This window comes from Nelumbo nucifera, chromosome 2 (genome assembly GCF_055504915.1).
Source record: "Nelumbo nucifera cultivar China Antique chromosome 2, China Antique-T2T, whole genome shotgun sequence".
In the NCBI taxonomy this organism is placed as follows: domain Eukaryota; kingdom Viridiplantae; phylum Streptophyta; class Magnoliopsida; order Proteales; family Nelumbonaceae; genus Nelumbo; species Nelumbo nucifera.
The window spans coordinates 58922826-58994914 of NC_142650.1; the positions used below are offsets into that span (position 1 = coordinate 58922826).

The 72089-nt window shown below is 42.0% G+C and overlaps 3 protein-coding genes across 3 annotated transcripts in view; 2 read left to right on the forward strand and 1 right to left on the reverse strand.

The window, feature by feature from the left end:
* The first annotated feature begins 4333 nt into the window (after positions 1-4333).
* Positions 4334-4957, forward strand: LOC104612546 (cytochrome P450 736A117-like). The gene has a single exon (XM_010279986.3). The coding sequence runs from the start codon at positions 4334-4336 to the stop codon at positions 4955-4957; it is 624 nt and encodes a 207-aa protein (XP_010278288.3).
* Positions 4958-33636: 28679 nt separating this feature from the next.
* LOC104612536 (sulfite exporter TauE/SafE family protein 4-like) lies at positions 33637-38684 on the forward strand. The gene is made up of 12 exons (XM_010279979.3): positions 33637-33980; positions 34085-34244; positions 34519-34719; positions 34917-34978; positions 35075-35123; positions 35214-35269; positions 35374-35460; positions 35552-35602; positions 35695-35934; positions 37671-37764; positions 37952-38092; positions 38198-38684. The coding sequence occupies exons 1-12, from the start codon at positions 33804-33806 to the stop codon at positions 38275-38277; spliced, it is 1398 nt and encodes a 465-aa protein (XP_010278281.1). The 5' UTR covers positions 33637-33803; the 3' UTR covers positions 38278-38684.
* A 7197-nt stretch (positions 38685-45881) lies between these two features.
* The window catches only part of LOC104612535 (uncharacterized), a 29152-nt gene continuing 2944 nt past the window's right edge, over positions 45882-72089 (reverse strand). The window contains exons 3-4 of the mRNA XM_010279977.3: positions 46875-46922; positions 45882-46794 (exon numbers count right to left, since the gene is read on the reverse strand). Coding sequence (XP_010278279.1) covers positions 46354-46794; positions 46875-46922 — 489 coding nt within the window. The 3' untranslated portion in view covers positions 45882-46353. The remainder of the gene's footprint in view (positions 46795-46874; positions 46923-72089) is intronic.

A 72089-nucleotide genomic window follows, 5' to 3' on the forward strand; every position in this document is an offset into this window, starting at 1 on the left:
AATCCTTCGGTCCTTCCTTAAAACTATATCAGCCGAACTGTATAAGACCCACAACTACGGGTTATCATGGCCAGGCATAGGCTGGGCTTAGCGCTTAGGTAAAGGGTTATATCTTTGACCTAAGTCACATATTATATTTTATAAAGTATATATAATATTTTATATTATATGGCATATTATATGTATATAATAAATGTGTTGTTTATAATATTTGTATATATCTATCTATATTATATTATAAAGCGATTAAGTCCCATGTCAGCAGCCCTTTTCTTCTCCCATTCTCCCTTCTCTTTTATCTTCTTAAACCTTTCTCTTTTCTTCCTAATCCATTCTTGGCCCTTCCATGTAGCCACGTGGCAGCCTTTTCTTCTGCATTAGAGTCCCACTCCAGGTGTCTCTCTAATGTTCCTAATCACTTAGCCAACCCCCTTCTAAAATTTCTGCTAAACTTTCTCTTCCATCTAAAATTCTTCCTAAAACAGCTCTTAATCTATATTGCCACATGGCAGCACTCTCTTCTTCACTAGAGTTCCTCTCTCTCTCTCTCTCTCATGTTATCAATCGGCTCAACCCCCTCCTAAAATTTCTCCATAACAATCTCTCCCATCTAAAATTCCTCCAAAGACCTCTTAATCTATATTATAAACCATCTAAAACCAAAAACGTGATTAAATTAATTAACTAGATTAATTTGGGTAGTTAGATTAATTTGTGATTTTTTTATATTTTCAATATTTATTGGTACATTTGAATATTATTTATTAAATATCAACACCTAAACTATAATTTTTCGTAGTTTTGGTAAATTGAAAATTTTAATTAATAAGAATTACTTTCTGAAAATTACTGATTTTGGTAATTTAATTTCAATTTTTTTGAAAATTAATTATTGAAATCAATAATTACTAAAAAACTAATAATTAATTAAAATATTAATAAATGCAATTTTAATAATTAAAAATTATCAGTAATTTTTAGCAATAAGTAGTTCTTGATATTTTTCAGTAATTTTTAACGGAAAATTAATTTCAATATATAAAAATCTATTTTTTACATTTTCAATAATTTTGATATTTACTATATTTTTTAGCAATAATTAGTGAATTTGTTAAAGTTAAATTTTAAAACTTACAAGTTTTCAAATAAATAATGGGAAAATTTTAATAATTTCCATAAGTATTGGATACTACATTTATAATTACCACAATTAGTGGAACTATGTTTATGGGTTTAGGGGGTGACCCCTAGGGAAGAAATGGCAATGAGCAGGTTCGGGGTGGAGATCATACTCCCCATCCCGACCTCGAGTTTTAAATTAATACCTGTAAAAAATTTTAGCTTGCATCCCCGGTCCTCAACGGAGAGGGCGTCCCCATCGAGGACTTGAATCCCTGAATTTTTTAATTAAAAGTTTGTTTTTTGAAATAACATAAATATATAATATAAATATTATTATATATTTAATATAATATATACACATATATTTAATATATATAATCGTGGTTGGGACGAGGTGTGGACTTCACTCCCCGTCCCAAATCAGGTATTCCTATTAATCCCATCCCCACCCTATTCACGTTAAGGCAATCTCCATCCCATCCCTGCCTGATCGGGGAGGTTGGGTACTTGGTGGGGATGGAGAAAATTGCCATCCCTACCATCAGGTTGTGTAGTTTCATAGAAAAATAAGTATTAAGTCCAATTTTATACATCACACAGGGCCCGCTAGTAATATAATATAATATAGAAATACATAGTTAATATAAAAATAATATATTACATTGATAAAAGATACATAAAATGCATAAGTGTGCATGGGAGATAGAAAACCTGAACTAATGTATTGGGTCCAAGCCCAGCGCAAAAGTTTTCGGGCCTGGGACAGAGGGCTAAAAATGAAGCCCCCTACCATTGGCACCATCCAACTAATCCAGATCTCTATTTATGTTAAAACACATATTACTCAGTGGACATGTAGTAGAAACTGATTCAAATGGACATGACTTCTAGGAAAAATGAAGATCCTTAAACCTCACCTAAGGTTTCTGGCAAATATTAAAATCTCCCTTCACCCTTCTAAAAGGCCATTGACCTCATTATCATCAGTCCAAAATGTCTGAAGTGATTTACCTTTAATATAATAAAATGTGTCATCTATTGTCCAACGTGGCCAAAAGGTTGACCATGTGGCAGACCAAATTGGAATTCGAACGGTTGCCCCACACGCGCCCCACAGCACATCCCCATGTATTTGGAACATCTCCCCCTAATAAATACGAGAGATGTTTCAAAAGCACGGGCAGATGTGCCTATGGGGCACATGTGAGGCGCACTCTGTGGGGAGCCCATCTGAATTCATCAAATTGTTGGCCTAGAAGATTAGACACTGAATTTTGTTCCTAAAACCACCCTTGTTTGTCAAGCATCACCTAATGATCTTTATCAATTGAAATTTTGTAAAATTAGACATCAGATTTTGGATTGTATTCCAACCCCTGAATAGGTTTAAATTTTATAGGTGGCATAGTTAGAGGACAAATTTCACCATGGGTGGTTTTGATCAAAACCAGGTGACCCACCTACAAGTATGACAATTTTGATATTAGGGGAATGCCTATGAGGCAAGGCGGGCTGGGTTTTGCCTGCCCTGTCCCTAATCCTAAACTCGAATGCCCTGCCCCGAACCCTGGGGATGCATGTATTTGCCTTGCCCTGCCCTGATTATTCTTATTTGTATATTTATAAATTTATTTATTTATTTATATTTTTTTAAATTTACACAGAAATATTTTATATTATGTAATATAATATAACATAATATATATATATATTATGTTATATAATATTGTCAAAGCAGGTTCAGAGTGGGGTGGGGCAAGACTCCACGGGGACAGGTCAAATTGTCATTTCTAAACCCTAATCAAGGCATTTTTTATATTTATCCCATCTTAGCAATGCTAGAAGCAAAATCCTTTGATAGGGAATATTTGAGGATTAGGATAAAAAATGAGGGGAGGTTTTAATATCTATAAGAAAACTCAGAGGAAAGGTTGCAACTTGGGCTAGGTTGGCCCTAACTCAACTCGAAAAAGTCAGGTTGGGTTGATGCCCGAGTTAGGGTTAGGGTTGAAATTCATGAACCCGACTTTATTTTGGGTTGGATTAGGGTTGATCCCTTGGACAACCCGACCCAACCCAAACCTGACTCTATAGTATATGTCATATATAAATATAGGGTAAAATACAAAAACCTCCCCTAAAGTTTCTAACAGTCATAAAAACCTCCCCTATAGTTTCATTTTAACAAATACCTCCCCTGAACTTTTGAGAAACTCTACAAAAACCTCCCTTCTGTCACTATCCCAGATGGAAAACATTAGATTGATGCACTAGTTTTTCTAAATATCCATTCTACCCTTTTATAAATTATTTTACATACAAAATTGCTGAAATAATCCCATTTTAACTCAATAAAAAAACATATTTCAGTAATTTTAATTACTGAAATGATCATTCAAAGAGGTTTTTGTTGAGTTAAAATAGGGTTATTTCAGTAATTTTGTATGTAAAATAATTTATAGAAGGGTAGAATGGGTATTTGGAAAAAATAGTGCATCAATCTAACGTTTTCCATTTGGAACAATGACGAAAGGGAGATTTTTGTTGAGTTTCTCAAAAGTTTAGGGGAGGTATTTGTTAAAATGAAACTATAGGGGAGGTTTTTATGATTGTCAAAAACTTCAGGGGAGGTTTTTGTATTTTACCCATAAATATATGTCGTCTATATTATATATCATGCATTGATTTGTTTAGATGTATGATAGTTGTATAGCCCTCACTACAAACTATCATGTCTTTCTTTTCAGATAATCACTTCACTTAATCCCAAATGCAAAGACTAAAACCTTAATAACATATTTTATGTTTTTTGAATATTTTATTCTTCACCTCCTCTCTAATGTTTGCCACCCATAAAAAATCTATCATAAGGCATAACTCATAATAAACTATGGTCATTTTAAACAATTGTTTTTCTGAATTTTATACTAAAAGAACCAATAAAAACATCAACAACCAAATACTAATAAAACATAGGATTAATATTTATAGTGAAATTTGAGATTAAATAGTTTTATCAGATTTTAAAGGATGGGAAGAAGGTTGTGTTGGGTTAGGGTTGAAGGAATTTGGTTAGGGTTAGGGTTAAGGTTGGGCTAGGGTTGGCCTCAACCCAAGTTGCAGCCTACTCAGAGGAGGTATAAAGAATTTACCCCCTCCAAATTATTCTTAAATTTGAGTTTGACAACTGTAAATTTTATTTTGCCAGGATATGTTTACTGCTGGAACTAACACCACATACACATTGCTAGAATGGGTAATGGCAGAACTTTTAAGGCACCCAGGAATTATGAAAGAAATGCAAGATGAGATGAGGGGGATCATTGGAAGCAGACCCAACATTACAGAAGAGGATATAGAACAAATGCACTACTTGAAAATGGTGATCAAGGAGACACTGAGGCTACACCCTCCAATTCCTCTGTTGATTCCACGAGAATCAACTCAAGATGTCAAAATACAAGGCTATGACATTCCAACCAAAACAAGAGTAATCATCAATTCCTGGGCGATTATGAGGGACCCATTGTCTTGGGAGAGAGCAGAGGAATTTCACCCAAAGAGGTTCATGAATGCTGCTGGGAGTTCTATTGATTTCAGAGGTCATGATTTTCAAATGATCCCATTTGGGGCTGGTAGGAGGGGATGCCCTGGAAAGGAATTTGCTGCTGCCATTAATGAACTTGTATTAGCAAACCTTCTACACAAGTTCGACTGGACATTACCCAACAGAGCAAGTGGGAAGGACTTAGATATGGAAGAAGATTCTGGGATAACAATTCACAAGAAATCTCCTCTCCTTGTTGCAACCCCTCACTATTGTTATCATGAATAGGTTCATTTGTTGAATCGGCCTTTAGTAACTGTCATCTCTCTTTGTTGGGATAAGGAGTCGTTTAGGATTACCCTATATAGTTTAAGCCAGTGATGTATGGATTATATCATCGCTTGAAATCATTCTAATTTTGTGTGAAGTTTTCTTTTACTTTCTAGTTCTTAGAGAGTATATGTAGTGTGCACCAAATGACTGGTGAAGTTGGACTTATCATGTACTTCCTACTACACTTGATGGATTAGTTCAGATGATTTCATATCTATTAATTGTTAGCTCCACTAACCAAACACCTTTTAAAAGAGTCCGGATCTCCTACACCCACATGAAATCGCAGCCACACGTGAAAAACATCTCATGCTCTTACATGTTATTATGCATGGGAAGATGTTATCAAACATAGGTAGTATTTTGTAGATAGGTGTGGGTAGGAGATCCGAAGTCTTTAGATGTTAGTTCTACCAGTAAATAAGAAACTTGTTTGGTAGAAATCTAACCATGTTGACACGATTTTAACCAATGTTGCAGAAACATGTTTACAATGGATAATCACTGATTGTTAGGGGTGGTCATGGGTTGGGCCGGGCTGGGCCTAAACATAAAACCTAGCCCAAGTACAGAAATTTTCGGTCGAGCTGGAAATGATCACCCCTACAGTAATTGTCTTTGGGTGTAAAATTTGACCCATTAGTGTGGGGGCAGATGCCACAGCTGACAAAAGTGGATGATATAAGGGTGTGTTTGGTTGCAATGTAAATAAATTAGTACTGATGCAAAACCATGACAGTGGAAATGATTTGAGTGTAAATTCTGACCTATTTTTGTTTCAAATTTTATCTTATTTTGTTTGATTACAGTACAAATGGAATAAATTAAGACATAAAGCATAATAAAGTAAAATCCAAAACAAAATTAAACAAGAATTTACATTTCTTATATTTGCACTCTCATGCATTTGTACTAGTACAAATAAATTTGCACTGCAATCAAACACAGCCCAAGTTTCTTAAATTGGAGGGATCCCAGTGACCATCTCAAATACTAGGTCATGGGCAACTGAAATTTGGTTGGAAGCTATCAAAAGAAATTTAAGTGAAGAAGGGTTAGGGAGAAAAAGGCCATAATATATCATTTAATCACTATTTGAATATGAGGTATGGTGAATATTTTAGAAATGCTAAAGGTGGAGAGGCGCATGATTCTGAGTTAACATGCCCTTTCATGCAAAAGCCCATTGGGCTTGAAATATAGACAAACCCAGGTCCACTTATACCTTGTGCTGAAATTTAATTATTTATAATGAGGGCAATGAAGAAGATTGAACACTGGACCACTTGATCAAATAGACTATGATACCATCTCAAGGAATCATTCAATTAACCTAAAAGCTTAACCTGTTGGGTGAGGTTCGTGAATAAGGTTTTATTCTCCAACACTGTGTGTCTCAGCTCTCTATTTAGGTCAATATAAGTCTTTGTTTGTTTCTAATGCAATTTCATTTGCAGTAGCACAAATGCATGAATGTGTAAATGAGAAGAATTCAATTTTTGGGTCCCTTTATTTCAGGTTTTACTTTACTTTGCTTCTAAGTCCGGACTATTTTACCCATTATTTCAGGTAAGGGAAAAATAAAAAGGATTATTTTACCCATTATTCTCTTTCAAATTTTCAAAATGAAACATTAACGGTAATTGATTCTAACCTCAAAAGCGATGACAATGGTGGGTCTCAACCGACAACTGTTGGTCTCAGCCTCTGTTTACTGTGGTTCGACAACATCGGTCAAACCCAATATAATCGCCAGGGCTCCATCTTCCTCCTCGTCGAGGCTGGCGGCGATACCTTCGTTAAGATGGGTGCTATAGGCCTTCAAGAGCCTGGCCTCATTGGGCATTTACTTGAGGATGACATCTGCCTTGTCGTTCTGATAATCACAGAGACCAACGAGTATAATGTCGTCGGCGGCGATCCAGACCTTCTTATGCATCTTGTCCCGGATGTGGCAGCGACGCTTGGTGCCATCTATGCACATGGCTTCGCAACGGCCGTTCCTGAGGAAAACCATCGGAGATGAAGACAGCGTTGGTGACGAAGGTTTCCGCACGGGGAGGGCAGAAGAAACAACCCAGTTTATGCAATCGTCCCATAAGCCGATAAACGAGTCGCTACTCGTTGCAGTGCCAGCGCTGATAGTGGGATACGAGCGGACAATTGGACGTAGTAGGAGATAGTAAGTAATACATCGAGGGAATGTATGATATTGTTATACCGGACGTAGTGGGAGATGGGTTTCGTTTTCCGAAGACTTTGACCTGTTGACCACAGACGATCTGCCCACAGAGAAACCCTTCAGTGGTCTGTCTTCGAAGGCCTCCATGGTGCAAGCCACCCTGGTGTCCTCTAAGAAAGCAAGTTCATCTGCGTTCAAAAAGCTTGAGCCTTGAAGCTTAACTCTCCCTCTCTGGTATTCTCTTTCCTCAGCCCACAAAGTTATAAATTCTTCCCAAGTCATTTTGATCTTCCCTATGCATCGAAATTCTTTTGACGATGAAGAAGATGATGGAACCACCATCTCCCATGAAGTCCCAACCCGGATAAGCTCCCTCGACCACCATGAAGGAAAGCTTTTGTGGTGGTCGTTGTGCCCGGTTGCTTGCTCAATGCTGCAACTACCGCCGTGCCCGGTTGCTTTTGTGGTGGTGACGGGATTTCCTACCCACTCTCTAACATGTGCACGGATTAATGTGACGAAACATTAACAAACGGTGATAGCAGGGTAGAGTTACACAATTGTTAGAAAACTTAGGGGGTGCTCTAAGATATTATAATATATAGATTGTAAGAATAGTTAGTCAATTGGCTAAATCAAACACGTAAAAAATTTTGCAAGATAAAGGTAAAAAATAATATAATAGAAAATAGAATTGGAAAGAGGGAAGGAATCACATGTTTGAAACATGAGCTGTGTTGGGCCTTTAATTAGCACTATGATCAAAAACCCATAAACTGTTCCCACATCCCTACCCATACAACACCATTGTTATGTATTGGGAACATTTCCTCTGAACGACAAAGGAGGTATTCCGAATGTGCAGCCAATGTTTTCAACCCGTCGTTGACTCTGTCAATCAAATCGTTCGAATAGTCATCTAGCTAAGATTTTGGTTCCAATTCAGTCAAAACCCGTCAGACGGTAAAAAATTGTTGACTTGGTCAAGAACCGTCGACCTAGTGACCGGGTCGCGGGTTTGCACACTTAATGCATGCAAACTTTCAGATGTCGTAACTTTGCACTTTGATGTCCAATTGAAGTTTTTTTATTTTGGATAACTTTTTGAGATCTATAAATCCAAGGGTTGTAGGTGCCTTGCCCCACTATTTTCGTGAAAAAATCCTTTTTGGCCTCAAATTGTAATTTTTAATATTTTTTACAAATAAAAAAATTAAAAAATATAAATTAAATATACAATAATACATATAACATATTTATACATTATTTATTTCTAAAATATATATTTATACATACATATATATATATATATATATATATGTGTGTGTATATAATATACTTAATACATATATATACACTAATGTGGCACATAGAGGTGTAAAGTGGGCCGTGCCAGGCCGGGTCGGGCCGTGTATCAGGCCAAAGCTATTTATTTAAAAAAAATTGACAAAAACTTAAAAATTTAATTTTATATGAATTTTATGTATAAAATTACTTATATATGTAATAATTAAATAAATTAGTATACTAAAATTAATAAATATATATTTATTTTATTAATATATTATATACTATATATTATTATATAATTATAATATATAAAATATATATATGGGTCGTGCTACGGGCAGCACGACCCGCTCGGTCATATCATGCTGCACTAGCCCGTGGACCTAAAATCCCCCGCTCGTGCCAGGCCTGACATGGCCCACAGACCGTCATGCTGGGCCAGTCCATGTTTTTGCCTCTGGGTCACCCGCGACCCAGAGGCAAAAACAATTCGGCCTCCGGGTCGGTTTTCAAAATATTGTATGCAGCTATAATGTCTCGTGTCTAACGATGTGGGAACAACTAGCTTGTGGGTAACAGATCTGAGGCCGTTAGTTTGAAAACCCACATCTAAACATTTAGATGAGTTGAGTTGTCCGTATCTTAATTAATAGGGAAAAAAGAGGAAGGCTTCATTAAGCCAAGGGTGACAAATTTGAAGAGCTTGTCCTGATCCAATTTATTGCTTTTGGACAAGTATAGAAGAAAAATGTTGATGTAGCAGTTGTCCCTTTGAATCAAAGCATTATCAAGATTAGTTGTTGCTGTACAGTCTTCCTGTGTTTTTTTCTTAGACTTTGACCATTAATTTATCAACTTATGTACCTTCTTTTCTTTGACCATTAGTTATAGTTTAGACTCAGATTCATCCCCTTTCACTATCTATCTATTTATTTATCCATCTCTCTGATCGTGTGTGTGTTTATGCATCCCTTCCATTATAAATCCACAAACCCAAAGAACTGAGTCAAGAGTGTTGTCTATTAGATTTTCTGCAAGCAAAAGAATGCTAACATGCTAAGAGCATAGCAATTTAGTCATACATGAGAAACATCTCTCATACTGCGAGGCCTTGCATTAGAAACATCTCCTATATTTTTTTAATGTACGATTAGATGCTATGCTCTCAGGGTGTTTGTACATTAGTTTCTTTCAGGAAATCTTGTCTACAACTTTGTGTGGGCAAGAAGACAATTCACAAACCACTCAAACAAGACAACTCATAAAACATATGTATGAGGTGAAGATAAGGATCTATTTGGATTAATTTGAGGATGCCAAAATGTAGTCCAATTTTTCGTGACTTTTGGCCTTCTCCATGCATCCATAACACAAGGTTATGTTTCTCACATTCTAGATGGATTGCCCTAAATGCATTGAGCCATTTAATTTCACAAAGTTATGAGATTGTGGAACCATTCTTCTTGACTACAATATCTATATTTTTTGTATTCAGTCCCTCTTAATTGGGAGGGCAAATAACTATTACTTTTCACCTTATTCAATTTCTTTTCATTATTCTTATATCTAAGGTATTAATCTTATATTTAAGGTATTTTTTTCTCATCATTAAAGTCTATTAGTCAGAGAAATGAACAAATGATTCAACAAATTAAGGAAAGGGTAGTTTGAGGATTTAAAAAGGTTTAACAAGCACATGACAATCAAATGAAAATCTTTTTCAAAGTTAACTAACTGAATTCTAATAGAGGAGGCAAAGTGTTGGAATCTAACAATTCAGGTGGGGTAATTGTTACAAATGAAAGTTCAGGGAGCCAAGTGTCACTACCCACAAAGTACAAAGTTATTATCTATGATTTACCCAAATTTAAAACTAATCCAAAAATGAACTCATTTTCCTATTTGAGTAACATGTCAAATGGGTTCGCCCATGATGTTTTAGTTGAATATATAATAATTTTTTTAAAAATAGAAAACATATGAAAATTTATTCAAAAAATAAATTAAAAAGTAGAAAAACTTAAGCATATCTCTAATATTATGCATTAATCATATTAAGCAAAAATAAGTGTGATATACAAAAATTATTTTTATTATGTAAATGAAATGATAAATTTAAAATTGATAGCCTGATAGGTCAACAACCCAACCTTCTGATCAAATGGATATGCTTTTTGGCTACTTACCTAGAAAAGTCTCACTCTTCTCCCATGTAGGTAAGTTGCTTTCCCACGTGGAGAGAAAGTTGATAAAATTTAATGAGATAAAAATGCTCATTAATTAAAGAAGCCCTAAAAACAAAATAGGTGCAACAATAAAAATGAAAATAGGAAACTTACCTAATCAGAAAAGAACACAGGTAATGGCACTTACCTAGGTTAAGTGTTACTTGGGAAACACTTAGGTCCTATTCATTTACTCTTAATGTCTCTTAACTCTTATCTCTTAATACCTTTAAGGCCCTGTTCGTTTAAGTTACTTACCCGAATAAATGCAATTACCTGGGCAAGTTTATCCCGGGAAACACTTACCCGGGTAAATACATTTACCAATGTTCTTTCATTTCCTAGGTAAATAAGGCAATGGCCATTTTAGCCATAAAAATTCATTATTAAAAGGGGCATTTTTGTCCCATTCAAGTGTTAACAATTTTCCCCCTAGGTGGGGAAGTTATTTACCCACCTAGGAGATGGGTGTAAGTGATACCAAGGAAAACAAACTTTCCCTGGTCCCCACATAAATCTGAAAAATGAACATGAGATTCTTGGTCGATGGGAACCAAAATCCCATTGACGAATTTTCTCCCCTCAAAATCCAAAAAAAGAACACACCCTAAGAGGCATTAAAAGTGTTCAATTCCCATTTTATCTTCAACCTTAATGTATATCACATCATGTACAATAGAAATAATGCTCACTTTTCTTTTCCAAAACTACCCCCAAAAGGTAACTCTTTTTACATATGCTATGATGGCCCTATACAATAATAATAATAATAATAATTACTTAATTCTCTAATTATTAATGAATTCATATTTAAAAATATTGTTATTATTTTATTAATCATATTTTGTTTATTTGATCACCTATTTGATTATTGATTTTTTTGATTAATTAATTAATATATAATTACTAATAATTAAAATAATGACTTAGTTAATAATTATGTAATTAATTCTTTTAATTAATTATAAGAATAATTAAACATGATTATAATTTAAAAATTATTAATTATTAGTAAATTATTTAATTAACATTTATGTAATTGTTTATTGGAAATATATATCCAATTATTCATTAACTAATTAATGTTCAATTCCTTAAAAATTAATTTTTAAGCCACCATTTATTAGTTATTTTATATTCATTTAATTAATTTTTAATTAGTTTGTTAAGTAGTTAAACAAACTATTTCATGTCCAGGATTAAAATGGTTAATTGCCATTTTTCAGAACTCAACATTCAGATTTCAAAACATCATTTTGACATTCAAAATTTATAATTAAGAAAATTCCTTAGATACATCTTTAATGTGTTTCCAAAAGATATTGGATACATATTATTACATTTATTATTATCACCAAACATCATAATCAACATATGCACATTTGCCTGTACTACTAAAACACTCTCAATGAATCAGCTTTGTCAACTCAAATTGATACAGACACGCAAACCAACGAAGTAGTCAAATGAAATCATTTATGTATGGATGTATTGAGCTTCTAGATTCCAAGATCCTTCACTACAAGAAAATTGGACTTTGGCAACAGTCGATTGATCACGGTTACAATTAGTTGTCCAAAAGCCAAAATTTAGGAACAATTGATTAACAGTGTTGCTAAATTAGGAATTGGCAACAGATATTATCCAACTGTCGCAAATTACTTATCCAATTGTTGCGTATTTTTTTAACAACTACTGATTAACATTGTTGTTAAACCAATGTATGGGCAATAAGTGTTGTCCAACTGTTGCTAATTGTATATCAATTGTTGCTAATTATTTTTTAACTTTAGCAACACTCAGAAAGATTATAGCCATAGTGATATTTAAAACATCGACAACTAAGGTAAAGAACGATTAATATGGCAGCCATAAAAAATATAAAAAAAATGTAAGAAAAAACAATGCTTTTAGGGTTCTAGAACTTATATATACATATATATATATATGTCAATCAAATCACCCATATCATATAATAAATGTGGTAAACAATTAGTTGGTTATTAAATTAAAGAGGGGTCAAAGTCCTTCATATATATATATATACCATGTCTTTCCACATATATTTTCCCTAATTTTATTAATTTTTTTTATAATTAACCCATGAATCAATGTTTGATTTAAACATTTCAACGGTCTAAACAATAGAGTCGACAATTTATTTTCCATCTCATTGGTTTTTCCTATAATTGGATCTAAAATTGTGATAAGTTCTGGGTTGGATGGTTCAATTGTCGTTTGCATCAAACAATGGTTTAAAACATTGATGCATAGTACCTTTAATTAATTAGCCAATATGATAAAAAAAATTTGTGAGGCAATCCACTAGCTAATTTATTGGTTAGGCTTTAAAAATTGATTAGCTAAAAACATCTTCCATAATCGGGAAACTCCAAAACTAATAAATTAGTCTTGATTTCATAAAACTAGTTTTATATTCCTTTTTTAACTTTTATACCAACTTCTAGATTAGGTCATAACTTTGGGATGATCTTTTTATTTGTTTTTCAAATTTGAATAACATTTCGCAATCGATATGCATTACCAAGGGGTCAAAGGCACCTTCTCCTACTATTTTTACCAAAAAAAATTCCTTTTTGATTCAAATAGTTGAATTTACCCACCATTAGCCCTGTTCATGAGATGGATTCGAGTTAGATTTTGTCTCTATATTAATAAAACATATTTAGGCCCAAGCTCGAGCTTGACCCAATCATTGAGCCTCAAGACCAACCCTTGTATAAATCCTACAGCCCAATTGAGAAGTTTGGAAGAAGTTTTTTTATTCAACAACAAAGCTGATTTATTTATGATAAGTGACCACAAAACCCCCCAAAAAAAAACTAAAGGATATCATTATATGATAATTTGAAAAAAAAAAGAATAAAGAAAATATATATATTATAGATTTTTTATTATATAAAATATATTTTTTAATTAGTTTTAATCAGTATTTTGAGCCTATCGTTGACCCGAACAATTGAATTGTCCGAACCATCACCCGATCAAGATTCTAGTTCTAGTTTGAGTAGAACCCGAAGATGTGACAAAAACTATTGATTTTGTCAAAAACCATTCGACCCAAATGGTTTAACCATTGATCCGGTCAACTCGATGACTAGGTCGTGTTCAAGAGGCCATAAAACATATATCATATCTAAAACATAATTATACATTATTTATTGATAAAATATGTACTTGTGTGTGCGTGTGATCCAATTATTGAGAACTTACATCTATCTTTTTATAATTTTAAATATATAAATTCATATATAATATAATATATAGACTATATTTTTATAATTTTAAATATAATTATATAAATTTTATATATTAAAATTAGTAAATAATATAATATAATCAGATTCGGGTTTTTATGGGATTGGATGGGGTCAAATCCGAAACTGATCCAATTATTAATTGGATGTAAATTGTAACATTCAAATTTGATATGATTACATAAATACATAATCCAAATCTAAGATAATTGGATCCATTAACATGCCTATATAAGTATATAAATATATATACGTCAAATATATAGACATTGATGTGGCACGATCTAAACCAAAATCGGTGGCCCGTGACCTACAAGCAAAAAATGGTTCGGCCTTTGGGTCGGTTTTTTCAACACTAGTTTCAATGTTTTAAAAATACACCTGAAACCAAAGTCACTTTTGCCACTAGTTTATGGGTCAGCTGTTCGATTGTCTAGTTTGAACGAATGGCCCACTCCAAATTTAAAACAATATTAAAATATTAAAATAGCTGAAAACCATTGCTTGTGACGAATGGGTCAACGGTTCAATCGCATGAGTCGACAAGTCATTGACCAAGTCAATGGTTTTTGGCCAAAGAACGGGTTAGGAGTAAAATAGAATTAGTTGCCTAGATGGCTCCTAAGCCGAACGGTTTGACCATCCGAGTCACAAGAACACTGATTAACAATTTTTTTAAATCGACCTGGACAACGAACCGATCAGGAGTCCAGTTCCCAGGTTGAATGGTCTGACCGTTTGAACTGAATGAATTGCCCGTTCTGACAAAAAGAATTTTAAAATCTCCAACCCACTTAGGCCTGGCCACCCCCCTAAAATTGCCCAAAACACAAAATAGGCATATCAGGGTGTCACTATTCCCCAAGAGTCACTCTTTAGTATTACTGTTAAGGCACCCTAAATCTCCTACCCACTCCACATGCACAACGGACATCTCCTCATGCATGATAACATACAAGTAGTACTGTGTTGTGATGTCATGCGAATAAGTGTTGATGGTGTTCTTGTGGGTAGGAGATCCGATTGCATAAGTGTTGCCTCTCTCTCTCTCCACCTCTATTACAACCTCTATAATCTAATCCAAATTACAAATTAGGATTCTTGTTTCTTAGGCTAAGTTTGGGAGTGCTTATTTGGTAAAAAAAAAAAATACTTCTTTCAAACAGGGGTAGTATAGGTATTTTTGAAATGATGTGGTGGATCAAGACAAGCCAGAAAGGAAATAAGCACTTATTTGTAGAGGTGTCCATAGTTTGGTTAACCGAACAATGGGCAATATTTGCAAACCGAACTGGTGGTACTGGTTTTTTCATTTCTCTAAATCAAAGCAAAACTAGTACCACGAGTTAATCAGTCTGCCGGTATCGGTTTTTTATCAATTCGGTTCTTCGGCTTTTTATATTTATAATATATATTATATAAGTATATATTTATATATAGAATGAATATATATTTATATATAATATATAGAAAATATGTCACATATATTAAAAATATATATAAAATATGCATATAAATATATATACCGGTCGGTTCAGTTAATTGCTGGTTTTTTTGTAGGTTAAATAAAAAACGATCGGTTCGGTTAACTGCATTTTATGGTTCGGTTTTCTCAGTTTGGTTCGGTTTTTTGGTTTTTCATGGACACCCCTACTTATTTGGGCTTATTTCACAAACTCAAATAAGCAGTTATTGGTGTGGTCCCAGCCCAAAATAAGTGCTTATTCCAATAATTGATTATTTTTAAGTACTCCTAAATTTAGCTTTAACCGCTTTAATAAATTAACAAATTATTTTATTTTTCTTTCTTTCCAAATTCCACCTTCTAATGGAATTCCCACCACCCCCCTGCCATCCTCTACTTCTCGTCTTCTTTCTCACTCAATACCCTATGGGGAAAGAGAATCCTTAACATAGTTGTTCAAAGAAACCCTCCTCCTATAAATGAGTGTGGATCTCTTGCCCATGTCTATTGCAACCACACATGGAGAACATCTCATCCTCTGCATAGTATTATGTAGGGGTAGATGTTCCCAATTCACGAGGGGTAGTGTATTCTGGGTAGGCGTGGGCAAAGTTCTCGTGGGCAGGAGATCCGGAGTTGCTATAAAATTTTCAATCCCCTTGTAGCAAACTACGGAGGTGCCCATGTTTATTCATCTCTTCTCACCTTTTCCTTTCCCTTGATTATGAAGTAGGGCTGGCAATCTTGACCCTAACCCAATTGACCCACCCAACCCACCCACCTTGGAACCCACCCAATCTATTGGTGGGTCAATATGGGTCAAGTAACCCATTAGAGTCAATGGAAAAAGGGTCAGGGTGGGTTGGGTCAAGGGTACCCATTAGGATCAGGATGGGTTGGGTCGTGTGGGTCAAGGGTACCCATTTTTGGTGTTTTTCATGCATTTCCTACAATTTTCTAGTATTTTTTGCATATTTTCTGATTTTTTTCTACAAAAGTTGTGAATTTTTTGTAATTTTTTAGTTTTTGTATTTTTCGTATTTTTTTGGTATTTTTTGTATTTTTCTACAATTTTTGGTATTTTTTGCATTTATCTACATTTTTTGCATTTTTCGAGTATACAGGTTTACCTGACTCATTTTTGTCACGTGTCAGTCTTGAGAGAGATTATTCTTTCAAAATTTATTATTTTGGGTATATGGGCCTTCCCGATCCATTTTTGTATTTATAAGTGAGGGTAGGTGGGTTAGTAATGGGTGAGGGTGATTAAGGGTCAATATAGATGGGTCAAGTGGGTCATATGGGTGGGTCATGGTGGGTTATAACCCTTTAACAAGTAGGGATGGTAATTTCCCCGCCCTGACCCTAAACAAGGATGGGGCGGGGACGGGGAAAATAATTTTTCCTCGAACTATGGGGTGGGGATGGGTTTTGTATATAATTCCCCGAACCCAAAGGTAAATTAGTAAAATATCTCTAAGTTTTCCCTAAATTTTTAAAATCCTAGGATCCCATAATTTTATTTTTGAGTTACCCCTAAAGTATTATAATTCAATTATAAAATACACCCAAATTCTTATATCCTATGTATAAATTGTCCATAAAATAGATAATCTTTAAGTAATTGCCTTGGAGCGGGGAAAATTCGAGGATTCCTCGTTCTCGATGGGGAATGGATGCCCCGCCCCACCACCGGGGATGGGGCGAGTACGGGACAAGGTATCATGACTTCGAGACGGGGACGAAGAGGGGGTGCCCCGCCACATTGCCATTCATATTAATAAGGATTGATGATGGGTCATGATGGGTTGGTGGATCAATATGAATGGATTGATATTCAACCCTTACCCAACCCACCCATTTGCCACCCCTATCAAATGTTGGATTTGTGTTGACGAATTTAGTCATTTGCAATGCACACAGGCAATTTTGCAGAAATTTTAGGTACCTCAATTCCAAACCTAGTACCCAAACCCAAATTATATTTACCATGTAAAACCCCCCAAAAAATCTATGTTACTAAATATTGTATTAATGTGTTATATTACTCCTCTATCTCTCATTAAAATAAAAGGATTGAAGGAAAAGAAAAGTTTGAGAATGATAAAGTTAAATTAGGTAATGAAAATTTTAAATATTGGACATGTGCAAAAAAAAAAAAAGAGTAGTTAGATGATGGTTTTTGACAAAATTAATAGATACTTCTATAAATTGGCCGTCTACTCTCGGGATTGGGGTTTATTATCTAGTGGCTTCCACATTGAAGGAAAGAAAAATGAATCTGTTCTAACCATTTGACAATAACCATGCTGAAGAAAAGGGGCATGCCGTAGAGTCTTTGGTTAAGGGAACTAGGGAAAAGAAAATTAAAGAAAATTCAAAAAGGTATGAATAATATTTTTAAAATAGTATAAATAAAATAATTAATTGGTTCGTTTTATATTGATGCAGAATTGATTCCCCCAAATCATTAATTTAGAAAAAAGGAGTTATTAATGGTGCATGTCACCAAATATAAAAAAAAAAGATAGTATAAATATAAAAAGCTTAATATAAATTAAATGATAATTGGGTCTAGGCGAAATGGGTCATGACAGATTTAATGGGTTTGAAATGACACAGGTTTAGAAAAATTAAACAGGTATAGGACAGGTTTTAGATCAATTAAGAACGCTTAAATAAATTTAAGCATTTTCATTTCCTGCCATCTCTCTGCTAACTTCTTTTATTTGCTTTTTAGTTTTTACTTTTTCTTTTTCATAATTTTTTATTTTTCATGCAGCTGTGAGAGAAAAGAGAGATTTTTGTAAGGAATTATTGGAGATGATGTGATCCATGACGTACACTTGATAGAGAAATCGTGTATTACTTCTGTCAAGGTGTGGGAGACTTTCAATCCTTTTCAAATTTTCAACAAGCAAACAATAAATGCTTTGGCAGAATTTGATTACAATTTGTTGTTTGGGGAATAGTGGTTTTTGTTCCATTTCCACGATGTTTGATTGATACCAGAGACGCTGCATAATCGTTTTCATCCAGCAACTCTAGCGCCACGAAGCGATGGCTTTATATAGAAATGGGTCGGATCTGGAGTTTGAACGGAATGCAACTAACAGATTTTGAATGCTATTTTTTTTGTTTTAAATCAGAATGGGTCGGACAGTCAGCCATTTGACTCAGGAATCAGTGGCCAAAATGATTTCATGTCTGATCTGATTTTTAAATCCTTAAACTGTAGGGGTGCAACTTGGTGGGTTCAATCCAAGCCAGATCAACACAATCCAGATTGGATTTTTAGTATTTGGATTGGGGTCTGATTCTAAAAGTTCGGGTTCTTTTATTTTTTGGGCTAGGCCGGGGCCTAATCCTTTAATCCTTAAGTAGTCCAAATTTGGCTGAGCCTGATTCGATTATTATACAATACATATATGCATATGTAATCACATGTTTGCAAATTCATACATATACATTATATTTTTAGTAAATCATATATAAATTCATACATGCATATATTTTAGTGTAGGCAGGTTTACTAACCCTAAACCAGTATGGGCTTGAATCTAACCTGAACAAATCAAATTTAACTGCGGGCTAGGCCCAGATTGAACAATTTTGCTTAAATCGAGCTTGGGCATCGGGCCCAATTCTTAGGGTTGAACCTGAGTTGAGCTTAAACTGGCCCAGCCCGCCCGATTTGCACCCCTATACAGTAAGGTCCCATGGTGTGGATCCCATACTCAATCTATGCACGTATAGGACCAGATTGTAGATTAGATCCCACGAGAAAGAAAATGCAGGATTCATGCCTTGTTCACGTTTCAATCCGGTTGGATTCGAGCTGGGGATATGCTCCAAAGTGCAAAAAACGGGTATGGAGCAATGTCGGATCGAACCACTCCGTTTCATGCCCTAGTCCATTTCCTACATGCGTGGTCCATTTCTAATAGACCACTAGTAGTTGCAAAATTAAACCGGTTCTAGTTGGCCCATTTAAATTTTTTTAATGAATGTGTGGTCCATTTGATCGATTATGACATTAAGGTGGCAAATGGTTTCTTCTCAACAACAACACCATCATCATCACCAAGCCTTGGCCCACGTTTACATGAACCTTGTTTTATCACTCTGTTCTTTTCAAGTATTTCGTGCTATATCCATCATTAAAATATTGACACTTAAATCATTTCAACGCAACTTTAAAAAACATTCAAAGATTAGGAATGAACATGCTAGTGTCTCGGGGTGTTCATAAAAAACCGAAAAAATGAATCGAACCGAGAAAATCGAATTGTAAAATGCGCTTAATTGAACTAACCGATTTGATTTCGGTTTGGAATTTTTAAAAAACCAAAGGATTGATTGGTTTTCGGTTAACCTACAAAAAAATCAGTGGTTAATTGAACCGACCAGTATATATATTTATATATATTTTTAATATATGTCACATATTCATTATATATATAAATATATACTTATATTATATTTATAATAATCTATTTATAAATATATTATATATTTTCAAAATATTTATAATATATTATGTATCATTTATTATTTATAATATAATACAATACATATATTTATATAATATATATTATAAATGTAAAAAACCGAAGAACCGAACAGGTCAAAAACCAAAACCGGCGGATTGGTTAACCGGTGGTACCGGTTCGGTTTCGGTTTGGAGAAATAGAAAAACTGGTACCACCGATTCAGTTTGCAAAATATGCCCATGGTTTAGTTAACCAAACCATGGACACTCCTACTAGTATTTCATACACATGAGATGATGAGATCCATATATCGACGATAGACGGTGATGCAATTATCAAATCTGGGCCCCCAGAAAACATGGCCTGATGAGTATAACTACTTAGACGGATATAAAATGGGCATGGAGAACAAATTAAAACTGATGAAGATAATAACAACCAAATTAGGTCAGATGGGTGAGTTCACATCTCCGCCCCACAAGGGGTCGCCCCACAGCACATACCCGCCGTGTGTTGGGAACATCTCCCAATGATGACATCATCGGTTCTAATATTATCATCAGGAAATGTTCTCAAAACACGGCAGGGATATGCTATAGGGTGTTGTGGGGCGGAGATGTGATCTCCAGATGGATAAGTTACTTTACAAACTTTTTTTACACAAATTTGATGATCTCTTTTCTACCTCTAATTAGCACAAGAAAACTCAAGAGAATCCCTACTTTTTATTCTCAGATGTTTTTAACATTTTTATTAATTAATTATTTTCTTGTAAATTTATCAAAAGAGCTAGGGTCAAATTTGCCAATATTTTATTTATTTATTATACCAGAATTACGAGCCGAATTTCATTGGGTTCAAACCCAATTCATTTAACAAATGAGCCTATATATCAGGCTTGAAGCTCAATTTAAATCAAGGTGAACCAAGCAAAGCTTATCCTCGAGCTGAACCAAGCAGAGCTGAACCAAGCATATGTGGACTCATACCGAGCAACTCCATCATGAGGCAAAGTGAGCCAATAAGGGTGGTTTAGAAGGTTCATCCAGGCGGTTCTTCTGGTGAAACAATCAAACCATATCAAAACTCCTCTAGACCTAGAATGCTCAGGTCACCTACCTGGACGTGTAATGATAACAAACACCGAGAAAGGATTAATTGAACGCAGCGGGCTGTCAAATCAATGATAACACCCCACGTCAGTAATAAAATACATGGCACAACATTTTTTATTGTGAGTTCATTGGTTGCCAGCCACTAAACAACCATTGCATTTAGTTAATTTGGCTAATCCAAATTTAGATCAACTATTTAGGGGGCATTCTATAACATGAATGTATAAATGTTTTGTTTTCATTTGTTTTTGGAATTGACACATTAGTAAAATAACAAAACATGTTCATACAATGTGTCAATCGAGTTGATCAAAACATCAATGCTAACGCATTCCATGTAGTCTCATTGTCCATTATGTGCATATAATGTGTCAATCGAGAGTGTGACAAGTGGATCGAGCTCCAACCGCATGTGACTTTCCAACTCTCCACACAAGCTCTCACCTCATCTCTTTAAGTTCTCCAGCTCACATTCTCTTTGCTTGGTGTTATTGACTTAAGTCCACACTCCTAGGATATCACCCCGGCTTCTAGGCTATATTTGGTTTGAAGAAAAAAATAGGAAAAGGAAAGGAAAGGTAGGAAAACCTTTACAAACCTTGCAAAGGTTTTCTCGTCTTTCCCTACTTTTTCCTTCAAACATAACACAACCTTAACGTCTCTTCTGGTTATAGGTCTCTCTTAACAATTGAGGTGCCAAATCAAAGTGACATTCTGAGCCGCAGTGACACCCTACTCCATCAACTTTTCATCTTCACCTTTGTGGCCAATTTAATGTCAATGGAAAACAAATATTTTAGTATAGAAATTATATGATTTATTGAACATAATGTGGAATAATCAAATGAAAACATGCTTTTGAAACTAGATTCAAAAACATATTTTTGGTTTCGGTTTTGAAAACAGAAAAATACACCCACATTCAATAACATGTTTTTTGTGTTTTTGTTTTAAGAAACAATCTGTATCTTGTTTTTATTTATTTTGGGAACCGGCAAATCACACTTGATGAGGGCAGATTTGGCCCTCTAGTGAAATTGTGACACCTAGCACCTCATGCCAACTAAGTGTAGCCTCTTGACAAATAGACAGCTCGCCATAGGCAACTCGCCATAAGCAGCTTGCCACAGGTAGCTCGCCATAGGCAGCTCGCCATAAGCAACTCGCCATAGGCAACTTGCCACAGGCAGCTCGCCATAGGCAGCTCGCCATAAGCAGCTCGCCATATGGAGCTCGCCATAGGCAACTCGCCATAAGCAGCTTGCCACAAGCAGCTCGCCATAGGCAACTCGCCCTAGTCAGCTCGCCACTAAGCAGCTCGAGCTCACCACAAGCAGCTCACCATAGGCAGCTCGCCATAGGCAACTCGCCCTAGTCAGCTCGCCACTAAGCAGCTCGAGCTCACCACAAGCAGCTCACCATAGGCAGCTCGCCACAGGCAACTCCCCACAGGCAGCTCGCCACATGCAGCTAGCCACAGGAAGCTCGCCATAGGCAGCTCGCCACAGGCAGCTCACCCTCAGCCTGGCAACTTAGACAACTCGGCATTGCATAGGCAGCTCGCCACTAGGCAGCTTGCCACTAAGCAGTTCGTCCCCAAGTATCGCAGAAAGATCTGCTTGACAACCTGGCCCAGACACCGACCCGCCGACTGACACAGGCGCTGACCTAACAACCTGGCCCAGACACCGACCCGCCGATTGACACAGGCGCCGACCTGACAACCTGGCCCAGGCGCCGACCTGGCCGCCTGACGACCTCGAGGAGTTTACCACCGTACCCCGGTTCTGACGGGATGTGACGAGTCTTACCGTTTGGAGGCTTTTTACCCACCTAACCCGCGAGGACTCCGGTATATAAAGACCTCACCCCCCAAAGGGGAGGGGGAGGGAAAAAAGGATGGTAACCCCTTCTCTCTAGCTCTCTCATTTCTCTCCAAGCTCTCTGTAATCAGAATGCTAACTTAGGCATCAGAGAGTCCCCGCCGGGAAAATACCCCCGGGTTCTCTGATTCAGTTCTCGCAGGTCCCTCAGCTGCCGCTGCCTACAAAGGAGAAGAAATCACCTCATGCAGAGGGCAGTCGGGTTGCGCTACACCAGGGAGCTCCACCATCCTCTGAGTTGCAGGCCGCCTAGGAGCAGGTCAAATGACGAGTCCACCAGGCAGTTCTCCCCAGGGAGTTCGCCACCAGGGAGTTCGCCACCAGGGAGCTCGCCACCAGGCAGCTCACCACCAGGCAGTTCTCCCCAGGCAGCTCGCCCTAGTCAGCTTGCCACTAAGTAGCTCGAGCTCGCCACAGGCAGCTCGCCATAGGCAGTTCTCCTCAGGCAGTTCGCCACCAGGGAGTTCGCCACCAAGTAGCTCATCACCAAGGCACGTCACCAGGTCAAATAACGAGGTACTTAGCCAAAAAAATTTATACATCACAAAAAATTGGTACATGACCAGAAACGGTTACATCAATTGGCGCCGTCTGTGGAAAAACACTTCTAAAAGCCTCCCTCTAAACTCTCATAATCTCTTTTCTCCAAAAGCTCCAACACTCATGGCTTCTTCCAGCAACGCCGGACATGGCACGGAGATAAACACCACCGGGGAACAACTTCAGGTCCCCGTGGTGTGCATCGAGCAGTTCACCATCCCCCTTCCGGTGGATGGGATCCCTTGCTTGAGTGCGCCACAAGCAGTGGCGCCCGTAAGCCTTCCCGCCATGAGCATCCCCCTTCCACTCCCTATCGAAACAACTGTTGTCCCCCTGGCGACCCGTTAGAACCAATTTGACGACCTGATGCAATGCATGCGGGCAATGCAAGCCCAAATGCAATAATTCCAGCAACATCAGCTTCAGCAGCACCAAGTACTGCACAACATCTCCCAGTATCACTATCAGCAGCAGTTCCCCCAACTGCCTCTGAACCAACCGCTACTTCTACCTCGGCACCCCGCTCCGAAGCCAGTTAAGGCTTCCCCTCAGGGTGGACGCCCTCGCCGAGGAGAACCCTCCCAACCCCAGAACCCCCCCAACAGCCAGGCCTCATCCCTAGGTCGAAGGGAAAGAATCACCCCCGCCTCGCAGCTCGCAGGCGGGTCGGGAACCTCACCCGCGAAGACAGCACCTCGGCACTCCAAGCCTGAGTTCCCGCTCACAGAGAACCGATTCAGCGCCCTAGCAGCAGACTACCAACGTTCTGGACCCATCGAGCTCGGCAACACAGAGACCAGCAGCGCCAGTACCAGGCCCACTCAACAACGCAGGCGCCGACGAAGTCGCCGAACTGCCACCCGTGTCCTGCCCGAACTCAGAGGTAAGGAAGAGACGAGCTCGGACGGAGTAAAAGCTGCCCCGATCCTCTCAGTTCCTTCCCCCCTCGCATCAGAACTTCTGGCAGTCCCCATGCCCAGAGACTTCAAGCTTCCACCATTGGACAAGTACAATGGGTCCTTTGACCCCAACGACCACGTCGATGGTTTCCAGTCCCAAATGCACCACGCCAGGGCCAGCGAATCATGCATGTGCGTGGCCTTCACCACCACCTTCAGGGGGGTGGCCCGCACATGGTACAAGAACCTAGCCCCAGGGTCAATAAGAAGCTGGACCCAATTCGTGTAGGTCTTCACCGCGCACTTCGTTACCAGCAAGCGGTGCCACAGAACTGAGGAAAGCATCTTCAGAGTAGTCTAGAGAGAAGGAGAATCCATCCGGGGCTACATCAAGCGGTTCAATGAAGCGTGCCTACAAATACCACGATTAGACCCCGCAGTTCAGCTCACGACGGCCAAGAGAGGAGTAGCGCACAAGGAGTTTAAATGGCACATGGTAGCCAGCCAGCCCGCGACCGTGGTCGAATTCCTCAAGCTCGTAGACAAGTTCATGAGAACAGAGGAAGAGATCAACCAAAGGACCAAAGGCGGGGTCGAGAAAAGGAAAAGGGAGGGTGAACCCTCCAACCCAGGCAACAAAAGAAGCACGGCCTGGGAGGCGAAGCCAAGCCAACCGTCCCGAGCACCATTAGCAGTTCGGACGGACTATACGCCGTTAAACACCAAGCGGACTGAGATCTTGATGACGATCAAAAACGCCCCATACGTCAAGTGGCCACCTCGCCTAAAAGGGAATCCAAACGAGAGAAACAAAAATTTGTACTGTAGTTTTCATAGAGATCACGGTCACAGTACCGAACAGTGTAATAATCTCCGGGACGAGATAGAGGGACTCATCCATCGCGGATACTTGAGAAATTTTGTACAGCATAATAACAATAAGGCATGTCGGCAAGGGGAGCACGGGAAGGACGCCCCTGAACCCAGCAGTAAACCAGCCGAAGTGTTGCCACAGCCTCCGGAAGAGAGGCCAGTTCGGGGAACCATCCATGTGATAGTGGGAGGTTCGGTGGTAGCAGGATGTACCTCGGCAGCAGCCCGAACGTCAGTTCGCGAGGCAGCCTGAGAAGAGCAGAACCCTCCCAAGAGATCGAAGACAGAAGAACCGATCTTCTTCACTGAAGACGATGCGCGAGGTGTCCACTACCCCCACGATGACGCGTCGCCATAAAACTCAGGATCAACGACTTCGAAGTCAGGCGCGTACTTGTGGATTCAGGTAGTTCGGCGGACATCCTCTTCAAGTCGGCATTTGACCAGCTACAGTTGCGGAAAAGCGAGTTGAAGCCCGCAAGCACTCCTCTAGTGGGCTTCAGCGGAGAGGAAGTCAGGCCTATCGGAAAGATAACAGTACCTGTGGAAGTCCGCACAAGGCCTTGTGCGGTCAGACTCAACCACGATTTCCTGGTGGTCGCAACCCCCTCCCCATACAATGCCATAATAGGGTGGCCAATTACGCATATCCTGCAGGCAGCGGTCTCCACGTACTATTTGGCAATGAAGTTCCCTACAGACTTCGGTGTGGGGGTAGCGCGGGGCGACCAGCTTGAGTCCCGCAAGTGTTATGTTGCCGCCCTGAAGCGAAAAACCAAGGTGGCCAACGACCTTGAACTGGAGCGGCCTACAGAGCAAGACGAGGAACGAGCTTCGCCCATAGAGGAAACGGTTACAGTCCCGACTTCGGCTACAGACCCAACTCGCACACTACAAATCGGTGCTTCCGTCAAGTAACCACTACGAACCAAACTGGTGAGTTTCTTACTTCAAAATTTAGATATTTTTGCCTGGTCCGCGGCTGACATGCTCGGTATTGACCCCAACCTTATAACTCACAAACTTAATACTGACCCTGTAGTTAGACCCGTTAGACAGAAGAAACGCAACTTAGCCCCAGAACGCTGGAGGGCGGTCGATGAGGAGATTGAAAAGATCATCGCAGCAGGTTTCATAAGGGAAGTTCATTACCCGAGCTGGGTAGCCAACCCAGTGCTGGTGAAAAAGGCAAATGGCAAGTGGCGCATGTGCGTCGACTACACCGACCTAAACCGAGCTTGCCCAAAAGATTGCTTCCCCCTCCCCAGAATTGACCGCCAAGTAGACGCGACCTCGGGACATGAGTTGCTAAGCTTCTTGGACGCCTACTCGGGCTACAACCAAATCAGGATGGATCGGACCGATGAGGAAAAAACCAGCTTCATAACCGAGTTCGGCCTGTACTGCTACAAGGTCATGCCCTTCGGATTAAAAAATGTCGGGGCGACCTTCCAAAGGCTTGTAAATAGTTTGTTTCGGCCCTTAATTGGCACGAAATTAGAATGTTATGTAGACGACATGGTAGTTAAGATGCAGTTTTCACATGAATTAATACAATACTTGGATTCTGTTTTCCAAATCCTGCGTCGATTTAGCATGAAATTGAACCCTAACAAATGTGTCTTCGGTGTCACCTCGGGCAAGTTCCTAGGGTACATTGTCAACCGGCGCGGTATTGAGGCCAACCCGGACAAGATAAAGGCCATCCTAGACATGAGACCACCCCGGAAAGAAAAAGAAGTTCAGAGGCTAAACGGCCGTATAGCCGCCCTAAGCCGCTTCATGTCCAAGTCAACAGACCACTGCCTGCCTTTCTTCAAAGCAGTCAAAGGCAAAGGGTTCGAGTGGACCCAAGACTGCCAGCTCGCGTTTGACGAGCTGAAAAGCTACCTCGCTAGTGTACCAGCCTTAGTCCGGCCCGAGGAGGGTGAAGTCTTGGAACTGTACCTCTCAGCAAGCGACGAGGTGGTCAGTTCGGTACTAATAAAAAAAGTAGATCGGGTCCAACAACCCATCTATTATGTTAGTAAAATCTTGCAGGGAGCAGAGACAAGGTACCCGCAGATAGAAAAACTAGCATATGCACTGGTGATAGCAACCCGGAAACTCCACCCATACTTCCAGGCTCACACTATCATCGTCTTGACTGACAAACCTCTGAGGCAAGTTTTACTCAAACCCGAGGTTTCCGGTCGACTGACGAAATGGGTCGTCGAACTCAGCGAGTACGACCACCAATACAAGCCACGAACTGCTATTAAGGCCCAAGCCTTAGCAGATTTTATCATCGAGTGCACGTTTAGCCTCGAAGCCCCTGGGCCGGCCAAGCCCGAGATCCCCGGCTCGGGCGAGCCCAGAGCTCCCGAGCCAATAGAGTCTGAACCCTGTGAAGTAGTAGCCAGTGTGGCATCTCTCCCGGTTAGGCCAAACGCGAACTGGGATGAGGAGCCCTGGATCCTTCACGTAGATGGCTCCTCGAACTAGCAGGGCAGCGGGGCTGGAATAGTGCTACGCGGCCCAAGTGGCACGAAATTAGAATACGCACTACGCTTTGAGTTCGTGGCATCCAACAACGAGGCGGAGTACGAGGCACTGATAGCCGGACTGAACCTAGCGCACAAGGTAAGAGCAAAGCACGTAGTTATCTGCAGTGATTCCCAGCTCGTGGTCAACCAGGTTACGGGCGAATACGAAGCGCGTGAGCTCACTATGATCGGATACTTGGCCAAAGTAAAGGAGGCTCTGCTCAACTTCCAGTCATACTTCATCGGGCAAATCCCGAGGTCAGAGAACACTGAGGCCGACGCCCTGTCTCGGTTAGCCAGCACGAGTCACAACACCATGAGAACCGTGTACATAGAGGACTTACCTCGGCCCAGCATTCTCGGTGGGGCAGAGGTCGCTCCCGTCCTTGAAGCAGAGCCGAGCTAGATCGACCCACTCACGAGCTTCTTGATAGATGGGACCCTCCCTGTGGACCGCAATGCAGCCAAGAGGGTGCAGCGCTAAGCAGTCAAGTATGTCATGATAGACGAACGGTTGTACCGACGGTCCTACACGCTCCCCTACCTGCGCTGCTTGCGACCTGCCGAAGCCGAGCTCGTACTCCGCAACACTCATGAAGGTCTGTGCGGCGGACACCTGGGGGGCAGAGCCCTCGCCCAAAAAGCACTTTGACAAGGATACTACTAGTCAACGATGAAAGCAGAAGTCGTCGAGCTCGTCAGAAAATGCGACAAGTGTCAGAAGCATGCCAATATCTAACATCAGCCCGCCGCCAACCTCAAGTACCTCACCAGTCCATGGCCCTTTGCACAATAGGGCATCGACCTCCTGGGGCCATTCCCGCCAGCAACAAGTGGGAGAAAGTTCCTAGTGGTGGCAGTAGATTACTTCACAAAATGGATAGAAGCTGAACCTCTGACAACAGTCACAGCCCGAAACATACAGAACTTCTTTTGGAAGAGCATAGTATGTCGCTTCGGGCTACCTCGGGTACTGATCTCCGACAACGGCAAACAGTTCGAGGATATCAAGTTCCAAGAATGGTGTCAAGATATGGGAATTCGTCAGAATTTCACATCGGTCGCACATCCGTAGGCAAACGGTCAGACAGAAGTAATGAACAGAGCCATCCTCCGCGGACTGAAAGCACGACTAGACCGAGCTAAAGGGTTGTGGGCAGACGAGCTACCAAGTGTTCTATGGGCTCACCGAACCACAGAAAAAACCGCCACAAGAGAGACCCCCTTCAACCTCACCTACGGCACCGAAGCGGTAATCCCGACGGAAATCGAAATATCTACACTGCGACTAGAAGCATATGACGACCAGACAAACGGAGACGAGTTACGCACCAACCTCATCCTACTGGATGAGGTAAGAGACCTTGCGCACATCCAAACAGCGGCCTACCAGCAACAAGTAGCTCGGTACTACAACGCCAGAGTAAAGAAGCGGAGCTTCCGCGTCGGCGACCTGGTCCTCCGTAAGATCATGGTACCCGAACCCGGCGTGGGTAAACTCGGACCAAATTGGGAAGGACCGTACAGAGTAAAGAAAGCACTCAGGGGGGCATACGAGCTCGAAACCTTAGAGGGTAAGCAAGTACCCCGAGCATGGAACATCATCGACTTAAGGCGATACTACCTATAGACCACCAAGCGAAGTGGGACATTGTCAACTAGGACGTCGAGCTAACAAAGGAACCTCGGCATAGGCAAGCCAAGAAAAAGCCAAAGGCGAAAAGGAGAACAAACTAATGTGGACCGGCATCTTAGAGCACCAAAACAGGCCGTGCGAGTGCGGTAACCCAGGCTGGAGACAGACCGGATGTATGGTCAGTTCGACAAATATGTTCAGTTCGGGAGAAAGAACAACCAACACTTAGCCAAAAGGAAAGACGTTCCATTTCAAAATAAGGAGTACATTTCAAAAATAAATAAATAATAATAATAATAATTTTTACAGGCCCGGAGCTACTTCTTCATTATCAAAAGGCACTTCAACAACACCCGAAGGCCCCGCCTCGCCCTCAGAATCTGGCTCACCATCCGCAGCATTGGCCATCTCCTGAGTTATGCGCGAAGTGGATATGGCACTGATGTCAAGTTTGGGGTACGTATTCCGGATCATCCACCAGCTTAACTTGAAACCCCTTTGGTACGAATCCACCATCAGGTCGTCAAAGCTCGGCGAGGCGATATAATCATCGACAGCCTTCTTCTTGGCATCTTCAATACCCTAAGAGAAGATCCGCGTCCTCTCCCTGATGTCCTCCTGAAGATATTCGACCTGATGCTGCAGATCTAGCCTCAAATCTGCCATATGTTTCACTATGACTCCCATGGCCTCGGCATCTCTCTGAGACCTCGCCTGCCTGGACTGTGCAGCACGAGCAGTCGCATCAGCAGCGCGAAGAGCCTCTTCGGTAGCTCGCGCCTGCCTCGAGCTCCTTTCCACTTGGACCGCCAAGGTGTGAATAAAAGAGTTCACCTACCAAAAGGAAAGAACAAATGATTAAAAGAACCAACAGCAAGAAGGATAAAAGCAGAAGAGCTCAAAAAATCAGACTTATCACCATGGCATGAGTAACAGCACGACAGGCCACCTAGTGTAGAGGGAGATCAGTCAACGCTGTGACCTCCTCGGGAAAAATGGCCTCCTTACTCTTCTAAAGAGCGTGGGTCGACGACAACACACTCCTGAATTCCCCTGGGGCCCCCGAGCCCGAGGGCCCAGCTCGCGTATAAGCAGACCCAGAGTAGGTGGGAGCCCCCGTGTAAGTAGTTTCAGCATACGGGCCCCATGCCGCTTCTTGCATTGGAGGAGCCATCTCGGGCTCCCTGGGCGGATCCTCTAACGGGTAGTCCGGAACCTCGGGCTCCGCATCCCGGGGCAGCTCGGCGCGAGTTCGCTTGGCGACTCGCTTCCTCCTCTTCATGCCTTGAAACAAGTGCCCACCACGGGTCCCTCCTGAGTCCATCACACCTGCAAAAAAGAGTTCGGCATCAGAAGGAAGCAAGGGACAGCAAAATAGAACCTCTAAGTAAGGAACCTACCCGAACTCAGGCCGGCCGCAATGAGCTTGGCCTCCGTCAGATACTGTTGGCACTTTAGCCCAAGCCGCGCCCATTGCCGGAGGCCCTTCGCCGTCTCCTTGTCAAGTGTAACCCCGGAGTCAAGGGCAGCCATCCCCCACCCGGTCTGAAACGGCCACCCCAGCACACTTCGCACCCCGAAGTAGTCCTACTTCCACGCCGGGACCTTATTAGGGAGCTCGTGTAAAAGCTTAAAACCCGGGCGAGGAGACAGGTAGTACGCTCGCCTACGCCCGGGGAGGAGACCCGCTTGTTTCTTAAGCATTAAAATGGAAGAGAAAATCTCCAAATCTAAAGGGAAGCCCTGTTCGCAAAATAGAGAGATGGTCCCCACCAAATTACGAATCGAGTTCGGGTGAAGCTGTCCGACCGTAACGCCGAAGTGATTCAAGACCTCAACAAGGAAGGGATAGAAAGGCAATCGCAGCCCCGCAGTGAGCTGCTCCCGGAATATCACGATCTCATCAGGACCGTGTTCCCAAGGAAAGCTACCCGAAGGTATGACATAAGCATACTCCCCGGGCATATTATAATAGGAAATAAGGGATTGGAGCTCCTCAGGGGTCATGGTCGAGGGGCCAAACTTGTCTAACGACCAACCCCGACGGGAGGTAGATGCCAAACTACCCGAGGCGACTCGACCAATGGGTTTGAACTCTTCCTCGAGCTCTACCTCCGGCTCATTGGAACTATCAGGGGATGCTACTCGGTTCGTGGAACCTGCATCTGACTCACCGGAAGAGCCGCCTGATCTATCCGAGCTAGACATCGAAGAAAGAAGGTGGATTCCAGGAAGGTACTCACCCGGATAAAAGCTTGAACGCGACTAGAACTTGAACGAGCAAAAACCTTGAAACGCGAACTGAAAGCCCGGACGCGAGCTCAAGAGGCAGCGCAGAAGTGACAAAGCGACTGGGGTCCCCCACTATTTATAACCACAGTGACCGAGAAGCAACGGCGCAGATCAAAACCGATCCGACGGCCCGCAATCGCGCTGACCGCACGTCCCCTGAGACCGAGACGTGATTGGTGCACGTCTTTCTGAAACTGACATGCGCCGGCGCATGTCTTTTTGAAACTGACAGCACGCCAGTGCACGTCTCCTCACATTAAAGGCGGCAGCGACACGTTTTCAAATTTGAAAAGACGCCTGCTTTCACATCTCCCAGCGGCGCGCTTTTTGAATTTTCGAAATAAGGAACACGCTGCCACGTCTATCAGCATTTGTAGGCAGGTTGACGCGTCTTCCGCGCTATCAGTCAACCAAGACTCAAAGTACGGGACAAATCCACTGCCAGCTCGCGAACTCCCCGCACCAGGGCAAGACCCTTAGCGCGAGGAGTGGGGGGCAATTGATGAAGGAAGATTTGGCCCGACCTCGTAATCACTCCATGTGTCAAAGACGAACAGCTTGGCACAGCAGCGCGCCCAAGGCGCGAGCACCGAAGGGAGGAACTAACAGTCCGAACTCCCTACTAGGAGCCCGAACTTTCCCTTAGGCCCCGAGCCTCACACAAGGCAGTGACTCGAACTGGCCCGCCTCATGGCAGTTCGACACTCCTCTATCCGAACTCAAGACTTCACCTCGCTCACCACTCCAGCACTTCGCCTCCAGGACGTCGAGCTGAACAAACGTACCATACCTGACACTGAGGAAGTCCGTATCCAAGGGCGGCGCACCTGACTGACTTGGGATCTAACGCTTGACAGCCGCAGTTCAACGGCCACCTGCCACCGCCACCTGCCACCATCATCGCTAGTCGTAGAGACGGCTCCGACAAAGAGAGCAGTGGCGGTTCTGTCCAGCAGAAGGGATGACACCCGAACTGACAGGGGCCCAGGGGTAATCATACCCGACCTGACAGAAGCTTAGAAGTGAGTGCGCGAGGTGGTTATAAAAGGCTCCCCACCCCCGAGGACAAGGTATGTGAACATTGCGCCATCTGGTTTTGTCCTGCCTTTGAAAGAATTCTAACTTGAGCTTCGGAGCATTCATACCGGGTTCCCCCCGGAGCTTCCTCATCTTCTCCGTTTCAGATTCCCTGTATCTCCGCCCAGAGGCAGAATCATTAACAGCTAGGACCAGCCGAATTGCGCTCCATCAACACTGTTTCTCAAACAAAAACAATTTGTACAGTTCACAATCTCACATTGTTGAACACGCCCTTGACAAGTCTGCCATGTGTACAGTCATACACGTGTCCACGTGGGCCATACAGAGTGATAAAAAGTTAACACTGCATAACCACTAGAGCCCACGTGTCTGTGATCCAATGGAAGCGAAATTGCCTACCAGTGTCAGGTTGGCGGATTGTAGCCTTGTAGGCAGAATTGAATTGGCGTCGTGGTTATACACGGAATTGTGTATGAAAATGGCCACCCTCCTTTTCACATGCCCCACGTGGCAATAGATCTATCTCTGTGGAATATAATACTAATTGATTTACATTCTCTTTCTAACTAGTAACTTCCCTATTAATTCAATTAAGACGGCCATCCATCAATTAGAAATAAATTTGATAAAACAAAAAAACGTTTTTCTTGGCTCCTTTTGAATCATCCGCCATACAAACGATGGGTCCCACGCAGTTGAATGGACTGATATCGTCTAGTGGGCTCCACTCCGGTAAGAAAAGTCTTGTGGTACTCTTCTTTCTCCCCGAGTCCCTGTTTTTTGACGGGTAGGTGGCACATTCATATGCCTTAACGCCATGAGATGTCTGTGGTGTTTGTCTGATCTGGCAAGTTCCTCTCTCTCTCTCTCTCTCTCTCTCTTAAGAGATAAATGTGAGTCGGGCTGCTGCTGCTGCTGCATTCTCTGCGGAGAAGAGGCCATTTTGGAGTCTCACCTGCTTCGAAACACCTCCTTCCTTTTATTTTATTATTTGAATCTTTTAGCCTTTCTTTGTAGATCTATTGTTTCTGTCAAGTGAGGTGGTTGAGCAAAGGCAGGCATCCATGGCGACGAAAGGATTCGTATTGTATCTGCTTTCTGCATTCTCTGTTGCAGTTCTATCGACGTTCTTCGTTTCCGACTCCAATGTCCACCACTACCCACCTCGTCTCTCCTCTCTAAACTCAACTATTACGCAATACCCAGATAATGCATTCGGCGACAGCACCAAAGTTTGGCCTGTACGTCTCTTTCTCTCTTGACTACTTGCTTCTTCTCTCTTTCTATTGATCAGAGCGTTTCAACATTTTTTTCTTTTTTATTTTTTGGTACTTGGGTTTCGCAGAACTTAGAATTCAACTGGAGAACTGTAGTGGCGACGGTGATTGGATTTCTGGGTTCGGGCTTTGGAACGGTGGGTGGCGTTGGAGGTGGAGGGATCTTCGTCCCCATGCTCAACTTGATCGTTGGATTCGACACAAAATCCGCTGCTGCTCTTTCCAAATGTAACCCATCTGTTCCGCTATCTCTCTGAACTTCCTCTGCTTTTTACTTTGTTTTCATCTCAAGAGAAGCTGATTCCATTTGTTACTACATCAGAAAAGCTAACTTTTTCAAATGGAAAGCCAACTGTAGAATCCAAAGCCAATTCACTTTGCTTGAACAAAATAGTATATAATGAAAAGTAAAAAGGCAGAGAGAGATTAATATAGTAATAGTTTCTATCTATGACTGTTTTTTGTTTTTGACATAAAGATGGGTGTGGTACTGCTGCTTCAGGTATGATAATGGGTGCATCAGCCTCGTCCGTTTGGTACAATCTAAGGGTATCTCATCCAACAAAGGACGTGCCCATAATTGACTATGATCTAGCCCTTCTCTTCCAGCCTATGCTCATGCTTGGAATCACCATTGGAGTCGCACTCAGTGTTGTCTTCCCTTACTGGCTCATCACTGTTCTCATCATCATTCTCTTCTTGGGTACGCCAAATTTTTTTAACCCCATTTGTTTAATACATTCTCTATTTAATTGTTCAATATATTATCAAGAAACCCAGATCCCCAGTACTCATTAGATGTTATAATAAGCTGATAATTCATACTTTTCAATGGGTCTCTGTTTCTCAATCCTATTAAGCTGACACATGTCACTGAGAGCATTCTTTAATAACAATTAGGGACATCATCGAGGTCTTTCTTCAAAGCAATCGAGATGTGGAAGCAAGAGACGATTTTGAAGGTGAGTTTGTAACGTTAGAACAAATCAAACAAGGAATTGTATAAGTGCCGGTGGTTATTAAAAGTTTCCATTGTTTCTGGGAAAAACGTCAAACAGAAGGAACAGAAGAAGCAACAAGAAGCTCTAGTGAACTCTCAGGACGATGGTAAGACACTAAAAGAACTCGACTTATTATAAAATTCTCTTTCTTTTAGATCTAGGCTTATTGAAATTTGCTCGCATCTCCGCGTGGCAGTTCTGATAGATGCAGAGTATGAGCCTCTGATCCCTCAAGTAGAGAAGACCAAATTGGTGAGCAATCCACCCATTCTTCTTCTTTTTCTGTCTTCTGATCCTCTTACCTATTTGAAAGACTAAGTTGGTCTTATTTTCCTTAATTTGCTCCTTACTTTCAGCAAACACTACGCTTCAACTTGAGATGGAAAATGGTTCTAGTGCTCTTGCTTGTCTGGTTTTCATTTATACTTCTTCAAGTCCTCAAGGCATTGTCCCTCTCTCTCTCTCTCTCTCTCTCTCTCTCCACCCACCCATTTATCTGAATGACCGTTTTGTATTCTTGATTCTGGAGTCCAGAATGGTGCAACGGTTTGCGGTGCATGGTATTGGGTGCTGAATGTGCTAGAGGTAGGCCAATTGTTCGACTAATGAACCAGAGACTATTCTATTCTCTATTGCTTTGTTTGTGTCTTAAGAGGATGACTGTGCTCTTGCCTTAGTTTCCCGTCGCGTTTGCCGTGTTTGGATATGAAGTGAGGAAACTGTACAAAATGAGCAAGGAAAGGAGGATGGCTGGCAACTTCGAAGCAGTTTGCGAGGCCTCCATCGACTGGACGGGGCTGCACCTTGCCTTCTGCGCGCTCTGTGGCGTCTTGGGAGGAACTGTCGGTGGCCTGCTCGGTTCTGGTGGTGGATTCATATTGGGGCCTCTCCTCTTAGAGATTGGAGTCATTCCCCAGGTTTGGATCAATGACTATTCTTATTTCTTAATCATGGGGTCATTTCACTGAATCTAATATGAGAGGTTCATCATGTGCAATTAAAACAATAAGGGGTTTAGAGAAATAATAATTTCATGAAAATGTTGACTAAATTAACAATACTTCAATAAAAAATGTGACGCTTTAGAAACAAAGTAAAGGGCAGCCCAGTGCAGGAGGCTCCCGCCAATGCCGGGTCCAGGGAGGGACAGAACAAAAGAACAGTATTTATAATATATTGAGTGACCCTTTTCCCTTGAGGCCTGATTGCCTGACTAATATCTTCCTAAGTGTTTCATAAGTTACCCTTATTTCAGGAAAACTCAGAACTTGATAGAAGCAAGAATCAAAATTTTGCATAGTATCGTCCCCCCAACCTATCAAACCGGATTTCCTACCCACTTCTCTCTACCCGCCATGAATTGCAGCCACACATCGCCATCTTGAATTGTGAGATGTGTGGCTGCAATGATAGAGTGTGGGTAGAAAAAGTGAATAGGAAATCTGGGTTCCCTGACCTATTGACCCATTTTAGGGGGTAGGCAGGCCTAGAATTGACCCCCCCAACTTTGAAAAATAATAACTAAAAAAAAAGTGCATGCACACCCCAATTATGACATCTCTTCTCTCCCACTTCACATCTCAGAATGCACCGCTTTTATAGAGAGAAATGAGCTTTCACATTTTCTTAACCTGAAATGGCTGAGAAGAGGAAAGGTTCCTTCTTGAAGGTACTCCCACTTTTTTTCCTAGAGAAGAATCAATAAGCCTAAGTTTGAAAAAAAGTACAAATGCAAATATATACAGTGTAAATACATATAAAATAATACAAAATATAAGGTTTTGCACTCTACATATTTGCATTTGTACTCCTTCCAAACTCAGCCTAAGGTTCAAAGTGTACCCCTTCCACCATGTTGCATATCGGAGTGTATCTATACTTTGAATCTTGGATATAAGAAGCTGATTCAGCAATTTAAACAGAACCAAAATCTAACTAAAAGAGTTACTCTCACGCCCATTAAGTTATTCTCGCCCACTGGCTATCAGCTTAATTCAAACTTCTGAACTAGGGCTTACTGGATTTGAAGGAGGGGAGCATATGAGGTTGGAGGGGGTGTTGCCCAGCATAAATAATTCCCCTTTTCAATCGTGTTTTTTTTTGTGTGTGTGTGTTTAAGATTGGAATCATTCATAATCAGTACAAACCCGTTCTCCAGTCCATGATCTTTCTCCTCATCAGTTTGAAATCTCACAGATTAAGTTGTGAATGTTCCCCTGATTCAGAAAACAACCATTGACTTTTTGAAATCGAGAAATGGGCTTCACTCTCTCTTTTGCTGATGGGTTCACACTTCCCACTAAAAAGAACTCTCCTGAATGTTAGCTTTCCTAGAAATTGCCAAAGCTAAAACCACTCTATGCGACCCAGAAAAGAAATCGTCAGTGTTTTAAACCAAACAGCAAAAGATGTGATGTTTTGTTTTTCCTTTCAAACACTGGCATATTCAAATTTTATTGAGGGGTCTCCGGATTGTCCTACAACCACAGTCCATCTCCTTATAATCAGTACACTTTGACAAAATATACACCCCTTAAAGATCCTAACTAGCACAGCCCTCTGCATTGTTCTAATGTTGGAAGTATCTGTTTTATCGGTTGAGTACTTTCTGTGGTATACACAATTAAGCAGAGATTTGGTGCTTCATTTGTAGGTAGCAAGCGCCACAGCAACATTTGTCATGATGTTCTCATCATCTCTGTCTGTCGTGGAGTTCTACTTCCTCAAGAGATTCCCTATCCCTTATGGTAGGTCCCTCTGTCATTCCCTCTCCTTCAATTTTCTTTCAGTAATCACAGTAACCACCATCTCTCCTGTTCTTGTTTAGCAAACAAAACAACAGGACTAGACTCTATAAATCCCATGATCAGTTGTCTGGCTGAGGTTTCTGCTCAAGTATACTCATCTTTGTTGACAATCACTTTGTATTTGCAGCTTTGTATCTTATGTCAGTGTCTATGGTGGCTGGATTCTGGGGTCAGTTCTTCATTAGGAAGTTGATTACGTTTTTGGGGAGAGCTTCCATCATAGTCTTCATTCTATCAGCTGTCATCTTTGCAAGCGCTCTAACAATGGGTAACTTCATTTTCAATTCAACTACACAACCCATATCATTCTGGAGTATAATCAGAGCTAATTTATATATATATATATATATATATATATATACACGTTTGGCAGGCGTTGTGGGCATCGATAAGAGCATCCGCATGATACACAACCATGAATACATGGGGTTCCTGGGCTTCTGTGACAGTTGATTACTGTCTGAACAACAGAGATTACAGCAAGAAAGAGGGTGTAACAGAAAGGAGAAATGGAAGGAGAGGAAGATAATATAGCTTAAATTCTGTCAAAAGCAGTACAGAGGATGTGTTGGCCAATACCTAATTGACCAACCCAACTGTGCTGTCATTCCATGAAGAGTTGAAAACAAGAAATAAATAAAGCTGTGTTTTATTGTGGCTGTCCGTGATGTGTGTTAACTGCTTGTTAACACCAATTCTATTTGTATTTCACTATTTCTTCATCTTGATGTGTGTTAACTGCTTGTTAACACCACTTCCATTTGTACATCTTAATTGTGATGTGTTGTTAGCTACTGGTTAACACCATTCATCACGTTCAATTAGTAAAGGGTTCAAGTAATTAATATTTCTTAGAAAAATATCTATCTTCTGCAATTTCTGTGGCTGGCTTGGGTCTATATCTGGCTGCTATATGATCAATTTTTTTGTGGACAGACACCCTTTTTGTCTTGTGTTTCTTGTTTGCCTTGAATCATGAGTCTTTCAGTAAAAGGAAAACGAAAAGTTGTCTTCAAGACTGAGAGTGCTTGGCGTTTGGTCAATTATATATAGAAGAGACACTGTAAAAGGCTTTGGGCTCCAAGCTGGTCCAAGACCTACAAATACAGCAAAGAATGAAAGAAATTTGAGGTATTACTTGATGCCGATAGCCACATGAGGATAAGCACATGAGGATAAGCTGAAAGCCTGAGACAGGTCAAGTTGTTGGCTTGATTGGATTGGTCCAGCCATCATAGCCACCTGATCTGTGCCCCCTAGTTAATTGTTTGGGACATGAGAGATAAGATGGACCTTGGACGTTTGCCTTCATTTATTAATGACATTGACACCACGATTCGGTCAGCACCCACCTGATATATAATAACCAGTCAATCGGTATTCATCAAATCAGTTTGGGGAGAGGGGTGTTGATTGGCCAAAGCTCTTTCTGTCTTTCACTATTAAATAAAAAAGTTTATATTTTAATACATAGCCATAAAAAAAAATCCTCATTTCTGATTATATGGGATTCATAAAAGGGTTATTGTTTACAAATAAAATTTAACTTCATTTCTTGAATTAAATAAAAAAGTTTATATCGAAAAAATTCTCACACTGGGGGTATGTGTAAAACAAAATTCTCAGACACTGTCCTCAACCCCGATCTCCTCTGGGATAAAAATGACTCTTCACCGTTGTCCCTAACGAAGACAAGTTTTTTATCAGGGATCTCAATCCCCAAAATTTTTAAATTAAAATTATTTTTAGAAAATAGGTTTATTTAAAAATAAGGATTTCTTTTAAATATAAAAATGTTTTAAATATATTTAGATATATATATAATATAAATAATATCATAGATAGTATATATAATATTATATATATATATATATATATATATATTTAATATAAATAATTGGGATTGGGGCGGGTGGAGAATTCACTCCCCATCTCCATCCCTGTCCCCAGTTGGGTATCACTATCAATCCCACCCCATCCCTGCCAAGGCAATCTTCATCCCGACTCGATAGGATTAGACCGAATAACCGATAGGGACGGGGAAAATTGTCATCCCTAGCAGGACACTCATTATATAGTTATTAATACCATGGTTTTCAAAACCGGACCAGACCAGACAGACGGACCGAAAAAATCAAGAACTGATCAGGTGACTGGTTCTATTTTCCCCAAAAACCGGATTTCCCCCCAAAATCGTTGATTTTGATCAGCAAACCACTGAACTGGACGGTTAACCGTTCGAACGTTTTTAGCCTTTTTTTTTTAATTTTTTTGAATTTTTTTGTTAGAACGGGCTAAGCACTTGACTCAAACAGTCAGACTGTTCGACCCAATAACCAGACCCTGACTAGTTCGATCACCGGATCGGTTTTAAAAACCACGATTAATACAATAAAAATAGAGGACCGATGATAATAAATGATTGTCCTAATCAATGTTGGAAGGCTGGAACCAGACAAGAAACCGGAATGCTCCATGGGTCCCAGTTTTGCTATTGCTAGTTTAACCCATTCAGGCCCTACGTGAAAACCACCAATTCAACCTACACGGACAAAGGCCATAGGTTCCTGATGTTTCACGATCTGACTCTCACTCTCCGGTACAACAGTGGGCCCAAATAGTTGAATACTTGAATTATTAATTAATTCTACAATTGGAATTTTGAATAGGCCACTTTTGGGTACAATAGGAGGTTGATGAATTATCCAAAGCTTGATATAACTCTTTTATTTATTTATTTATTTATTATTATTATTATTATTTGATGTATAGTTTAGAGTTTAGACAGATAGAAATTGATGAATAACAAATGGGTAAAAGTAGAGAGGTGAATTCCCCTAACAATTGAAGGTTGGGATATTTGGCCCTGATCTTTCAAGGCAGTCATGATCTACCACATGACCAGCCCTTTGGCCATGTTGGACCACACCCATCGAGAATGCTCTCATTTTTCTTTGCTTATATTTTTTTCTGGATGTGAGGAAAAATAGCTAACCCACAATATCCAAATTATAATTTCTGTTCTCATAAGAGAGAGAGAGAAATTAAGTTTAAAAAGAGAGGTATTTTAGTCAAGACAAAGTTAAAAAACTTTGATAAATAATTCCTATTTTTTTATAATAGTATCATTGTCTCTCCCGGCATTCTTTATACACTTCTCTCCCTTAGGTATGGATATCTATTTTTTTTCTTATTTCTTCCTTCTACATTTCTCTCCCTCTATCCCCCATTCAACCAAAATACTTTCTCTCTCCTCTGTCTAGTAGGTTGCATTTATAAAGCACATGCCATATGGTTAGTTCTCTCTCTCTCTCTCTTTCTTGCACATGCCATATGGTTAGTTCTCTCTCTCTCTTTCACATGCCATATGGTTAGTTCTCTCTCTCTCTCTCACATGCCATATGGTTAGTTCTCTCTCTCGCACATGCGTTCAGGGATGGGAGTGTGTGAAGCTATTGATGTAAACTAATTGCAGTCTGCAGTTAGTTTAAGGGAGGGCATGAAGAGGTCGTTGGTTGGAGTCAGATTTTTTTGTTAGTGTTTTACTTAGTTTGTTTTCCGTTTCAATAAATCCTAGTTTTTAGGGATGTTATTATTTGACCTATTTCTTTGCTTTGTTAATCACGTAGCTAAGATAAGGCTAAAGTGTGCTGCTTTTATCCTTTCTGTTAGAGTTGTAAATGGCTATAAAAGCCAAGTTCAGTTTCAATAAAATAGGCAAGTCATTCAGTCCATTTTGTTAAGCTCTTGTTATTGCATTCAATTGTTTCTAACACTTTGTCGAGTTTTTTTTCCTCTTAGGTTCTGTTTGACTTCTATGTAATTTTATTTGCATTAGTAACAACACAATGAGAGTGCAAATAAAAGAAAATTGCATATTTTTTCTTCAGATTTTACTTTGCTTCAGGTTAATTTTATTTTACATAAGGCTCAGTTTGGAAAGAGTACAAATACAAATATATACATATACAGTGCAAAACCTTGTATGATATTTGTATTTATACTCTTCCCCAAGTGTGCCTAATTTGCAATTTAAAGGAAACAAAATAAGGCAAAGGATAAAACAAAAACAAATAAAAAAATTGCACTCAAAAACATTTGCACTTCCATACTTATACCAGTGCAAATGAAGCTGCACTGCAAACAAACCAGGCCTTAATGGCTGACATGATAGCATGCATTCCGATCCCTGTAATAAGTGACAATCTTGCTTTTTTTTATCTGATCTTTTTTGTTTTGACATGATATGTCTGGAAATTTATTTGAGCAATTTGAGTTTCGAACTAGCAGTCAGCTGTCAGCAACTCAACTACATACAGTTGGTTTGCATGTGGAGTGGTAGATAGACTCCAAAGTCCTCTGGACTGTTTGTTTGGTATGTAGAGATAAGATAGTATGACAGGGGTGTCAATTGGACTGGATTTGGTCCAATCTGATTCAGTCTAATGTGAGTCCATTACAAATGGATCTGATTTACTCCAGTCTAATGAATATTTTGGACCATTTTGAATCGGTTCAGTTCAATGTCTAGACTGTCTAATCTGTTTAAATTCATGTTAATTAGATTGGTTCCAACTCAAACCTGATCTATTGATACCTGTGTTCTTATCTTCTATCAATGGACCAGATATTGACTCAATCCAATCCAACCCAATATAAATTCATTACAGATGGACCAGGTCCAATCTAATGTCTTATTGGTCTGTCCAAATTGATTTTGATTTTGATGGAGTCCAATCCAAAATCAGTCCATTGACACCCCTAGGTGACAGAACCTTATTCTCAAGTTTTTCAATTAGTCAGAATGAAATATTTCGACTGTTATATCTGCTTTGGTGTAATAACATGTTTTGGTGTGTCAAAAGTAAGAGCTCAAAGATTTCTGCCCTAAAAAATCTTCCATCCATTTTACGTTGAAACAGAAGTAGCATTGAATGATCTTGACATTACATACAGCTGAGCAAAAATGCCATGACATTCATATGAGATGTGAGTGCTCCAACTTGAGTTCATGGATGACTTGGACCGGCAGACTGCTCCTAATTGATCCACTCAGACTATACTAAGACCACTATGATCTCTCTCTCTCAACCCAAACCGATACCAGATTTAGAAATTAACACATGCAAAAAAAGAAAAAAAAAGAAAACATTTTATATAATGTTGTTAAGGGCAAATTATTGATTTAAAAAAAAATATATAAAATTTGTGAGATGGGAGTATACCATAATTTTTAATGTTCTCAATGTATTTTTCCTTGGCTAGCATGTTAATTAGGTCTTATTGGGGTCACGAGAGTTTTGCAACCGTGATCGCAAATGTGTGCTCCTAATGTGTTCATGCAATCATGTTTTATGAAAATGATACATGACATCAAAATATAATAATATTTTAAATATACAAGTGTGGTTTGGTTAGGACCATTCTGTGAGTGGGAAGATGTTCCCAATGAACTGCTACAAGTGCTGTGAGGTGGGTGTGAGGACCATTCTGTGAGTAAGAAATCCAAACTCTGGGCAAGTTGGCCAAGGCTTCAGTCCAATCAAACTCTACTTTGTTGAGGTTAGGTTAGACAAACCGAATTTGTACCCATATTGCTCACCATTGCATGGTTTGTTTTGTGCTTCGGGAAACCAGATCTGTTCCTCATAGAGCGCACCTCACACTAACCTCATAGCTCTTTCAGCTGTGCATTGAGAACATCTCCCATACTTGATTTTCTCATTCATGGGAAGATGTTCCAATGCATGGCTGTGATGTAATATGAGGTTGGTGTGAGGTACACTCTGGAGCAAATCCAAATTCTTTCTTAAGATGATCAAATCTTACATGTCCGAGAAAGTCTTAGTCATGCTTTTTAGGATAAATTGCTGAAACCTCCCATAAAGTTTGGCAATTACAATTACTTCCCCTTAACTTTATGACACAGTTGTAAGTAGACCCCCTTTGTTAGAATTTGCTAACAAGAGGCATAAAAATGTCCAAAATACCCATGCATTTACTATTGAGGCTGGTTTCTACAGAAAAACAATACAAACTTTATAAACAATAAAAAAATGAGAATTTAAAAATGCAGCTTTACCTTTGAGCAATTGATATAAAGCACAAATTTTAAAAAGTAAATCATTTTCAAAAAATTATTGGAAAGGTTTGGGGTTGCCATTCATATGAAGAGAAAATTTGAAAAAATAAGCATTTAGGTCAAAAGCACCACATGGGTATTTTGGAAAATTTCATCCCTCTTTTTAGAGGATTCAAATAAAGGGGTCTACTTGCAACTATGTCATAAAGTTCAGGGGAGGTAATTGCAATTATCATATTTCAGAGGAGGTTTCAGCAACAATCAAAAACTTCAGGGAAGATTTCAGCAATTTACCTTTTTTTATTTTAATAAGATGTCATAGGTTGGGTTGGGTCGGGTTAGGGTCGAACATGACCCCAAACCAATAAGAAAACACCAGACCCATTCCTAACCAAAACCTCATAAGGTCCATAAGTAGAACCAGAACCAACCCTCTTACGACTGAGCCAATGAGATTCCATTATAACTGACAGGCCTTTAACATAATAATTTGACAGGGAAGCCATGAGAAATATATATAGGGGCTGTTTGATAATGGCTGAATTTGCTGAACCAAAACATTTATTACTTTGTTTTTAGCGGATAAAATGGTTAAATAATAAAGTATTCAATGCTATTATTATCTATATATACAACTTTTTGAGCTTCAGCAATTAAGGAGCCTACAACTTCCTTAGCTTCTTAAAAAGACAAAGCAATAAGCTTGTCAGTTAAGTCATTTCAGCTGTTATCACTTATCGAACAGCCCCTTAATATATTCGACCAAAATTAGTAAACCCAATCCCGTTTTTAGAGATTTGTCCAGTTCTATGATCCTGAGATGAGTAATGGTTGAATGGAGTTTGGATCTCCTCTCTAACACAAAATCCCTTCCCAACACATTCCAACATGATTTATGCCCACACATTTCAAGCACGACTCAGGATCTCCTTCCACAAAAAACTGTCCCAACACATTCCAGCATGACCTATGTCCACACATCTCATGCATGGTGGGTCTCGTTTTTTATGGTGAGATACGCAGACAGATATAATTTAAGAAATTATAACCGTGTTGAGACCGTTTTTGCTAGGAGATTCCAACTCAAATCACATCCCATCAATGTACAAAACCAGACGAGATCATCTGCCCACAAAGTACGCCCCACAGTCCATCCCATCCGTGCATTGGGAGTATCTCCCCATGACAAGCACGAGATTAGTTCACATCTCTCCGCCTCACATGGGGCCACCCCACAGCACATCCCCGCCGTGGGGCACGCTTTGTGGGCAGCCAATCCGATCCGGTACAAAACACGTTTGAGATCCGTGGATATAGATCAAATTGGACCAAGTTGGAAAGATTTCCGTTGGGAGGAGATCCGGTCTACTTCTGAGAAGTCAAAGACTCAAAGCGATCCTTTTTACCACCAAAGTGCTTTTATCTGCTGCGTGGAGCCCAAACAGGAACATATATCAACATGATATCTGGGTCAGGACAATTACTGTCAGATGTGGAGATGGTTGAACCGGTTAGCCACTGACCCAGTAAACTTGCTGAGTCCCGATTGCCTGAACGTTTTCAAGAGTTACCTGATAAACAATTAAATTCCATGTTAAACCAATAGACGGTCGACTCAGTGAGCTTTCTGATTTTGCCTCAACCGGATTCCGGTCTGACAACTGATCAAGAGAAATAGAGAACTCTCTTATCTCTAGTTTGCTGATGAGTGATGACTGATGTTACTTTCCTGTTTGTAAGTTGCCATGGCCCTTGGGTCCACTGTCCACTCCACTTGCATTCAATCAGAAACCCCTCCAAGTGAGCCACAAGGAATCAATCTTCTTAGGTGGAATTATTATGTAATAAAGAATAGCAGTATTGTTCATAAATTATCCGCAGTAAACTCCATATACTCAGAAGTCAGAAATCCCTCCGGACCATTAATTTCCATGCAGTCTGAACCTATCAAGAAAGTTCTAAGGAAACCTGGGGATCTCACCAAACCATCAACATTTCAATTTTTTTTTCAATCAAGAATTTTGATCATAATTGATAAAACTTGGCCCCCAACATAAACGAGCATATAGGAAAATAACTCTAAAAGAATGCAAAAATATTATGTATTTCCAGGGATGATTTGTGATGCATGAATCCCTCCAAAGTATAAAGAAAAGCCAATGAAGCTGTACAACAAAGGCCAAAGTGCAAATGTTGTACATGGAGGGAAGCTGAACACTATCCCAATTACAATGTTCCTTGAGAAAATTGGAGCAATCTTTGATCTGAAACCCCACCTGGTAAGAAACCTTCCTTCAGTTCACCTGCACTTGGACCCAACCCCACTCTATAATACTCAGTTAAGATATTAAATCAATAAGTGATCATTCCTCACTTAAACACAAACTGATGTGGCTAAACCTCTGTGGAAGAAGGTTGCATAGGAAGAGCACCATGCCATAGTGCTGCTACCTGGAAGAATTAATAACAGCTGTTTTTATGGGTTTACTGCTAGGTTGAGGATCTTTAGCTGACTTGGAAGCTACATCAATTGCAATATTCCCCACACCCGCCTCCATTGCCTCTCTCTCATCCTTCTCCCTCTTTTTCTTCTCACAGATACCATCATCCACAGCCTCAGTTTGAACAGAGGGCAAAGAAGGTTTAAGAAGCCGAGGTCCTGCACTAATCCAAGGATGAGTAAGGCATTGTCCTGCTGTTGGCCGCTTCTCAGGGACAAAATCCAGTATGCGGACCAGGAAATCTGCCATGCCATTTGCATCTTGCTCACTGAATTCATATTTCTCCATAAGCACCTTATTAAGGGGCCAGAAACGTAACCGGCGAATGTGCCTTAAGTCCCCATACCTGTTGAAGAAGTCTCGGGAATACCGGCCACCTAACGCAATCTGAAAGGGAATTTTGTTGACAAATTTAAAGTCATGAAACATTCAAAACTGAGGTGCAGAGTGTGACATAATCTGTTTACCTTGCGTGGCATCATTCCAAGAAGCTCCATCATTAATGCCAAGTGATCCTGTAAACAACAAAGATTCAGTCAAAAACACACTCATACCTTGAACAGAAGACCTTTAACCTGGCTTCAACATACACATATGCATAAATTATCCATCAACCACAAGGAACAAAACTATCACATTTCTAAAACTACAAAAATTGTTTTACCAAACAAATACCAATATAATGAATCTAATTTGTAGCTAGGAAGTATGTGTGCAGAGTCTTTGCAAAAGTACTTCATTCAGAGAAAAGACTATTGCTACATAAAGCAGATACCCCGCTTCTGAAAGAGGCTTCAAAACATACAGAAGAACTATATAAACTAATCTTCCTATCTTTTCTGTCCACAACTAGTACCACAAACAACCTTTGACCTTCCACTTGTCTATATAAACTAGAAACAAAGTCACTGAAATATGGCTTTTAATTAAAACAACCCTGGTTACTCCTTTTTAATGCAATACAAGTTCACACTCTACCCAAGTAAATTGCCTGATACAAATTCCTAGACCATATGGATTTCATCATATCTAATCCAGGCATAAGAAAACACAGGATTTAAGAACAAAACAAGCAATCAGAAAATTTCTAATTATTTTAGAAAATATCCCAGACTGCCAGTGAAAAATCTGAAGTTGAGCAAAGCAGCTGAAGGATAGCAGAATGATAGACTACTCGTGTAACTGAGCAGTAACACTTTTCAACACTATTACCATAATATCTTATGATAAGCCATGATTCCAAACCATAGACCTAGTGGAGTGCGCACATGTTATGAAACCATAAACTAACCTCACATAAGAAACAGGAGATTCTGTGGAAATAATGCATCATGGGAGGGATTTAATTTAAGAAGTCTGAGGACATCAAAGACAACTTATTAGGGAGTCTATGTCAATATGTATGATTTTGTATTTCAAAGCAAAAACAACTGCCATATCAGCAAAATCATATTGTTTTTGCTGATGTGGCAACTGTTCTTGTTTTGAAAAACAAAGCCATAAATATAGGCAGTTGGATCTGAACTGACCCAGACATGAGTTAAAAGCACAAGACCCACAGGAAAGGCTGCTGAACCTGCCTGACCCGATTAAATGAACAATGGAGTTCCCTGGTTTTCAATATTTAGTACCTTAACAGTTGACAGAATTCTCCGCAAAGACATCACTACCCAAGCAAAACTGCAAAAGTAAGCTGGGGTGCCCTGATTAAAAACTTTCAATTCCTGAAAAATAGTTAAGATCCAGATGTTGAGGATTCACAAGAGAAGATGACATTCTTCTTGAATCTCCAGTTAGGTCAATGAATGTTCAGTTGGTTAAATGAATGCTTTTATCAAAACTTGTCCAACTGATACCCAACACAGGATCAGTTAGTTCAGAGGATTCAGTGGAAACAACTGAAAAATCCCAGTTTTTTTGCACCCCCTTTAGTAATCTGATTATATCTATTCATCTACCTTGTTCTGTTATATAAAGTGGAGCATCATTCTTATATATTCCAACCCCCCCCCCCACCTTATTCTTATGCATTTTCTATTCAATAAGGAGTGTCATTACAGCTTCAAATAATATACCTCTAGTTATGTTTTGTCATGTTTAGAATACAAAGATCCATTGTTGTTTAGCCTTCAATGAACTCATTGTTAAATTAACAGGTTTGACGGCTTCATGGAAACACTACTGAAGAAGTGAAGATATACAAAAGGACACAACATAAAAAGCCATTGTAAACCAAAATGGCAAAAGTTTGAAACACAAAAAGGACAAAAAGAAAAACAAAAACAAACATTTCCCTTTCATTTTTTCTTTATTAACTTTTTGTGGATCAATGACTACAAAGTTCTACTAAAGGCATAAGAAAGAACAATAAATAACATCTTAATTTGTGCCTTCCAACAACAATAAAAAATAATGAAATCTTAAATAAGTGATACAAATGAGAAGAATTGCAATTAATAGCGTCTTAATTTGTGCCTTCCAACAAGACCAAAAAAAATGTATTCCCTAGTCAAAAACGAGTTTTTGGACCTTATTTGAACCTAACAATTTTTTGATCAATTTATTTGAACCTAACAATGCATAAACACATTTAATTCCCAGCACCAACTCATGAACTAGTCACCTATTTATCTTAGCATCCCAGGCTTGGTCATAAACCCTGAATAACAAAAAGAACAAAACCTTCTATTTTTGCAAAAACAGCTTCATGTTTTACATGTTGCCATTTTGTGATTTAAGGGATCCATGATGAACAAGGCCCATGACGCTAGCATGCTCTTAAGGTCTCGAATTAGACCTACATTTATGCATACTCCATTGAATCCTTTGGAGATGCATAGTCGATGCAGGTATATGGGGAAGGGAAAGCCACCATTTAGGAAGGAATCAAATTTCTTCAAATCCCTGCACCAGTTGCTCTTGTCATGAATAATGAATAAGGAGAAGAGAAGAGGAGAGCATAGGAGAGTTATTGGGTCTAACAATAAAACACGACAAAATCTTGTCTCTCTTTAATGAGCATGGTTGTCAAGGTGTCACCTAGGTGCCCACCTATGTGACAAAATTTACAGGGCAGGCATCCTATTATAATAACATTAGCATGGTTGCATCTTATTACTATGCATAAATACAATCTATTATATACTATGTATCAATGTTTTAAAATGAAGAGGAATGATGCGAGGCATTCCACTACGTGAGATGTAGTTCAGAACGTAAGAGGCGTAAGCCTCCTTAAGAGGAGGGGGATGAGGATGAAGAAAAGGAAGGAGAATCCCATCTTTCTCTTTTTTAATAAAGATATTTTATAAAGAAGAACGAAGATACATAACACTAGCTGAAAGGGCCCCCAGCACACACACACACACACACACACACCAAAAAAAAAAAAAAAAAACTAAATTGGGGGTGCATTGAAAAGGGAGTGGGGGGTCTAGGCCAAAGGGGGTCTGGGGGTTCCTCCCCCGACCCAAACTTTTTTCCCGTTCTTTTTCCTTCCCTTTTCTTTTTTTCTTTTCCCATTTTTCTTCTTTTTCTTTCCCTTCCTTCCTTTTCTTATTTCTTTCTTTTTTTTCCTTTTTTTTCTGTCCTTTTGTATGAGGTGTTTGTGAGGCACATGAGGCATACACATCTAGCAGCCTCGTGCAAAAGGCGTACAAGGCATACGCCTCTTGTACCCATGGTTCGTAATTTCAATATCGATGAACATTTCTCCATGTAGAGTTGGAGAAATTTCACTAATCTCTGCATACGCCTCTTGTACCCATGGTTCGTAATTTCAATATCGATGAACATTTCTCCATGTAGAGTTGGAGAAATTTCGCTAATCACTTTAAGATATTTGGAAAATCTAAAAAATCAAGAAAGTTCTCTATAAACATGGAATTAGTTAATAAACCTTCAAGAGATCATTAGAAGAAATATAATACATATAGGGCTCAAAACCATAGGTCATAGCAAAAAACTTTATAAATCAAGTAGGAAAAATTACGAGACTATAATAGGTATGTTTCTTTTGTCTCCCATTTGGTGTTTAGACATCTTCTGTTCCTTATATGTGTCAATTATTTTCCATTTTAACTTACATCTTTATTGTTGATATATGTTTTGATTAGATTGAGAATACTCTTTTCTAGTTATGCATTTTTCTTTTCCTTTTGAATTATAATGACTTAGTAAGTGAATCATATAAATGTAGTAAGCCAATTATCCAATCAACAATTCCCTGCTAGTTTTTTAGGAAAATATTTTTGAAAAATATGATGATTTTAACAAAATATTGAAAAGTTTTTAATAATATTGATAATATGAGGTCTGCGGGAGGCTGAACTTCTTTGTGTCACAAAGTTGCTTTCTTCTCTTGGCAATGTTTGTTTAGGCCCTTCTTCTTTTGATAAGAGAGTATGGGCCCCTACTTCCCAGGGTTCTTTTACTTGTGCTTCTTTTTTTCAAGTACCTGTGTTCTAATGTTGTGCCTAGGTCTCCCTGTGCGAGAAGTTTGGGCCAAGCCTATTCCCCCTAAAATAGCTGTCTTTTGTTGGGAGGTGTATCATGTTAAGATTAATACTTTGGAAAACTTATAAAAGAAAAGGCCTTTTTTGTGTCTATCCCCAAACTGGTGTATATTGTGCAAAACCCATAGTGAGGACGGCTACCACATACTGATTTCCTGCCCCTTTGTTGCAGCTCTGTGGGATTGGATTTCTGATTTGTTTGGTTACAGGTGGATTCTGCCATCAGAAGTAAAATTGTTGTTTAGCTCGTCTACCGTTGCTTGGCCAACAAAAAAGGAAAATGCATGTGGAGATGCCTTAGAGCAGCCACGCTGTGGACTATTTGGTAAGAAAGGAATTCTAGAACCTTTCTTGAAAGGAGAGAACTTTTACAGCAATGAGGTATATTAACTAGAGCTATACACTGTCTAAGAACCCTAGACTTACTCTTTTTTCCTTTGCTGACTTTTGGAGAAGCTGGGCTGTAATAGCTAACATGTCTTCTAAGAAAAATAAATCTGCAGCAATTTGGGTACCTCCTCCAGAAGATTTTATTAAACTGAATTTTGATGGGAGCAGCCAAGGCAATCCAAGACTATCAGGTATTGGAGTCTTGAGGACTGAGGAGAGTAATATCGTATCACCGTTTTCAGGCCCAGTGGGAGTAGGTGATTCAACAAGGGCTGAGCCGTTGGATGTTGTACAAGGAATTCAGATTGCCAACCAACTTGGGATAGAGAAATTACTGATTGAAGAGGACTCTAAGGTGATTGTGGGTGTGGGTTGGTTGTTGAACCTTGATTCAATTACTTGGACCTATAGGGATCCTATGAAAAAAAATAAAATGGTTGACAAGACAAATGACAAGAGTCCAATGGGTCGGTAGGCCGGCAAATGCTTTCACTGACTTTCTTGCCAAACAAGGGGTATCTAGGGAAGAGCCAAAATCTCATTTGTAATTATAATGAATGGGCCAAAATCTCCTTGCTACCCTAATTTAAGTGTGGCCCCAACAACTTTTTCCGATAATAAAATAAAATTCTCGTTAAAATAAAAAGAGATACGAGAGGAAGGTGATACGACATAACCCAAGAGAAAAAAAATAGACCCCCAAAACAACTACCAACTGAGAAACATCCAAACAAAGGATCCAGATAAAACAATGCTCAAACTCAAAAGAGTACATATCCATTGGGGATCAACCAACAACATTAAAGCCAACACTCCCCCTCCCTCCTTCAATCAACTATGCATGTTAACACAAGGCCACTCCTTCAAGATGCAAAATGGAAATACCCAACCACCTTTGAGGACCAAGTTTCGTCCTTATCGTCAAAAAATATCTTCCTGACCACCTTCCTCGTTCCAAATCCCCCCCCCCATGTTCTGCTTTTCTTCATGCTTTCTTCCTTTCTTTTCCTTTCAAAATCTTCAAATGCTCTCCAAGCAAAAGCCTCTCCACCCAAGAAGAACAAACCTAAGGACTTGCCAACCTCCACCTCCCTATCAATGATTTTCCTTATATCCAAACTCCCCTTCTTCACTTCCTCTGCCTCTAACGACACCTCAGCACCCTTCTCTTCTCCTCCACTTCCCCCCCCCCCCTCTTTCTCTTCTAAGGGTCCCCTTCTCTCCAAACTAAGGTCTTGCAAAGTGTGATCCCAACAACTTAACTAAAATAGAATTAATAACTTAACTATAGGGCTCTTCCATCAAGGCCCACCTGCTCTCAATCCACCACTGGGTTGCACTCATATCACCACTCCCTTACTCTTCTAGTGAATCCAGGATGGAGCAACCACATATTCTCAAATCTAAAGGGGGCAGGTCCACCATTCCTCCTTTCCTCCTTGCAAATCACTATAGGCCAATGGTCAGAGGTGAATCCATCCTGGATTCACTAAAAGATCAAGGAGTGGAATCAATTAGTGTTTGGAAGGCTTGAAGAAAGGAAGAGAACCTTGATGGACAAGATTGAGAGCCTTGACTTGAAAGAAGAAAGGGGAGACTTCGGAGAGACAAACAAGGAACAAAGAAAAGGTTTGAGAAGTCAGCTTGAGGACTGCCTACATAAAGAGGAAATTAGCTGGAGGCAAAAATCTAGATGTAAATAGCTACAAGAAGGAGATAGAAATACCAATTTCTTTCATTCTTTGGAAAATGGGAGGAAAAGGAGAAGTTCTATCTCCAAACTGGAGATAGATGGAGTTGAGTTGACACAACAAGATGAGATTGCAGGAGCCTTTGTTGGACACTTTAAATCAATTCTAAGAAGGCCTGTAAGTAGGGGGTGTGGTTAGAAGGATTGGACTGGCCAAATGTAGGAAATGATAACAGGAGAAGGTTTGATTTGGAAGAGATTAAGGAGGTTGTTTTCTCTATGGATAGAACAAAAGCTTCAGGACTAAATGGCTTCACAATGGCTTTTTACCAAGACTGTTGAGATATGATGAAAGATGACATTTTGTTGGATTTTGAGGAATTTCATAGGAGAGGAATGGTTAACCCAGGTGTGAATTCTACCTTTCTAGCCTTGGTCCCAAAAAAGAAAGATGCATTGCATCCAAAGGATTTCAGGCCAATCAGCTTGGTAAATAGCTTGTATAAGATCCTTGCAAAGGTGTTGTCTCTGAGGTTGAAGGAAGTGTTGCCAGCTATTACCTCACCAAATCAGGGAGCTTTTGTGAGTGGAAGACAAATAACAAATCAAATTCTAATTGCTAATGAGAGTGTGGAGAATTTCAGGAAGGATAGAAAGAAGGGAGTGGTCTGTAAGTTGGATCTAGAAAAGGCCTATGACTTGGTGGAATGGAAACTTTTTAGGAAATTATGACCAGATATGGATTTGGGGCTAGATGGTGTAAATGGATTATGAGGAAATTAATATACAGAGCAGATTCTAGGGGTCTTATTAGAGACTGGAGAGTTGGAAGGGAGGATACCCCCCTCAGCCATCTATATTTTGCAGATGACACGATTATGTTCTATGAAGGGGGAAATATGAGGTATATAAGGAACTTGAAATTGGTGATACAACTCTTTGAACAAATGTCAAATTTGAAGGTGAATTTTAAGAAAAGTTGTGTAGTGGGTGTGAATATGGAGGAAGGTAAGATCAGGGAGACTGCAGAAGTGCTAGGGTGTGAAGTTTTAGAGTGGCCTTTGAATTATTTAGGGTTGCCATTGGGTGATAACCCAAAGAGAGAGAGCTTCTAGAATCCGATGGTGGAAAGATTTGAAAAGAGACTTGTCTCTTGGAAAAGGAATTACCTCTCTATGGGTGGGAGGATAATACTGATTAAGGCTACTCTAGCAAATTTACCTATTTATTTCCTTTCAGTGTTCAAAATCCCAGTAAAGGTTTCTAATAGATTGGAAAAGATGATGAAATATTTCCTTTGGGAGCCGGGAGAGGAGAAGAGGGACCATAGAGTAGGTTGGGAGGTGGTGACCAGGAGTAAAAATAGTGGTGGTTTGGGGCTCAAGAACATTAGAAAAAGGAATCTTACCCTTCTGGGGAAATGGTTGTGGAGATTCCCACTAGAAAAGGAGAAATTTTGGGCCAAGATAGTGGTCAGCATACATGGGCTGGAGCTAAATGGATGGGATACTAGAATCCGAGCTAGGAATACATGTGCTTCACCATGGAAAGTCATTCATGAGTTACTACCAGTTTTCCCCCTCTTATCAGGTATGACTTGAATTCGGCTAATGCTATAAAATTCTGGGAACAAACTTGGGTGGGGGATGCCCCTCTAAAGGACCATTTTCCTTCTTTGTATGCTCTCTCTGTAGGGGTGGATTTGAGTCGAGCCGAGCCGAATAGTACCAGGCTCGAGCTCGAGACTATTCTACAAGGCTCGAGCTTGAGCTCAAGCTCAGTTCAAGCCAAAACCTTGAGCTCGAGCTCGGCTCGAGTCAGGAGTTCATAAGCTCGAGCTCGGCTCGGCTCGGCTCGGCTCGACTCATTTTATATTTTATAAAAATATTTAGAAAAAAAATATATTTTATAAAAATAAAAATTATATATAATTTTTTTATATTTAAAAAATTAAGAATTATAACAATTAATAATTATAATATTTTTATTATATATATATTAAATATAAAATATATATATATATATATTTGAGCCGGCTCGCGAGCCTCACGAGACGAGCTCTAGTAGGCTCGAGCTCGGCTTATTTAATAATCGAGCCACTGAATTGGGCTCGAGCTCGGATGAAACTGAGCTGAGCCAAGCTCGAGCAACTCGTAAAAAGCTTGGCTCGTTGCCACCCCTACCTCTCTGACCTTAAAAATGAGCATGTTTCCTCCTTCATAACCCCCTCCTCTTCCACTTCTGGGTTCGGGTGGAATTTAGGTTTGAGAAGGGCTGTGAAGGACTCAGACCTTGACAGCATTTTGAGTCTCCTTCAGCTTCTTGACAATATTTTCTTAGACCCTGCTAAGGTGGACTCTAGAATTTGGACTCCCACCCCCACTAGTTCTTTCTCCTGTGCCTCTTTCTTCAAAGTCTTATGCCAATCCACCAATTTGTAGCCCTCCCTTTTCCTGTTCATGAGGTTTGGTGCAGACCAATCCCTCCTACAGTTGGTAGTTTTTGTTGGGAAGCCTTTCTAGAAAGATTCAACACTGGTGATCTACTCCAAAAGAAGAGACCCAATACTTGTTTATCCCCTCACCGGTGTGTTCTTTGTAAAGCTGACGGGGAGACGAGTTTTCACCTACTAGTGTCTTGCTAATTTGCAAAGTCTATTTGGGAGTGGGCTCTCTCCCTTTTTGGGTGTAGTTGGAACCCTCCATCAAATTTGCAAAATCTATTTTCTCCTTTTTTCAGGTGGCACATGAAAAGTGGCAGGATTATGTGGAGAGGATTAAGGGCTGCGGTTTGTTGGTCCTTATGGGAAGAAAGAAATGCCAGGATTTTCTCATAAGTAGAGAGAAGTACTGATGAATTGAGGGCTCTGATCCTTATAAGAGTAGTACAGTGAACGAAATCATTAGAGCTATTCACAGATTATACAATGGATGACATGTTGAGGAATTGGGGTGAGATTGCTAATAGTACCAAGACCAAAACAGTGATGAATGTGTCTTGGACTCCCCCCCCCCTGCAGGTTTCATAAAACTAAACTTCGATTGGAGCTGTAGAGGGAATTCTGGACAATCAGAAGTTGGGGGTGTTTTCAAGGATGAGAATGGGGTTGTTTCTGCCATGTTCTCAGGCCCAATTAGAGTGGGTGACTCTCTCAGAGCCGAGATCCATGCGGTTATGAAAGGAATCCAGAAAGCCAGGGAGATTATCAGAAAACTTGTAATTGAAGGGGACTCGGAGGTGGTGGTTGGATGGCTGAATAAAGACTACAGTGGCTTATGGAATTACAGCAATATGAGGAGGAAATTTAGATGGTTGGCTAGAGAAATGGAGGTTAAAATCAGTTGGGTAAAAAGATCAGCTAATTCTTTTGCAGATAGGTTAGCTAAACAAGGGGTGGAGAGGGAGTCAATGTTCTGGGCACAGTTGTAATTATTTTTTCTTTTTTCTCCTTCTCTTTCTCTTTTTCTTTTTCCTTCTCTTGGGGCTCAAGTTATATTTGGAAGATAAGAAAGTTTGTCTTCCTCTTTGTAATTATCATTGAAAGCTTTAATGAATTTAATGAAATGTGTTATTGATATAAAAAAAACTTAACTTGGGCCCATTAACTAAAAACCCAATAACAAATAGAACAAATAAAGCATAAGAACTACTATCTAAGAACTAAAAGGCCATTGGGCCCATTACATAGACATCTTGTCTGTACAAACAACCCACAAACTCAACAGTTTCATCTATGTTCTTTTGCCTAGCCTATTTTGTTTTGGTACACACACATGCATGCAAGGAGACACAAACACTTGAATACTTGGGAGTTGGGCCCCACTCATTTTTGGTAAATGGAGGGAAGAAAGTTGGCCAACGGAATTGGGGTTCCCATTGACCAACAACCCCACATTCGTTTTTCGGATTCCTATGGATCCCATGGTAAGTTTCTTTTCCCTGGGTATCACTTACACGGGTAAGTGATACCCATTTCCCAAGTGGATAAGTTAATGGGATTGTTGTTCCCCTTGATCAGAAATCCCATGTTCTTTTTCTGGTTTCCTATGGGTCCCACAATAAGTTTCTTTTCCCTGGGTATTACTTACCCATCTCCCAAGTGGGTAAGTAACTTTCCCACCTAGTAAGAGGGGGGGAGGAGTTGACAAAACATAATGATGACATTTTATGAGTAAAAAGGTCGTTGTTTAGTTTACCAGGGAATCAAAAGAACACAAGTAAATGCACGGCCTTGTTGTTAAACAGTTCTTTATCATTAACACAATTAAAAAATCCATTAAAATGACAAAAAAAAAGAACCCCAATAGTCCAAGAGAAAGGAATGGAGGCCACAAAACAACAGCATTGGATGACAACACTCTACATACTGAGCTGTGACAAGATTTTACAATGTTGTGGCCAGACCTGATGCTCCTCAAACCAAACCTGTCCTGCCTACTCCCTCCCTTGTTAGTGTATCTTCTATGCTGTTTGCCAATTGTAGAGATACTGGACCAGATGGGCCATAGTTCCTTTATGTTCTTTTGGTTATTAGTTTTTGAGTTAATGGGCCTTTAATCTTGTGGGCCTGTTAACCTTTTTCTTTAAGTTTATAAGCAGCCACCCTGTAGAAGGTAATCTTGTAAATTACCTCATTAGTTTCTAATTACGTTTAATAAAAGTAAATGGGGGCTGGAGAGAATGGCACAATTGACTCTTTCTCTTCTCCCTCTTCTTCTCTCCTCTTCTCTCTTCCTCTTGCACTGATTCTCTCATCCTTTTTGCTGTTTTTCTTTAATTAAACAAAGGACATATTTCTGGTTGTTTTTCATCTTCAATCTTGGAGCCCACCTGAAAAGTTGTTCAAGACCAAAGAAAGAGCTCTAGAGTCTCTTTGGTAATTTGTTAAGGTCCGTGGATCTTCCTCCATGGTTTCCATCAACCTAATAACTACTTAACAGTCCCCTTCCACTAGCAACTCACTCTAACCTGAGATGCAGGCTAATTTTAAGCCTTGAAGTAGTGAGAGGAGTTCCACTCTAAGAGATATTCCATCTCCAACTGGACTTAAATACCTGAGCAATATATTACCCATATGATTAGCTATTGTAAAACAGTTGGTCAATTAAAAAAGGCCATTACCCAATGTTGGTCCCAGCTATCTGGGGTCCTGGGAGGGGTGGATTGGATATGGTCCTAAGCTTTGGCATTTTTTGCACAAAGTGGTCTTACTCAGGCTCAAACCCGCATTCTCACGCTTGACAGCCCAAGATCTTACATTACATTAAATAATGGCCCCTTACCTTTTCTATATGTTAAGATTATGCAAGTATCTTTGAAACAGTATTGCATGGACTCTCCTAAATGGATGATCCATCAGTGCTGAACACAAGTGGGATTCAGAGCCTTTATAGATTCTTGAAGTTGAAGATACTTCTACATAACACTTTCCTTTTTCTCCCAAGTTGGAGATACTTCTACATAACACTTTCCTTTTTCTCCTTACTCATTTGACATAAATGAAAAGCTACTTCATATGATGAATGTCATTTTTCCCATAAAATGTGGCGAAGTGCAGAGGGGTTGTTGAGTCTTTGGGATCCTTCTATCTGCAGTTTAATTTCTGCTCATATTGGAAGATTCTCAATCTCATTAATTGTGAAACTTCCTGATGGTAATATTTGTCAAGCCACAAATGTCTATGGTCCGACAGATGGAATCTTTTTTTCGTTTGTTGATCAGCACCCGACAGATGGAAATCTTCAAGAGGATTTTTGGAAAGAATTGGTTGAAGTGAAGGGTAGTCTATCTTATCCATGGGTCATTGGTGGAGACTTCAATGTCATTCTAGCTGCTGTAGAAAAAAAGACCAGTGGTAGGAGGTCAAGAGGGATGCTTCAATTTTCTGATTTCATCAACAGATTTGAGCTGATTGACTTCCCTCTTCAGGGCAGCCGATTTACTCAAACTAACAATCAAGACACTCCCACCCTGGTGAGATTGGACAGGTTTTTGGTGTCCTCAAATTGGGAAGAACTTTTTCCTGATTTTAGGCAGATTTCTCTCCCTAGGCCTATCTCAGATCATAGCCCAATTCAGCTGGTCTGTGGATTTAGAGGAAAAATCAGCGCACCCATCAAGTTTGAAAATGCCTGGTTTGAAGATGAGAAGATTATTCCCTTGTTCAAGACTGTATGGAATGATTTGCAGGTGGCAGGTACTAGCCCTTTCATTTTTGCAAACAAACTTGGTGCAGTTAAGAAGAGGCTGAAAATCTGGAAAGCGGAGAATAATTTGAATTCTGAAACTAAAAAGAGAAATTTGTTGAGTCTTATTAAGGAAATTGATGCTGCAGAAGAAGTAGGTCCTTTAACTGAGGAAAGCAAAATGAAGAGGTCTCAAGCAAAAATCAAGAATGATAAGTTGGCAGTAAAAGAAGAAATCAAGTGGAGGCAAAGAGCTAAAGTGGCCTAGTTAAAAGAGGGGGATAAAAACACTCATTTTTTTCATAAAATGGTGAATGCCAGAGCAAGAGTTTCTTTAAAGGTAATGGCTACTAATTTCTATAAAAATGGCTACTAATTTCTATAAAAACCTCTATAAAGAGAATTGGCCTATCAGACCCTTTCCAAGAGGCCTTCCTTTAAAACAGTTGAATGAAGAGCAGTCCTATCTCATCAAGAAACCCTTTTTGGAGGAGGAAATTAAAGTGACCATATCTGTGTTGGCGGCTGATAAGTCACCAGGGCCAGATAGGCTTACCAACCTATTTTATGTCAAATGCTAGGATTTTGTGAAGGAAGATATTTTGAGAGTATTTCAGGCATTTTATGATAATGCTTCCCTACAAAGAAGCTTAAATACTACCTTTATCACCCTCATCCCAAAAATTGAAGGGGCGGTTAACATTAAAGATTTCAAGCCAATCAGTCTCTTACATAGTTTCTACAAGATCCTAGCTAAAGTACTTGCCGAGAGAATGAAAGGGGTGTTAGGGAATGTTATTCATATAATCAAAGTGCTTTTGTACTAGGCAGACAGATGCTTGATTCTGTTCTATTTGCAAATGAGCTTATTCACTCAAGAAGAAGAGAGGGCTCCCCCGATTTGATTTGCAAACTGGACATTGAAAAAGTCTATGATCATGTCAACTGGAGGTGTATTGATTTGGTGTTGCAGCATATAAAGTTTGGGCAGAAATGGAGAAACTGGAGAAAAGTCTGTGTATCCACTTCCAAATTCTCAATGTTGGTTAATGGTCAGTCAGCAGGGTTTTTTGATAGCTCTAGGGGATTAAGACAAGGTGATCCCTTGTCGCCCTTGCTTTTTATTTGTGTCATGGAGATTCTCACTTTGTTTTGTAGAAAGGCTGCAAAATCTGGTGAGTGGAAAGGAAGTTGGCTGCATGGAAGGCTAGATATCTCTCAATTGGGGGTAGGGTTATCCTGATAAAAAGCACTCTTTCCAATTTACCTACTTACTTTCTTTCTCTCTTCCCCATCCCAAACAAAGTTGCCAAAAGATTGGAGCAGATCCAGAGAAATTTTCTTTGGAGGGGGGTTGGGAGGAGGAGAGAAAAGTACATCTTGTAAGCTGGGATCAAGTTTGTCTTCCTAAGGCTGATGGTGGGTTAGGCATTAGGAAAGTGAAGAATTTCAATTCTGCCCTGCTAAGTAAGTGGATTTGGAGGTTCTTGGCTGAAAGGGAGGCTTAGTGGAGATCTCTCATTGCAGGTAAATATGGGGTTGAGTGGGGTAACTAGAGATCCAGGGATCCCCCCCTAAGTTGGGGTAGTTCCCCTTGGAAATCTATCATGAAAAACTTCTCTTCTGTGTTCATGGAAGGGATTTCTGTCAAGATTGGTAATGGGGATAGAACAAAGTTCTGGAAGGACCCTTGGTGTTTGTATGGGACTCTAATCTTTTCCTCATATTTTTCAGTGTGCTTTTAACCAAGAAGCTTCTGTGGCCGAGTACTGCAGTGTGACAGGTGGGTCTCTAACTTGGACTCCCATTTTTAGAAGGGATCTGTTTGATTGGGAATTAAAAGAGATTGTGGTCTGATGGCACTTCTTCAAAATCAGAAGATTGATCAGTAGTTGGAAGACAAATGGAGTTGGAAATGTAATTCAAATGGTGAATTTTCTGTCAAGTCCCTTGCCTCTAAAATGGGTAATTTGGGTCCCACTGATTTTCCTGCTTCTCAGATCTGGAACACTATAAGTCCTTCAAAAGTCAACTTTCTGATTTGGACGATGGCCCTTGATAAATGTCTTTCCAGAGTTAATCTGGTGAGGAGGGGCGTCCAGGTTATGGATCTTTCATGTAGTTTTTGTGGGCAACATGCTGAATCAATAGATCATTTATGTATTCATTGTCCATTTTCCTCTCAGATTTGGGGACACTTTCTCAGAGTCTTGGAGTTCAGTTGGGTAATGCCTGGATCGGTTAAGGATCTCCTCTGTTGTTGGAATGTGAAAGGCCTAAGCAAGAAAGGGAGCCTGGTGTGGAGGACTATTCCTGCTGCTGTCTTATGGTCCATTTGGGCTGAGAGGAACAGTAGAATTTTCAGTAAGAAAGCTAAAAGTCCTGAAAACATCATACAGAGAGCTGTGGGCAAGCTGATTTCTTGGATATCTGTAACTGACGAGTTCAAGAATCTGAATTTGTTTTCTTTTTCTTGCTCCAATTTCTGGTGGAAAGTGTAACTGCTGTGGTTTTCAGGCTGCCCTTCTGGGTCTGAACCCAGCTTGTATGTTTTTGAGCTGAATAAAATTACTTTACCTTTCCCAAAAAAAAATTCCCATAAAATGTTACTAATATAAACTTTCAGACCCTTTTTCTATAGGTATATGATGTTAGGATTCAAAATATATTGAGAAGTTCACTATTATTAATTTCTCCATATGCATGTCCACAAGTCCATGGCTTTTGTGGTGCTGTGTCAGACTCCTGGACAGATGGTGGATTCCAATTCTTGTGTCTTGTCCATGCAAACTACAGGTAAACGCACAAATAATGCAAATGAATTTCCCAAAGTTAAAAAACAGTAGGATACTGAAGTGAGAAATCCAGAACATCCACAAAATGCCAAGTACAAAATACATGACCACATGTAATATTCTTCTTTGACAGTTACTACCCATCCAAAAAAATATTGAAGTTCATCATCATCCATGCTTTGTTCTAAAACATAAATCATCAAGTTCCATAACTGATGAAGGAAGATTTGGCCCGACCTCGCAATCACGCCACGTGGCAAAAAACAAGTAGCTCGGCACTTAAAGCAACGTACCCAGGGTGCAAACACCAAAGGGAAGAGACCAGTAGTCCGAACTCCCCTCGAGGAGACCGAACTCCCCTCGAGGAGACCAACTCCCTAAGAGGAGCCCGAACTTCCTACAAGGGGCCCGAACTCCCTAAAAGGAGCCCGACCTCCCTACTAAGAGCTCGAACTCCCTAAAAGGAGCCCGACCTCCCTACTAAGAGCTCAAACTCCCTACTAAGAGCTCGAACTCCCTACGAGGAGCCCGAACTCTCCCTTTGGCCCCGAGCCACACAAAGCAGTGACCCGAACTGGCCCGTCTCATGGCAGTTCGGGACACCCCCCCTATCTGAACTCAAGACTTCGCCTCGCACACCGCTCCAAGCACTTCGCCTCCAAAGCATTGAACTGGACAAACCACACCGTACCTGACACCGAAGGAGTCCGTATCCAGGGGCGGCGCACCTGACTGACTTGGGATCTGACGCTTGACGGCCGCACTTCAACGGCCACCTGCCACCGTCACCTACCACCGCCATCTCCAGTTACAGAGACGACTCCGACAAAAAGAGCAGTGACGGTTCTGCCCCAGCAGAGGCAATGACGCCCGAACTGGCAGAAGCACGGAAGTAATCATTCCCGACCTGACAGAAGTCTAGGAGTGAGTGCGCGAGGTGGTTATAAAAGGCTCTCCACCCCCCCAAAGAAGAGGTATGCAAACTTTGCGCTATCTGGTTTTATCTTGCCTTCGAAGGATTCTAACTTGAGCTTCGGAGCCTTTACACCGGGTTCCCCCGGAGCTTCCTCATCTCCTCCGTTTCAGGTTCCCTGCTACTCAGTTCAGAGGCAAGGTCGTTGACAGCTAAGACCGGCCAGATTGCGCATCATCAATTGGTGCCGTCTGTGGGAAAACGCTTCAAAAAGCCTCCCTCCAAACTCTCATAACCTCTTTTCTTCAAAAAACCCAACACTCATGGCTTCTTCCAGCAACGCCGGACATGGCTTCTTCAAGTCCCCGTGGTGTGCGTTGGACAGTTCACCATCCCCCTTTCGGTGGATGGGATCCCCAGCTTGAATGCGCCACAAGCAGTGGCGCCCGTAAACCTTCCTGCCACGAGCATCCCCTTTCCTCCCCCTATTGAGACAACCTTTACTGAACCAACTGCCGTCCCCCTGGCAGCCAGCCAAAACCGGTTGGACGACCTGATACAGTGCATGCGGGCAATGCAAGCCCAAATGCAACAGTTCCAGCAACACCAGCTTCATCAGCACCAAGTACTGCACAACATCTCCCAGTATCACTATCAACAGCAGTTCCCCCAACTGCCGCTGAACCAACCACTACTTCCACCTTGGCACCCTGCTTCGAGGCCAGTTAAGGCCTCCCCGCAGGATGGACGCCCCCCACCAAGGAAAGGCCTCCCGGCCCCAGAACCCCCCTAACAGCCAGGCCTCGTCCCCAGGCCGAAGAGAGAGAAAAATCATCCCCGCCTCGTAGCTCGTAGGTGGGTCGGGAACCTCGCCCGCAAGATCGGCACCTCGGCGCTCCAAGCCCGAGTTCCCGCTCACGGAAAACCGATTCGGCGCCCTGGCAGCAGACTACCAGCATTCCAGGCCCATCGAGCTCGGCAACACGGAGGCCAGCAGCGCCAGTACCAGGCCCACTCAACAACGAAGGCGCCGGCGAAGTCGCCGAACTGCCACCCATGTCTTGTCAGAGCTCAGAGGCAAAGAAGAGACGAGCTCGGACGAGGTAGGAGCTGCCTCGATTCTCTCAGTTCCTTCCCCCCTCGCATCAGAACTCCTGGCAGTCCCCTTGCCCAGAGATTTCAAGCTCCCACCTTTGGACAAGTATGACGGGTCCTTCGACCCCAACGACCACGTTGACGCTTTCCAGTCCCAAATGCACCTCGCCAGGGCCAGCGAATCGTGCATATGCGTGGCCTTCACCACCACCTTCAGGGGGGTAGCCCGCACTTGGTACAGGAACCTGGCCCCCGGGTCGATAAAGTGCTGGGCCCAGTTCGTGCAGGTCTTCACCGCACACTTTGTCACCAGCAAGCGGTGCCCCAGAACAGAGGAAAGCATCTTCGGAGTAGTCCAGAGGGAAGGAGAATCCATCCAGGGCTACATCAAGCGATTCAATGAAGCATGCTTGCAGATACCGCGGTTAGACCCCGCGGTGTAGCTCGCGGCGGCCAAAAGAGGAGTAACGCACAAAGAGTTCAAATGGCACATGGTAGCTAACCAACCCGCAACCGTGGCCAAATTCCTCAAGCTCGTGGACAAGTTCATGAGGATAGAGGAAGAAATCAACCAACGAACCGAAGGCGGGAACGAGAAAAGAGAGGGAAGGCGAGCCCTCCAACCCAGTTGACAGGAAAAACCCGGCCCGGGAGCCGAAGCCGAACCAGTCGTTCCAAACTCCCCTAGCAGTTCGGACGGATTACACGCCGTTAAACACAAGGCGGACCGAGATCTTAATGACGATCAAGGACCGAGCAATGTAATAGTCTCTGGGACGAGATAGAGGGACTCATCCGTCGCGGATACTTAAGAAATTTTGTACAGCATAACAATAATAACAATAAGGCAGGTCGGCAAGGGGAGCACGAAAAGGATGCCCCCGAATCTAGTAGCAAACCTGCCGAACCGTTGCAGCAACAGCCTCCGGAAGAGAGGCCAGTTCGAGGAACCATCCATGTAATTGTGGGAGGTTCGGTGGTAGCAGGGTGTACCTCGGCAGCAGCCCGGACTTCAGTTCGCGAAGCGGCCCTCGAGGAACGGAACCCCCCAAAAAGACCAAAGACCGAAGAACCAATCTTCTTCACGGAAGACGACGCGCGAGGGGTCCACTACCCCCACGATGACGCGCTTGTCATTAAACTAAGGATCAGCGACTTCGAGGTCAGACGCGTACTCGTAGATTCGGGCAGCTCAGCGGACATCCTCTTCAAATCAGCATTTGACCAGCTACAGTTACAGAGGAACAAGCTGAAGCCCGCGAACACTCCTCTGGTGGGTTTCAGCGGAGAGGAAGTCAGGCCCCTCGGAAAAATAACAGTACCTGTGGAAGTCGGCACATGGCCTTGTGCAGTCAGACTCAACCATGATTTCCTGGTGGTCGCGACCCCCTCCCCATACAATGCCATAATAGGGCGGCCAATCTCGCATATCCTACGGGCGGTGGTCTCCACCTACAATTTGGCCATGAAGTTCCCTACGGACTTCGGTGTGGGGGTAGCGCGGGGCGACCAGCTCGAGTCCCGCAAGTGTTATGTTGCTGCCCTGAAGGGAAAAACCAAGGTGGCCGACGACCTTGAATTGGAGCGGCCTGCGGAGCAAGGCGAGGAACGAGCTTCGCCCACAGAGGAAACGGTCGCAGTCCCGACTTCGGCTACGGACCCAACTCGCACACTACAGATCCGTGCTTCCGTCGAGGAACCTACGAACCAAACTGGTGAGTTTTTTACTTCAAAATTTAGATATTTTTGCCTGGTCCGCGGCCGACATGCCCGGTATTAGCCCCGGCCTGATAACTCACAAACTTAATACTGACCCTGTAGTCAGACCCGTTAGATAGAAGAAACGCAACTTAGCCCCAGAGGGCTGGAGGGCGGTCGACGAGGAGGTCGAGAAGCTCCTCGCAGCAAACTTCATAAGGGAAGTCCATTACCCGAGCTAGGTGGCCAACCCAGTGCTGGTAAAAAAGGCGAACGGCAAGTGGCGCATGTGCGGCGACTACACCGACCTGAACCAGAGCTTGCCCGAAAGATTGCTTCCCCCTCCCCAAAATTGACCGCCTAGTGGACGCGACCTCGGGACATGAGTTGCTAAGCTTCCTGGACGCCTACTCGGGCTACAACCAAATCAGGATGGACCAGTCCGATGAGGAAAAAACCAGCTTCATAACTGATTTCGGCCTGTACTGCTACAAGGTCATGCCCTTCGGATTAAAAAATGCCGGGGCGACCTTCCAAAGACTTGTAAATAGGCTGTTTCGGCCCTTGATTGGCACAAAGATAGAATGTTATGTAGACGACATGGTCATCAAGACACAGTTTTCACAGGAATTAATACAAGACTTAGATTCTGTCTTCCAATCCTGCGTCAATTTAGCATGAAATTGAACCCTAACAAATGTGTCTTCGGCGTCACCTCGGGCAAGTTCCTAGGGTACATTGTCAACCGGCGCGGTATTGAGGCCAACCCGGACAAGATAAAAGCCATCCTAGATATGAGACCACCACGGAAAGTAAAAGAAGTTCAGAGGCTAAACGGCCACATAGCCGCTCTAAGCCGCTTCATGTCCAAATCAGCAGACCGCTGCCTGCCCTTCTTCAAAGCAATCAAAGGCAAAGGGTTCGAATGGACCCAAGACTGCCAGCTCGCGTTTGACGAGCTAAAAAGTTACCTTGCTAGTGTGCCAACTTTAGCCCGGCCCGAGGAGGGCGAGGTCTTAGAACTGTACCTCTCGGCAAGCGACGAGGTGGTGAGTTCGGTACTAATAAAAGAAGCAGACCGGGTCCAGCGACCCATCTACTATGTTAGTAAAATTTTGCAGGGAGCAGAGACAAGATACCCACACTAGTGATAGTAGCTCGAAAACTCCGCTCGTACTTCCAGGCTCACACCGTCATCGTCCTGACTGACAAACCTCTAAGGCAAGTTTTACTCAAACCCGAGGTTTCCGGTCGACTGACGAAATGGGCCATCGAACTCAGCGAGTACGACCTCCAGTACAAGCCAAGAACTGCTATTAAGGCCCAAGCCTTGGCAGATTTTATCGCCTAGTGCACGTTTAGCCTCGAAGCCCCTGAGCTGGTCGAGCCCGAGATCCCCAGTCCGGGCGAGCTCGGAGATCCCAAGCCAATAGAGTCTGAACCCCGTGACGTAGCAGCCAGTGTAGCATCTCTCCTGGTTAGGCCAAACGCGAACTGGGATGAGGAGCCTTGGATCCTTCACGTAGATGGCTCCTCGAACCAGCAGGGCAGCGGGGCTGGAATAGTGCTACGCGGCCCGAGCGGAACAAAATTGGAATATGCACTACGCTTTGAGTTCGCAGCATCCAACAACGAGGCAGAGTACGAGGCACTGATAGCCGGGCTGAACCTAGCACACAAGGTCGGAGCAAAGCACGTAGTTATCTGCAATGATTCCCAGCTCGTGGTCAACCAAGTTACAGGCAAATCCCGAGGTCAGAGAACACTGAGGCTGACGCCCTGTCCCGGCTAGCCAGCACGAGTCACAACGCCATGAGAACTGTGTACATAGAGGACTTACCTCGGCCCAGCATTCTCGATGGGGCAGAAGAGGTCGCTCCCGTCTTCGAAGCAGAGTCGAGCTGGATCGACCCACTCGCGAGCTTCCTGCTAGATGGAACCCTCCCTGCGGACCGCAATGCAGCCAAGAGGGTGCAGCGCCAAGCAGCCAAATACGTCATAATAGACGAATGGTTGTACCGACGATCCTATACGCTCCCCTACCTGCGTTGCTTGCAACCTGCCGAAGCCGAGCTCGTACTCCGCGACACTCATGAAGGCTTATGCGGCGGACACCTGGGGGGTAGAGCCCTCGCTCAAAATGCACTTCGACAAGGATACTACTGGCCAATGATGAAGGCAGAGGCCGTCGAGCTCGTCAAAAAATGCGACAAGTGTCAGAAGCATGCCAATATCCACCATCAGCCTGCTGCCGACCTCAAGTACCTCACCAGTCCATGGCCCTTTGCACAATGGGGCATCGACCTTCTGGGGCCATTCCCGCCAGCAACAGGTGGGAGAAAGTTCCTAGTGGTGGCAGTAGATTACTTCACAAAGTAGATAGAAGTTGAACCTCTGGCAACAGTTACAGCCCGAAACATACAGAACTTCTTTTGGAAGAACATAGTATGTCGCTTCGGGCTACCTCGGGTACTGATCTCCGACAACGGCAAACAGTTCGAGGATATCAAGTTCCAAGAATGGTGCCAAAGTAAGGGAATTCGTCAGAATTTCACATTGATCGCACACCCGCAGGCAAACGGTCAGACAGAAGTAATGAACAGAGCCATCCTCCGCGGACTGAAAGCACGACTAGACCGAGCTAAAGGGTTGTGGGCGGACGAGCTACCAAGTGTCCTGTGGGCTCACCGAACCACGGAAAAAACCGCTACGGGAGAGACCCCCTTTAACCTCACCTACGGCACCAAAGCGGTAATCCCGACGGAAATCGAAGTACCTGCGCTGCGACTAGAAGCATACGACGAGCAGACAAACGGAGACGAGTTACGCACCAACCTCGACCTACTGGACGAGGTAAGAGACCTCACGCACATCCAAATTGCGGCCTACCAGCAAAAGGTAGCTCAGTACTATAACACCAGAGTAAAGAAGAGGAGCTTCCGCGTCGGCGACCTGGTTCTCCGTAAGATCATGGTACCCGAACCCGGCGTAGGAAAACTCGGACCAAATTGGGAAGGACCCTACAGAGTAAAGAAAGCACTCGAGGGGGCATACGAGCTCGAAACCTTAGAGGGAAAACAAGTACCCCGAGCATGGAACATCGTCAACCTAAGGCGATACTACCTATAGACCGCCAAGCAAAGTGGATAAAATCACCACCAAAACAGGCCGCGCGAGTGCGGTAGCCCGGACAAGAAACAGATCGGAATTATGATTAGTTCAACAAATATGCTCAGTTCGGGAGAAAGAACAACCAACACTTAACCAAAAGTCATTCCATTTCAAAAGTAAGGTAGTACATAAAAAAAAAAAAAAAAAATTTACAGGCCCGGAGCTATTTCTTCATTATCAAAAGGCACTTCAACAATACCCGAAGGCCCCGCCTCGCCCTCGGAGTCTGGCTCACCGTCAGCAGCATTGGCCATCTCCTGAGTTATGCGCGAAGTGGATATGGCGCTAATATCGAGCTCGGGGTACGTATTCCAGATCATCCATCGGCTTAGTTTAAAACCCCTCCTGTATGAATCCACCATCAGATCATCAAAGCCCGGCAAAGCAATGTACTCATAGACAGCCTTCTTCTTGGCATCTTCGATACCTTGAGAAAAGATCTACATCCTCTCCCTGATGTCCTCCTGAAGGTACTCGACCTAATGCTGCAGATCCAGCCTCAAGTCCGCCATGTGCTTCACCACCACTCCCATGGCCTCGGCATCTCTCTGAGACCTCGCCTGCCTGATCCGTGAAAAACGAGCAGTCTCTTCGGCAGCACGAGCAGCCTCCTCGGCAGCGCGACGAGCCTCTTCGGCAGCTCGCGCCTGCCTCGAGCTCCTCTCCACCTGAGCCACCAAGGCGTGAATAGAAGAATTCACCTACCAAAAGGAACCAAGTGATCAAAAGAACCAACAAAACGAAAGCCAAAGAGCTCTAAAAAAGGGAGAACACTTACCACCATGGCATGGGTAACGGCACGACAGGCCACTTGATGCAGAGGGAGATCAGTCCACGCCACGACCTCCTCGGGGAAAATAGCCTCCTTACTCTTTTGAAGAGCATGGGTCGGCGACAACACACTCCTGAAATCCCCCGGGGCCCCCGAGCCCGAGGGCCCAACTCGCATATGAGCAGACCTAGAGTAAGCAGGAACACCGGAGTAAGTAGGAGCCCCTGTGTAGGTAGTCTCAACATAAGGGCCCCCTGCCCTGCATTGGAGGAACCATCTCGGACTCCCTCGGCAGATCTTCTGGTTGATAGTCCGGCACCTCGGGCTCCGCATCCCAGGGCATCTCGGCGCGAGTTTGCTTGGCAACCCGCTTTCTCCTCTTCATGCCTTGGAACAAGTGCCCACCCCGGGTCCCTCGAGAATCCATCACACCTGCGAAAAGAAGTTCGCCATCAGTAAAAAGCAAGAAAGACAGCAAGATAGAATCTTTAAGTGAAGAACCTACCCGAACTCAGGCCGGCCGCAATGAGCTTGGCCTCCGTCAGATACTGTTGACACTTCAGCCCAAGCCGCGCCCATTGCCGGAGGCCCTTCGCCGTCTCTTTGTCAAGCGTGACCCCAGAGTCAGGAGCGGCCATCCCCCACCCGGTCTAAAACGGCCACCCCAGCACACTTCGCACCCCGAAATAGTCCCGCTTCCATGCTGGGACCTTGTTGGGGAGCTCATGTAAAAGCTTAAAGCCCGGGCGAGGAGACAGGTAGTATGCCCGCCTACGCCCGGGGAGGGGACCCGCTTGCTTCTTAAGCATCAAGATTGAAGAAAAAATCTCCAAGTCCAATGGAAAGCTCTCTTCGCAAAATAAGGAGATTGTCCCCACCAAATTTCGAATGGAGTTCGGGTGAAGTTGGCCGATCGTCACGCCGAAATGGTTCAAGACTTCGACAAGGAGGGGATGGAAAGGCAATCGCAGCCTCGCGGCGAGCTGCTCCCGGAATATCACGATCTCATCAGGACCGTGTTCCCAAGGAAAGCTACCCGAAGGTATGAAATAAGCGTACTCCCCGGGCAAGTTATAGTAGGTAATGAGGGATTTGAGCCCCTCGGGCGTCATGGTCAAAGGACCAAACTTGTCTAACATCCGACCCCGACAAGAGGTGGACGCCAAACTACCCGAAGCGCCTCGGCCTACGAGTTCGAACTCTTCCTCGAGCTCTACCTCCGGCTCGCTAGGGCTATCGGGGGATGCAACTCGGTTCGTAGAACCTGCATCAGACCCGCTGAAAGGACTATCTGAGCCATCCAAGCTAGACATCGGGGAGTGAGATGGGATCTAGGAAAGTACTCACCCGGAAAAAGGCTGTAGACCACAAAAGCTCGGACGAGCGGAAGACCTTGAACGCGAACTGAAAAAACCTGGACGCGAACTGGATGCGAGCTGAAACTCGGACGCGAGCTCGAGAGAAATACAAAAGTGACAACAACTGGGGTCCCTCCCGCTATTTAAACTCACAGTGACCGAAAAGCGACGGCTTAGATCAAAGCCAATCCGACGGCCTACAGTCGCACTGACCGCACGTCCCCTGAGACCGAGACGTGATTGGCGCACGTCTTTCTGAAACTGACAGAGCGCCGGCGCACATCTTTTCGAAACTGACGGAACGCCAGCGCACATCTCCTCAATAAAAGCGGCAACGGCACGTCTTTTTCAAATTTGAAAAGACGCCCGCTATCGCGCCTCCCAAGTGGCGCACTTTTTTGAAATTTTGAAATAAAGCGCGTGCCGCCGCATCTATCAGCGTTTAGGCAGGCCGGCGCGCTTCCCGCCTTTTGGATGCTCGAAGAAACCCAAGGAACCCTGACAACGCACCTCGCGCCGTCAGAACCAAGATTCAAAGTGCAGGGCAAATCTACCTGACACATTGCGAACTCCCCGCGCCAGGGCAAGACCCTTGGCACAAGGAGTGGAGGGCAATTGATGAAGGAAGATTTGGCCCGACCTCGCAATCACGCCACGTGGCAAAAAACAAGTAGCTCGGCACTTAAAGCAGTGTACCCAGGGTGCAAACACCAAAGGGAAGAGACCAGTAGTCCGAACTCCCCTCGAGGAGACCGAACTCCCCTCGAGGAGACCAACTCCCTAAGAGGAGCCCGAACTCCCTACAAGGGGCCCGAACTCCCTAAAAGGAGCCCAACCTCCCTACTAAGAACTCGAACTCCCTAAAAGGAGCCCGACCTCCCTACTAAGAGCTCGAATTCCCTACTAAGAGCTCGAATTCCCTACTAAGAGCTCGAACTCCCTACGAGGAGCCCGAACTCTCCCTTTGGCCTTGAGCCACACAAAGCAGTGACCCGAACTGGCCCGTCTCATGGCAGTTCGGGACACCCCCCTATCCGAACTCAAGACTTCGCCTCGCACACCACTCCAAGCACTTCGCCTCCAAAGCATTGAACTGGACAA

Bases quoted from the DNA above. Each gene is read 5' to 3' on its own strand.
- LOC104612546 (XM_010279986.3), top strand. From the start codon at position 4,334: ATGTTTACTGCTGGAACTAACACCACATACACATTGCTAGAATGGGTA.
- LOC104612536 (XM_010279979.3), top strand. From the start codon at position 33,804: ATGGCGACGAAAGGATTCGTATTGTATCTGCTTTCTGCATTCTCTGTT. The intron at 34,720-34,916 runs GTACGCCAAATT...AATAACAATTAG, and splicing joins CATCATCATTCTCTTCTTGG to GGACATCATCGAGGTCTTTC. The intron at 35,461-35,551 runs GCATTGTCCCTC...TCTGGAGTCCAG, and splicing joins TACTTCTTCAAGTCCTCAAG to AATGGTGCAACGGTTTGCGG.